This window comes from Bos javanicus, chromosome X, assembly GCF_032452875.1.
Source record: "Bos javanicus breed banteng chromosome X, ARS-OSU_banteng_1.0, whole genome shotgun sequence".
Classification (NCBI taxonomy): Eukaryota; Metazoa; Chordata; class Mammalia; order Artiodactyla; family Bovidae; genus Bos; species Bos javanicus.
In genome coordinates, this window is record NC_083897.1 from 82,899,635 (window position 1) to 82,971,475 (window position 71,841).

Below are 71,841 nucleotides of genomic sequence, written 5' to 3' on the forward strand. Positions count from 1 at the left end.
AGCGACTTCACTTTCACTTTTCACTTTCATCCATTGGAGAAGGAAATGGCAACCCACTCCAGTGTTCTTGCCTGGAGAATCCCAGGGACGGTGGAGCCTGGTGGGCTGCCGTCTATGGGATCACACAGAGTCGGACACGACTGAAGTGACTTAGGAGCAGCAGCAGCAGTAGCAGCAGTGAGTGTAAGAACAACGATCTCATAACAGGGTTTCTGATTCTGAGCTTGAGCGCTCTTTCAACCATAGCCCAGCTGCTTCCCTTTCAGCCGTGGAAACCCTAAAAGACCTTCTACTTGGGAGCATATAGATACAATCTCAACTGGAGACAAGAGGACAGGCAATATACCGCCCCTTGTCACTTCCTCTGAGGAAATGCTATGATGTTAGACTCACAGAGGAAGGAAGGAGATAGATTCTGTCGAGGTGTAAAGCATGGAAGAATTCAGATCATAATTCTGCATTCATTAACTCACATTCATTTATTCAGCAGACATTTACTTTGTGCCAGCCTCTGAAGATATGATGTGGGTTCTCTTACCTTCAGGAACTGGACAGCAATGGGAAGTTTTTGACACAGTGGGAAGTGCAAGGGGATGAGCCATTGGAGCACAACCTTGGTAGTGGTGGGGAGTGAGCATGTCCCACACCAAGGATAATGGCCAGAGGGCGGCTCTAGGATGTGTCCTGGCTCACTGCAGTATCATGACAACATGACATCATGAGATGATGGGCAGAAAGGGAGTCATGAGTGTAGAGCAAAACATTATCATTTTAGCCCCTCAATCCTTACTGTAACCACCTCTTAGAGCAACAATAAATCCTATATCCCTGGATACCTTGGATGCGGCCAAGTCAACCTTCCAAGATAGGTGGCAGTATCAACTTACCTGGGGAGATGTTATTGTATGGAATGGAGCCCTTTCACTCAGGGGCAAGTTGTCCAGGGTTCTTCTCAATCTGGGTTTCCTCCTATAAGCTTCTACCTCGTCACTGGTGACTCACTCAGGAGTCCTCCAAGGAGGATCTTTTGTGTAGAATTTTAGAACTTCTTGGACAGTATTTGAAAAACAATTTTATATACCACACAACTGCTGTCAACATCATTGGTGGTGAAGGGTTGGCCTCTCATACAGTTACTGGCCTGGGAGGAACAGGGCAAGCATATTGAGGCTGTAAAGCTTAGCAGGTGGAGGAATGTCTGTACCTTGACCCTCTGCTTTCTCCCCAGGGGTCTGAGCCGGACCCCTAGGCTGGTCTCCCCTGTGCCCCTCCCCTTGGCTCCCACCCTTTCTGGGCAGGGTTGTACCAGACCCAGAAGACACTGCCCCAGGGACTCATAACCTGAACGAGACAGTCCAATTATCTTCAATTTATAGAGCTCAATTGGAGTGAGTTCAGAAAAGCACAACCCAAACAATTAAGGGACCAGAGGGCTCAGCATCTGGGGCAAGATAAAAGGCAGGAGGTCTGAGGCAGCAGTAGTGGTTTCAGGGGAGTGGTGACTAAAGGGGAGGGTCCATAGGAACGTCTGCCAGCAAGTGAGCGTTGAAGGGGTCCAACGCCTGGGAGGAAGGGTGTGGAACGAGCAGGAACACGGCAAGGGCTGCAAGATTCAATGAAGAGTAGGCAAGAGGCTCAGCGCTCAGATCCAGCCTTTGGGAGTCAAGCTGTATTGAACAAGTAATAAACTTTGGCTTTCCTAGCCCAGGCTCGGGCTTGAAGGAACCTCAGGATGCCCCAGAAAACAGAGCAAGCAGGAGGGTGGTGCCTCTGATAGAAAGAAGCCTACAGCTGGGGCCTGTCGAATGCTCAGACTCCATAAGTAAGTCATATGATGGAGAAAATGGTTGAGCTCCCAAGTATCCTGGAGCCGTGATCTGTTCTAGCCATGCTAAGATCCCACAGGGAAGGATGCTCCTAACCCAACTCAACTCTTAAATTGGATTTTGTATTCCATACTTATAGTTGGCATCACCTAGTACTGGTTGCCAGGGGGCCCTGCTTCTGGACCAGGCTGTGTGACCTTAGGTAAGTCTTTTCCTTTCTTCTGGATCTATTTCCTTTTCTGTCAGACAAGAACCTTTTAAAGCAGCTGAACCTTCCCATTTTTCATGAACTCTTACACAGAACCCTACTATATAAAACAGATCAAAGCAGCACTTTGTGAATAAAAATGTGTTTAATGAGCCTCCTTGGTGGCTTAGTTAGCAAAGAATCTGCAATGCAGGAGACCTGAGTTTGATCCCTGGGTCGAGAAGATCCCCTGAAGAAGGGAATGGCTACCTACTCCCGTATTCTTGCCTGGAGAAGCCCATGGACAGAGGAGCCTGGAAGGCTACAGTCCACGGGATCACAAAGAGTCATTCGCAACTAAAGAATGAACACTTTCGCCACTTTCCCACTTTTTTATTGAGTTCAAGTTTATCTCACTTATTAGAATGTAAATCAATCTGAATTATGGGGGAATTTTGATTAAATTAGTGATTTGAAATAAAGGGTTCCTGTCTGATATCTACCAACACATCCAATATTTGCAGAACACCTAAAGCACATCTCTAAAGCCTGAGGCCTGCACAGAACTCTGAGGGAAAGCCATCATCGCTTCAGTTACCCCTCCAGAGTCCTTCCAACTCAGACTTTTTCAGAATCTATACTGTGAGTCTCTAGAAGGCAGGAGCTCTGTCTCCTTTACCTTGCTTCTCCAGTACCTCCGGACCTTTACACTGGCCCAGGGCTTCACGCAAACGTTTGAAAGAGAAAAAGGTAAAAGAAGGAAATCTGTTGGATCGAACTGGGGACCTTTGGTTGGGTGAAGGAGGGGTACCTTGGCTGGGAGGGTACTCAGATGCAGGTACTCTGCCCATTTTGGAGCTCTCCCTCCCCCAAATGACTGGGAGAAACGCTTTTGGAGAAGTATGGTTTTTAAGTCCTGGTCTTCTGGTCATTGCTCTTGCCAACCCGTTTTCACTTCAGCTGAAATGCTCAGAAGGCTTCATTTCTAGGTGCCAAGGAGGCAGCCCAAACCTGGACTCCATAGAGGTTGAGTAAAGCCAAGCCAACCAGAGTAGATGAGGTGGCCCAGGCAGGAAGGAGCAGAGTGAAACTAACTTAAATACACTTGGACGTGGAATAATGACTGTAGTAGTGACTTTGCCAAGTAGTTTACTAAGCAACGGTGCACTCCATCTGAAGAGGGCCAATTCTGTTCTGCCAGGCAATGGGGCCCCAGTACTATCAGAACTGCTGACATTTTAAGAAGAGAGAAATACGGATTTTATGTGAACACGCCTCAATTTATAGACAATAAAAATAGTAATAGTAACAGCAAACATGCATATAGCACTTGCTACGTATCAGGCACTGTTCTAGGTGCTTTAGATATCCTAACTCAAAAATTGCTGTAGATCTATGAGGTGGAGGGCTATGGTGTATCTCCATTTCACAGATGAGCAAAGTGGAGGCACAGAGACTTTTAAGTAACCTTCCCAGAGTAATACAGAACAAGGGGCAGAGTCAGGAGGCAAATCTGGGCCATGCTCTTAATGACTATATTCTCACTGAACTTTCATTTAACATTCCTATTAAACCTCTTATTGAGGGAACCAAAGTCACATTTAAGCACCGCACAGACCAACACTGCCAAACTGAACAAAATGTCTTTAGAAGCCTGATTGCAGACCTTGGCTTTAGAGGCTGTTTGGCAAGGCTGGTTCTTGCTATGTTGGTCCTGTAAACCTTATGTTCACTGAGCTCCCCTGTCATCATTCAGAGCCAGGGTGGGTGTCAGCACAGCCCAGGGTCCAGGTACAAGCCCCTTCCTCCACTTCATTCACACTGCCTGCATTTTCAACCACTCTTGAAAACAGAGTGATGGCCCAGGGCCTGGTCCAGCTGGCTTACCTTTGGGTCCTCAATAGGTCACCAAACTGTGGGTAAAAGGGTGTTGGCCAGTCTGGGAGATGGAATTCTTGGCTTCTTGTCCTGGCCTTTTGATCTGCATTTTATTTATGGTTTTCTTTCTTTGGGGGATGGTAGGTGTGAGGGTGGGGCTTGTAGCCTCTCTGAGCCTCAGTTTCTTCGTCTGTAAACTCAAAATGATAATCCCTACTGCACAAGGTCATTGTGAGGAGCACAAGACACTGTGTGTACATGTTCAGTGCAAATGGAAGAGGGTGTTCTTAGCAGTAGAGCTTGTTTGGGGAACAGAAAGCTGGCATTTCTTTGGGGAAGCTACCCTGAGATGCAGTCAGGGAAGATGAGCTGCCTCCTCTTATTCCACCCTTCTCAGGATTATGTTTTTGATCCCAAGCTCTTTCATCTATCAGGCCACTTTTAAGACCATGAATGAGCCATATCTAACTCTGGGCACAGATTTCAAGGGCACAGGGCAGCCTAGAATTAACCATCAGTGCTTGTTTGCCAATACATCTGCCTTTGCCAATTTTCCTGTTCACTTGTATGCTTTTCCTTGTTAATTCCCATGTTTCTGTGCCAGGTTCAACAAGGCTAAATTCAATATAGGCATCTCTAGCCTTTACTCACGAAGAGCTACCTATAGTCTTAGCATCTGTGAATATTAAGTTACTCAAGAAAAAACTGCTGGAAGTGAGACTGAACATCATGGGGAAACCTGGTCATGCATGTCATCAACCACTTTGTGAAAGGATGGTGTGCCCTTGTTGAGAAAAAGCCTCATGGACCAGCAGGAGGGGGCATAAAGGAGCGGGCAATGTGGTTGGGAAGGGGGACAGGGAGATGGCAGGAGAGTAGAACAGATCCATGGGACGAGGGAGACAAAGAGAGGGGGCAAAGGAATAAACCTGGGTATGTTCTTATGCTCTAGGGCAGTGGTTCCCACCCTCTAGTTTCTAATGCCTGATGATCTGAGGGGGAGCTGATGTAATAATAATGGAAATAAAGTGCACAATAAACATAATGCGCTTGAATCATCCCCAAACCATCCCTCTCCACCTCTGATCCATGGAAAAAATTATCTTCCACGAAATCAGTCCCTGGTGCCAAAAAGTTTGGGGACTGCTGCTCTAGGGGAGGCAGGTGCTCCGTTCTCTGCATCTCTCCAGCTGTGACAGTGTGATCATGAGTTAAAGCTGTGCAAACAGATGCCTATGGAGCCCTGTAGAGAGCCCCACAGAGCCTCCCACTGTGTTCACTCCCCCTTCTAGCTCCTCTTCTACTCAGGGCAGCATACCAGGGGTAGGGCTTTTACTCTAGATGTAAGTTGAGGAGAGGCCAAAATAGTGAGGTCAGTGGAGGGTCTTGAACGCCAGCTTTCCATTTTTCCAAGCAATGGGAGCCATTACATGGGCAGGATGCCAGACTGGTGCTCCAGGAGGCTCCTAGTCCCGTGCAAGAAGTCTGGGCTGCAGGGGCAGGAGGCTGGAGGCAGGGAGGCCTGTTGGGAGGTAATGAGGCACTGGGCAGACAAGGATGGCAGGATCAGTTTAGGATATATAATATACATAGAGTTATCAGATATCTGGGCCTATAGTAGGGAAGTAGAAGGGGCCAAAGGAGGAGTCCCGGATGAATGACTTCTAGTTTCAGGGGGCCGAGAGGTAAAGCAGGGCTGTTAAGACAAACGAGGAATTGGCCCTTTCATAGCTGGGGCCTCTCTTCAACAAAAGGCTATCCCTGCATCCTTGATATCACTTTAATTCGGGTCTGGCTGGACTGGGTGGCGGGGCAGCTCAGGGCGGTGGCTCTATCACGTCTCTAGGGTCCTGGGAGACTTGAAGACCGATTGGGCTGAAAAGGGAGGGCGTCGCCGGGACCCCACGAGTCCCTGCATTCCGCTCGGCCCCCAGCCTCTGGCCCGCCCGCCTCTGGCCCCACTTTGGCCTGGCGGGTCGGAAAGCCGAGGAGCGCCAGAGGCAGAGGGCCCCCGGGGCTGGGGTGGGGGTGGAATGGGGGTGAGGATAGGGGTTGGGGCGGGACGGGCCTGGACGTGGAGCAGCGCGGAGGAGGGAGAACTAGGCGGACTAGGAAGAGCCCGCTGGGCAGGCGCCGACGGACCCCCCGCGCCAAGGCCCGGTTCGGCGGTTGCGCCTCCGCCTCCCTGGCGCCTCCTGCCCGGGTAGGAGGAGCCACAGCGCCACCCAGCGGCCAGTGCCGGGGAACGGCAGTTAGGGCTCTTGAGTGGCCCCAGAAGAGTGGGGGGAGCCGAGTGGACCAGGCTCCCCATTCGCTTTGCTCAGCAATCCACCCGGCAGGTGGCACTAAATGAATCTTTCTTCAGGTCAACTGATAATACTCCTCTTAATCTCAACCATCTTCCATGGTCCCCGTGGGCCCCCGTATAAAGTTCAAATTTCTTACCGTGACCTTCAAGACCTTCCATATTTTGACCTCAGGCTGTGTTTCAGTCTTCATCTCTTGCCATCCACTCCACACATCCAAGCACCACTCACTCTTACCCAGATGAACCACTCACCTCCATCAACATCCATTCAGGCAGTGAAGCTTTTCTAAGGCACTGGGGAGGCAGGGAGCAGACAGAAAACTATTGTTTACTCAGAGCTTACATTCAAATGAAAGAGAGGCAATGAACAAGAAAAATGATGTATAAACAAGATCATTTCAAATAGTTACCAGCACTTGATCATGGAGAAACAAGTGGTATGATGCAGTGTCTGGGGGCAAGAAGGGCAGTACCATACCTAGAAGAGTCAGAAAAGGCCTTTCTGAGAAAGTGCCATGTGAGCTTAGATCTGATAACAAGAAAGAGTCAGTAATACAAAAATCTAAGGGAAGAACATTTCAGGCTGAGGAAGGACACATAGAAAGGTCTTGAGACAGAAACAGGCTTAGTGTATTAGAGGAAAGGAAATGAGGCACAGTGACTGAAGGATGCTAAAGGGAGTGTCCTGGGTGATTGGAGGTAGGCAAGTAATATTGTGTAGGGCTCTGTGGGCCATGGTAGGGGGTTTCCCATCGATTAAGGTGGGAAACTATTGGAATGTTTTAGCAGGGGAAAGACATGATTTGCATTTTTGGAAGATCACTATGGGTGGACTGTGTGTGTATGGGGGGTGGGGGTGGGATGCAAAGCTGGAAACAGGGAGACCTGTTAGGAAGTCATTGCAGTGGTCCAGAAGAGAGTTGATGGTGGCCTGGTCTAAGTGGTGACAATGGAGGTGGGAGAAATTGTCAGATTCTAGAGGTATTTTTTTGTGTCTTTTTTTGGTTTTGTTTTTTTCTAGAGGTATTTTTGAGTGATTTCTGTTCATGTTTTCTTCCTGACCAACCCAGAAGTTTCTTGAGGGCACTTTCCCTATCTGAGTGATCTTTGGACTCCCACTCTACACCCCTAAACAGTCTATTCAGTGCTCAGTGTTTAGTGACTAGATCTCTGTGACCTTCTGCAGAGAATGTGACAGGAGGGAATCATAGTAAGATAGAAGCTTTGGCCTAGGGCAGAAGTTCTGGGTCTGCTTTCTCGTTACTCTGATGCATATCTCCCTTTTTCCTTCTTTGTCCCTCGGTGTCTTCTAAAAGAATCTAAGAATGTTTTTAGAGGGAAGGAAAAGCAGGGATTATGAGTTCTTCCTGTGCACCAGACACTGTACTTAATGCTATCACATATACTACTTCATATGCTAATTTATTTTTAAAATTTATTTAGTTTTTATAAAAACATCTAACCCTATCCATTCATGTTAGAGATAAATAGATCAAAAGTCCAAAAAGGAAAAGTGACTTTATAAAGGTAAAGTCATTATTAGCACTAAATATTCACTAATTGAGTCTGACACATAAGTCCCTCTGTCCCCATTTCATAGCCTAATACTGTTTATCCAAACCCATTATGCTAAGGTCTTTTTCAGCCTCTTGTTAATTGCTAGTATTATGCAATGCTAATAAATTTCAGAGCGAAACTGCAGGTCTTGAAAAAGATTCAGGGTTTCATGAAAACAATGACAGTGACATAGAAGACAATCTCTAATGTCATGTAAAGTCCTTGAAAATGGGATTTGGCAGAGATAAACCAGTCACTACCACTGTCAGAAAAGAAAATCGACCTGGGTAATGACAGGATCAAGGCTTCAAAGAGAATGATTTAACACTTAAAGGATTACAAGAGGTCCTAGGGATAACTGAAGAAGCTCTCTAATTCTGGAAAAACAAAACAAACCTTTATGATTGTGTGGCAAAAGTCAATATTGTATTGTCATGCGCTTTGGTCAGGAAGACTGTCATCCCCCAATGATTGATTCATTCTTTGTTCGAAGAATTAGTGCATATTTGCAATTATTTACACTTTTTAAATTTAAATAAAAATGTTTCTCACCTTTTCATTTTATTTTCCAAGATAAAGTCACAGTCAAACCCTTTCCTCCTTTTCCCCCTCTCTGTTATGAAATATTGGTCCCCACTTCAAATGGACTCATTGTAAGAGGCCTTTTTCTAGCACCACTTATCTGAGAATAACAAGGACTTCATGTAGCCCCAATCATCTCTTCATCCTGTGATTGCATGCCTGGCTGCACATTAGAACCTCCTGTAGAGTTTGTTAAACAATACTGAAGCCAGGACCCCAACCTGGACTAATTCAATCCGAATCTCTGCTGGTGAGACCAGAGTGGAAACTCTGCAGGTGATTCTGTAGCATGGTCAGGGGTGTGACTGCTGCCACCGCTCCTGCACATGCTGAGACTGTAAGAGACTGAGGCTGCCTACAGTTGGACTGCTCTGAAGGGAGCACACCAGGGCCCAGGCCCAGGATGAAGGAGCAGCTGCAGGGCAAAATCCAGGAGTCAAAGGGCTGGTAGGGCTGGTAGGGCTGGTAGGGTCACTTCTTTGGCAAAGCTGTTGTGCCCTTTACTGTCTTGGCAATGTGGCTACATAGCCTCCCCCAGTCCCTTGCCTTACTTTCCTGTGCTTTGGTCAAGAGAGCCTGGCTCCCTCATGGACATGTGGTGAGACAAAAACTTGAATGTTATAGTAAGTATATTATGGTTGCTGAGCACATGACATCATGTTATCTTATGGACCAATAACATGTCTATGTCTTGTTACTGCTGTATTCCCAGCACACAGCATGGTACTTGACTTATAGTAATTCCTTGATAGGTATGTTTTGAATGAAAGAATGACTAAGTCGAATACAGGCAGGATGTGGTAAGTACCATGATTCAGGTACAAAGTGGTGTAGAAGTACAGAAGAGGAGAAGAGAGTGTTTAGCCTGGGAGAAGGGGAATAAGGAAATCTTTGTAGCAGAGGTGGCATTTGAGCTGGACTTTGAAAACTAGCTAAGGCAGTGATGGGTAGAGATGGAGCAAAGACATCCTGGTCAGAAGAAACCATGTGAGCCAAGGACAAGAGGTGAGAAGGTGCAGAGCTCATTCAGTGAAAGGTGTATGGGATGGGAGTGCTTGACAGTCTCAGACTGGTTGGATGGGAATTAGAATCCAAAGAGGCTTGAAAGTCTTGCTAGGAAGTTTAAGCTTGATTCTACAGGCAATGTGGAGCCATCTGATGTTTTTGATCATAGGTGTAATATGTTCTCTTTGGGAAGATTAGATGTGTACTTTACCACAGCAGTTCTTTCACAAAATATTTATAGTGTGCCTCCTAAATGCCAAAGCAGGTAGTGCTGGGGAAGATGGATCAGAATCGGAGTAATCGAACAAGACATTAGTTGGGAGGTATTGTAGTAGACCAGATGAAAGTTGCAGAGGGCCTGAAGTGGCTAACCGGGGAGGCAGGGGTGGGAAAGAGGGGAAGGATTTGGCACATTACACCGGAGGAGTTGACAGAACTTGGTGACTGTTTTAGGTGGAGGTCAAGGAAAGAGTTGAAAGACTAAGAGACTGATGACAATAATAATGACCCATAGTTCAGCAGCTCCTTCATGCCAGCTGCTGTGCAGAGCCCTTGATGTCTATCATCTAATTCTCACAATAACCCGGCTAGATAAGGACACGAAGGCTCAAGGAAGTCAAGGAATTCATGCCAAGTTGTGAACTCATACACTCGGAGTCCAGAGACTGCACCCTAAACTCCACGCTCTGCTGCTTTCTAGGGGAGTTGGGGCACTTGGGTTTTCTCAGTGAAGAAATTCAGCAGCTCAGTGAGGATGCCAAGATTCCCTCCTAGGTCACACTCTCCCCTGTCTCGGGTATGTGAGAATGTGGCTGTGATGGAGGGCTCTGTCTGCCGCCTCTCCTCTGCTACCTGAGCACTTTCCCACCTGGGATGGGAAGATGGGCCTGGTCAGGTGGTGTGGGAGAGATGAGGCTGGGAGACTAGGAACAAAGGCTGCCATGAAGGTGAACAACTGCTAATCCCTAGGCCATGTGGGGCCTGCATATTTAGCCCACAGAGAGGTATGTGGGTTTTTTTGTTTGTTTTAGACTTGAGCCAACATTTCAACATTCAAGGCTTCACATAAAAATCTCAAGCCTTGATATCTCTTGAAGAATGAGATGTCATCATTGGGCCCACATTCCCACAAGTCAGTCCTTGACTTGAGCTGTCCATGTAGATGCCTGCACCCTGAACTTGTCACCACTGCCAGCCCTGGTGTCTGTACTTCAGCCCAGCCTGGCCCACTTCCTTCACTCACACTTATCTGCCTGATCCCTGCTCCAGGTTGAATTTGGACTTCCTTCTCTAGAATGGCCTGCTACAGAGGTTACTCTTTTTTTTTCTGAGACTTGAGCCAACAAGCAGCGGGGCAGAGGGGTCAGCATCTCCTGGTCCCGCCTCCTCTCCAAGCCATAGACTTTTTCCTCCGGCAATTTTGATGCCATGGAACAAAACCATCAAGGGAGGGTTATCATCAACTCTTTACCATTTATTTCTTTATGGGGTTAAACAAGAGCAGAGAGGCCTCTGCCCCACAATGCAACAAAACAGAAAGCGGTACACATACAGACTCTCACCGAAACACAGAGGCAGGGGTAGGGCAACAAGTGAATCATAGCCAGGTGAGGGAGGAAGGGATGGGGACTACTAGGAATCCGACTTGGAGACTCAGTCATAGGAACTAGTGCAAGAAAGTCCTACTCATGAAGCACAGTGTAGAAAATGGCGTAAGAAAGCTGCCCAGCTCTGCTGCCTGTGACGAAGGGCAGAGGCAGCTGGAGGGGTGGTGGAAGATCTGGGCAGTGGGGTGGATGGGGACAGTCAAATGACTTCGAAGTGGAGTGAGGTGCCCCTTTCCCCTGCCACTGGGCAAGGCCCTGGGCTGGTCTGAGCCAGGGGTCTCCTGGGCACTTGGTGAGGGGGAAGAGGGGGTAGAAGTCTCCAAGGGTCCATTTCCTGGGGCCCTAAGGCCCTCCCTTTACTTCCCAGTCCCTTTTCCCCTCTTGAGGATGCAGGAATTAGAAGGCAGTACCTAGGGTCTCTCACGGCTACAGAAGCATCTCTGGAAAGGAGCCAGCACCTCTTACCCTCCCCAGCTGAAAAGAGCACTCTAGGGATGGGGTATGTGGCTAGGCCTGAAATGCTGAAGGCCGAACAGGGAGTGTGAGGGCAGGGCACAGGGCTGGGGGTGGGTGCAGGGACACGCTGTGAGAAATGGGAAACCTGGCATGGAAGGACTCTGCAGTCTCACAAAGCCTATTTGGGGACCCTGCTGAGGCCCCTGAATGATTTCCTCTCTACTACTGAGGTCTCTTATTTAGCCCTCAGCCAACCAATTCCAGCTGTCCCCCTCTTGGTTTTGCCAATGTAGCTCCAGGTCCACCATCACCCACCCCCCACCTAACTCACTGGCATCTCATCCCAGACACAGGCCCTTCCGGCACTGAAAGCCACCTGGCCTGTCCCAGAAACATAGTTGTGGCTCCCTTTCTTGTCTGTGCCTGTTGGTTTGTAGATGTCCCAGGCCTTTCACTCCCAGGAGATCAGCACCAGGCTGATGGCCCCCAAGGCTCTCTGCAGGCCTCTTCTCTCGGGCAGCACTGTGGCTTGACTAAATACTTCAAGTCTCTTGGCCAAGGGACCACAGCACATTGTCTTTATCCAGTGGGTCCTCTTGCCAGTTTCTGGACTTTCTCCAGCAAGGGGCAAGGGTGGTTGGATTAGGGGACCCCGCTATAGGGTGAGGAGCAGTCTGGTGGTTCCACAATTAGGGAAGTAACCCACGGGGTCAGGGATTGGAAGGGATAAATACTCTTTGGTAGGCTGGGAATGGGGACAGGCTGGGGATGGGGAGGCTCATCTCTGGAAAGCCCTGGGGCAACACCACCAGGGTTTCCTTCATGGAGGCCTGGGCTAGGATGAGTTGGGGGAGTTTGGGGACCCAGGCCAGGCCTGACCCTCTTGGGCTTAAGTCCCTCCTCCCCGTGGAGATCAGAAAGGGAAACATCTTTGGCCCCAAGGCCAAGATCTCCAGGGCAAGAGTGGCCCTTGGGAGTATGTGCACCTTCTGTAAGATATGGCCCTTCAGACAGTGGCAGTCTGACCATGTGCCCTCAGCCTTCTGTTTCAAGGCCCAAGACCCCAGTCCCTGTGCTCTTTCCCCAGAGGGCTCCTTTTGCAACTTTTTCTGATTTGGGGCGGTGTCCTTGAGCCTGCCTTACTACTGATCATCTGCTTCCCCAGGGCCAGGTGGCGACAGGCCATTCAGCCATCTTTCTAAGCCCTCTGTGTTCTTCTCTCCGCTCCACTCCCACCCTCCACTATTCCTATCACCTAGGGTGCTGGGGCACAGCTTAACTGGGGCCCCGACCTAGCCGCAACTGCATACACCTCATGTCCCAGCCTGGTCCTTCCCTGTGGCGGGCCCCCCACCGTGGGACAAGGGGCGCTGGAGCGTGAGGAAGGCCACTGCATCGTCTGCCATTGCCTGTAGGAGTATGGGCAGGAGGGAATTAAGGATCGTGGCAACAAAAGGAATGCAGAGGGGGAAAAGAGTTTCTCCCCTCTGTGCCCCCCAACATTCCCTGCAGGGCCAAGACCAGATAAGCAGCCTTCTTCCCTGGGGTCAGGGCTCTTAGTAGGGGTGGGCATTTCCAGCCCCGACCCCCTCCCCTTTTCTTTTGGCTAAGCTCCATATATGGAGCCTGGGGGGGCACCTGCTGCTCCTGCCTTTTTCTCCCGGATGAGTTTTGCAGTTTCCTGGGGCCCTTTGGCGGCTCTGTTGGAGCTGCTTTTGGGGTGGGGGTTGGTCGGGGGTGATGTGTGACCCCCATTTCCCCCGCCCCCCACCTGGTCCTACACCTCCCATGGGAGGGGCCCCCTCCCCCTCCCCCTGGGGGGGCTGGAGTTGATGTCAGTGCGTGGTGGAGGTCTGATCTCCCTCCCTGCGGTCACTCTTCCCGAGCCAGGCCCTCATCTAGGGCAGGCAGTGCCTCCAGGCCCGGTCCCCCACCACTCTGGCTGCTGGAGAAGGACACCATGGTATGCAGGAGCACGAGGACAAGGATGTAGAGCCGGATCCTGCTGGGGCTGAGGCGGGAGCCCCCAGAAACCGGCAGCAGGGAGGGCTTGTGGCCGAGACGGCCTGGGGGCTCGTGGCGGGGGTGGTAGTGGTGGTACTGTTGGTGGTAGTGGTGGAAATAAGAGTGGTGGAATTGCTGGTGGTGGGTTTTGGGGGCTTCAGACTCCTTGAACTTCTTCTCCGACTCACAGGAGATCCACTGCACGTCACAGCACTTGGTTTCTGGCCGCTTTGGTGAAGTATCCAGCAACCCTGCCAATGGATAAGGAAGGCAGGGTGGGGTGCTAAGGGGGCTGCTGGCTTTGCCTTTCCGAGAGAGGTGATTGTCAAAGCTGGGGCTGCTCTGGCAGTCCTGCCCAAGACTCTGCCCCCTGTCCCTTAGTACCATCCCTTTCTGAACACTATTTCCCAGGGACCCCAGATAGTTTCTCTGGGATAACTCCCTGGCCCTATTCTACTTCATCCCATCCCCACCTGGGGCCTCACTACCCACTCCGGCAGCCACTAACCTTCCCCTAACCCAACTTCCCTGTTGTCCTCCCCACCCACAGCCCTAACCTGGTGCCTGCCTTGGGCCCCCAGCCTCCCCCCTCTCCCAGGGCCCTGTCTTTACCTGTACAGATAAAGCCAGGGAGCCCTCCGTATACCATTTCCTCATTGTCAGGGAGGATAAAGGGGCATCGGGTCTGCACCTCCAGGCAGTATTGCTTGCAGGGCACCCAGCGCTGGCATTCCTGCTGGGTCACGCTGAAGTATTCTGAGCACAGCCAGGCCTTGTAGACAGCCTGTGGGGAGAGGAAAGAGCGTCAGCCCAGGCGCCAGCCCCTTCCGGCGTCAGAGGAAAGTGATGAGGAGGGGTGTACCTGTAGTCTGTTGGGGGAGGGTATTGTGTGCTTACTAAGCCGACCCTAAGATCCAGGGACTGGGGAAGAAGGGTTTGGGTCAAAACCACTACCTCCTACCCCAAAATCTCACGTTTCATAGCCAGAACTCAGAGTCCCCAGTCTGTAGTAATCGAAGACTTTTAATTTATTCACTGGTAAAATCACAAAATGACTCCTGTATCTGAGCTGGAAACGGTCTTACCAGTCATCCCAACCAACTGCACCATTTTATAGCTGGTCCCAAGAGATGTCCTGACTTCTCTGAGGTTACTTATATTGAGGTAAATTTCACTTGCTTTCGATTCAGCAAACATTTCTTTGGCTGATGGTGTTAAGTTTCTAAACTCAAGAAAAGAGATGGAGAGGATAATTTTTGCTCTGTCTCATTAAGGTGTTGTGTGGATCAAATAATATGATGTATGAAAACGTTTTGTAAATTCTATAGTGCAGTGCCAATGTGAGAGGTTATTTTTTAATAAAAACAGGAATCTGCCTTACTAAGCACCAGATGTGCCTTCAAGCTCTACTTAATCCATGCTCTGTCCTGTTGGCTTCGGCCTTGGAGTGGAGCAGACACCACGTTTCATTTGCTTCAAACTTTGCTTGGCCATTTCACTTCACGTGTCTACTTTCTGCCCCTCATCTAGCCCTCTCCTACCAGGCACTGGGTCCCAGCTAAGAAAGGTTTCCTGCACTGTGCTCTTTGGCTATCATCAAGACCAGAGTTCCTCAATGGTGACACTCCTGACATTTTGGACTGCAGGATTCTTTGTAGTGTGGGCTGTTCTGTGCACTGTAGAATATTGAGCAGCATTCCTTGCCTCTACCCAGTCACATCCTCCACCTCCCCATTGTCTCTGCCCATTGTGAAATATCCCCTGAGCAGGGTGGGGGGCAAGGGACACAAAACCATCTCCCACTGAGAACCACTGATCTAACTTCTTGCTCCTGAAAGTGTGAACCTGGACCAGCAGCATCACCATCACCGAGGAGCTTGTGAAAAGTGCAGATTCCCAGGCCCTGCCCCAGACCTGACAAGTCAGACCTGCATTTTAACAGGATGCCCAGAGCCATGCCCACATCCAGTCCTCATGTCTTCAGTTGCTTCTTGTAGCAATGGCTCTCTGACTTCAGTGTGCCTCAGAATCCCCTGGGATACTTGTTAAATAGGCAGATGGCCCCCTCCAATTCAGCTTCAAGAGGACAGAGGAGGGCTCAGGAATCTGCCTTTGGAACAAGGGTCCAGGTTATTTTGCTTCCAGAGGCCTTTCCACCACACTCTGAGCAACATGGTCAGAGCTTCTTACACACATTAAACATGTACACTCAAATGCAAATAACTCCACTGTGAACCTGGATTTTGGCAATGTAACCCCACACTGGCCTTTTCCAAAGTGGGGGCAGGGGTGTGGTGGTAGTGCGTTGTGGTGCAAATTATCCTCCTGAGGAACACGGCTTTGCTATCTCACTGGCCTCTCAAGTTTAACATGCTCTAAATCTTAAAATTTAGCTCCTATCCTCTTTTTTTTAACTCCAAATCTGCCCGCACCACTAAGTCTTGACCACTTCAGTTAAGTGTCACAACCATGCATCTGAATATTCAAGCCAGAAACTTAGGTGTCGGCCATCATGTCTCTTTTTTTTTTTTTATCATGTCTCTCTTAATAGGCATTCCCACACACAGTCTATCAGCAAGGCATGCCAAGTCTCCCTCTATGTCCATGACTCTGTGCAGGCCATTGTCATCTGTCACCTCTATGACAGTCTCCTATGTGGCCTCGCTGCCTCCACTTATGCTCTTTCGAATCGACTGTTTACACAAGAGTAAGAGGGATCTCAATATGACATTTGATCATGTTACTCCCTTGCTTCATATCCTTCAATGCATTTAGAATAAAATCCAAACTTTCAACCACAGACTTCAAATTCCTGCATAATGTGGCCTCTGCCTGTCTCTCCAACCTCATTTTCTACCTCTCCCTTCCAGCTCATCATGCTCCACACGCTGAGGATTTCTTTCTTTTCCTTGAACATGCCCTACTTCTTCCCACCTTGGGGCCTTGGCACACACTGTTCTCTTGGCCTGATATGCTCTTGATTACCCATTTCTGGTCTGCCTGGGTCCTTCTCAACTTTGAAGCCTCAGTTCAAATGTTATCTCCTCAGAGCGGGTCTTTCTGACCACTCTAGCTAGAGAATGACCCCTCATCATTCTTTTCTTTAACTGTTTCTTCGCCACAAGTATGAGTTTGTCGGCATCCTTGTTTCTTCTCTGTCAGCCTCACTACAATGTGAGTTGCATGAAAGCGGATGTAGGCGTGTCTTACTGACCATTGTGTACTCAGTGCAATATATGTAAAAAACACAAGTGCTAATGCAATGAACCAGACGAGTATATGAGGACATGTCCCTACTCTCAGAGAAACTCCGGTTTCATCTAACTTGAAACTATGGCACATTTTCTACAAGAGAAGTTAAATCACTGGCCAAGGGAGGGAAGTAAATAGGAAAGCTGAGAAAGATTTCAATAAGGGGATGAGAGTTGAGCAGGGATTCAAAGTAGGATTTTGGATGAGAAGGGCAGAGATGGGAGAGAGACAAAAGGGCATTTTGGACTGAGGCAACAGCTTAAGCAAAGGTACGGACGTGAGTGCAATGTACAATGTGTTGGAGGAATGGAGAATGGTTTTGTATGAATGAAGTGCAAAGGATACCAATTTCTTGTAAATGGACATTTATTTCCAGGTTTTTACTATCACAAACAATGCTTCAGTGAATAGGTCTATACACATCTCTCTTGAATACTTGTGTTAAATTTTATTTACATAAACTCTTAAGAGTGAAATTATTGGGATAAAAGGTCTGTGCAATGGAGTGAGAAGGGAGTGGAAGGAGGGTGGAAAGGGACAAGTAAAGGTAAGAGGCAGGGGAAGAGGGATCTGGAGTGGCAGGAGAGGGGCTCAGGGGTTGGAGAGAGTGGTAGTGGGGTCAGCAGTACAAGGGAGCAGGAGAGGAAGAAAGAGAGGGCAATAAAGAGTAGGGAGATGGAAGGGGAGAAATGGTGGTACTTGCAGGATAGGAAAAAAAGGGTTGAGGAGGAAGCAGGGGAATGAGAGATGGAGGGTATAAGGGAAGCAGACAGGTGTGGTGAGGGTAAGAGAAGATGAAGGGTAAGAAAGAGTAGGGGATAGCGGTGAGGTACAGGAGAGGTGGAAGAGGGGCTGTGAAGAGGAGAGGCAAGAAAGAAGGAGTAAGAAAGAGGGTTTAAGAGCCAGCATGGGAATATGGAAGGTGAATAAGATGGGAGCAGAGGAGAACCGAGATAAGAAAGAGGGATAAGAGAGCAGAAGGATACGGGGAAGAAAGAAAGAAAAGACAAAAAGAAACCTGTAATGCTAAGGGCCCCAGGACCTCAGAGACCCCCCTCCATCCTGTGGGCCCCAGAGTTCCAAGAGAAATCTCTCTGTCCACAGCCTCTTCCCCAATCTCTACGGACTGGACCCAGAGTCTACCTCCACCCTCACCCTGGACTGTGTGGAACAGCCCAGTCCTCCACCACTGGGGTTTAGAGGCCCCCTCGGGATTCTCCCTGCGCGATTCTGGTTCAATATTCCTGCTCCCAGGTGAGGAGGTTGCAGTGGAGGGTCAGCCCTCCTCCCAGGCAACTGCAATTAGCTTAACGGCAGGCACTGGTGGCTGGCACTCCCCGTCTCTGCCCTAAGAGAGAGGGAGGGAGTTGAGGGAGGTGAGGCAGGAAGAGGGGTGGCCTGATTGTGGGAGGGAGGCCTTTCTCCTTAGTTAGATGACCCTCCCTCAAGCCCCACCCCCCAGAGTCACCATGGCAACAAGTGGGTGAGCAGATTGCCTGAGGAAGACACCAGGCCTGTGGGTGGCAAGGCAGGAACCGGCAAGGAACTAGTGAGGGGAATGGAGGAAGAAGGGGCTGAGAGGCAATCCAGTTCCTTGGCTCAGCAGATGGCCAGCTGAGGTCACTGCACTGGTCCACATGCTTTAAGAGGGGCTGGGGTCCTTCTCAGATGAAAAGTCTGGCTTTCAGGACGACCACCTGGACAGCAAGCCTGCCTTAGTCTCTGCAGCCCTCTTCCTTAGACAGGCTTAAGTCACTTGCCTCATCTCATCAGTGTTAGGACTGAGCCAGAGGGGATTGTGTTACTTGGGCAGCTGCAGGGGTCCTGGGCATTCATCCACAAGGAAGGGGCAGAGCTCAGAGAGCCAGGTTCGAGACTTGTAGGGCTGGCTGGAGACGGGGCATGCAGGGCAAAGGAAGAAATGTCTCAGAACCAGACAGCAGTCAGTTGGGAGACCCTTGGAGATCTTTTGCTTGTTTCTCAATTCTGGCTGCATATTAGAATCACTCAGTCTTTTAAAAATGCTCCTGCTTGGCTTACATCGCACTCCAGACCAAGCAGTTAGAATCCTTGTGGGTGGAACCTACACATCTAGAGTTTTTCAAAACAGCTCAGGTAATTTTAATATGCAGAGATCTTAGCCTCACTTTATTTTATAACTGAGGGAACTGAGGCTCAGAAAAGGGGGGAAGGACTTGTCTACAGTCACACTAAATAGTGGCAGAGAGAGGAACTTGAAACCCAGTTTCTCGATTCCAACTCCAGGGTTCTTCCTACTGGACCATCCTATCAGTGACTGCATTCTAAACTCAGGACACAGGTGTGTGGGGAGGGGAGGACAGCTGAGGAGAACCAGGACTGCTCTGGGCTTTTCTTCAAACTCCAGCTCTGGCAGGAAAGGCTTCTTTATCACGCCCTGTGCACTGTGCTTAAGCATCCTGGACCTTTGAAGTAGCAGCAGACAATGGGTGGGGTGGAAGCTTTGACCTGGCAGTGCCCTCTTTTCCCTACAGAAGCCCCTTCCCCACGTCCAGCAGGCTGCTGCTGGGCTCACTCAAGTTCTGGCAGATACAGCCAAGTTGCTATGGGAACTGGGAGGGGAAGGAAGCAGGGAGTAACTAGAGGGAACACCAATTAACCCAAAAAGGAAGCTGAGAAGGCTATCCCACCCCTCCTCCCGGCTGGGCTGTTAAACCACTCTTGAAATGGGAGCGGGTAAGATGAGAGGGATCCCCACCCATCCTGGGCTCTGCAGCTGCTAGTTTAGGGGGGAGCAGGAGGACCTAAAGAGCCTTAACTTCCTGCTCCCTGGCGTGCAGCCCTGGCCCAGGCATTCTCATTCTTATGCTCTTCTGGGAAGAAGCAGGTGACTTGTCCAGGCCCCCACGGTGCTGCAGGAATGCACACGAGTGTGTGTATACATACACAGCCCACAGCCAAGACTTGGGGCCAGAAGGTTTAAGAAGAGGAGGCCACCCTGGACTCCTTGTTTTGGGGGCCAGAAAACCTCCAGAAAGGAGAGCTTCAGTTCCTGCCAACCAGAAAGTCGGCAGTTTCCTTCTTGGATTCCAACTTGCTTTCCTCCCTAGGGCCAGTTTTCCCATCCAAATACTCCCAATAGACCTTCTCTTCATCGTTGCTTGTTGTCCTAACGCACCCCTGGGACACTTGGCCAGGAGCTGCAGCTGCAGAGACTGTACAGGCAGAGTGGTAGTCTGGGCTGGGCTTGGGGATGAAACCCACTGTCCACAGCAAACAGTAAACACCCTGCCCCTAGATTTTACCTAAGGGGAAACTGAGGCCGAGAAAAGGGATTTGTTTCAGCCAACTCAGAAACATGCAAGAAATCAACTATTAATATAAAGCCAGGACTAGAAGGGAGTTACTCTGATGACTAACCCGATGTCTCTTCGCACTGAGTCCACACCTAGCATTGTGTGAAGGACCTCCGTGGGTAGGTCTGAAAAGAGCCACATGCCCCTATTCCTGATTCTGGGCTTTCAAAGAGTTGGATCAGAACAGGGTAAGGTTAAAGTCAATCTCTCCAACCCAGGGAGGGAGATAATGGACATAATTCTGGGAGTAGTTCTTTGGGACTGGCAAAGTCAGACTGAGATTAGAGGCATTACAGCGCAAATGCAGGTGGGTGACATGGCTTTACTTAAGTGGCTGTAAAAATAAGCAATAGCTTTCCTGCTGCTGAGAATGAGCAGTCATGAGTCAGAGTGGCCTGGCCTGGCCTGGAGGAAAGTCAGGGTAGATAGCTGGAGAGGTATATATGAACCCAGAGCCAGTGTAGTTCCAGAGGGCCAGTCGCCTCCAAGTCCCTTAGGCCACCTGCTCCAAGACCAGGGGCAGCCTGGTCGGTGCAGAAGTGGTGTCCCTGGTGCAAGAGCAGCTCTCCGAAGGAGCCTAGAGGACCCGTATCAATCAGGTGAGCAAGGAGGCAGGTTCATGACCATGCAGGAATGGAAAGGACTGTGACAACCATAACCCCACCTCCCTATCTGCTGTTGGAAGTTCCACCCCAACATCACTGCCACATCTTATCCAGCTACTGACTGTAAACCTCTTGTCATAGCACACATTCTCCTAGGGAAGCCCGTATCTTCAGACAACTCTCACAATTAAAGAATTCTTTCTCCTTTTGAGCTGACATAATGCCTCTCTGTGGCATTACTCATGGCTCCTACTAGCTCTTCTGGGGCCATAAACTTCCTGTCTCCATGCCAGCCCTGCAGGAGGTATTTGTAAACTTCCTTGAATCAGATCAGGTCTTCCAATTCATTTTTTTCCTGCAATGATCACGTTTGAACACGTTTGAGTGCCTGGCACTGTGCTGGAGAACTAAAGATGATAGAGATAGGGAAGACAAGATTGCTATCTTTAAGGAGCAGGAGAGATAACCCTGTGTATCAATCATTAGAAGTCACTGTAATAAGTAGTATGTACTTGGTACAAGTGATCCCATAAAGGGAGGAAGGATCAACTGTGTTTTGAGGGGTGAAGCATAGGAAAATATCTCCATATGGGAGAGGCTAGAGTTGGGGCTTAGAAAAAATGAGTTGAAGTTCACTGGATAGAATATGGCAGGAATAAGTGCACTTAAAGCAAAGGAATAAGCAGGTATAAAGGCCTGGGGGTTTGAAATACTGCCAGGTTCAGACACTGTTGGTAGTTCAGCATAGTTAGAGGATACGAAGGGGGCCATGATGGGAGATCAGGCTGCAGAGGAAGGCCATGGCCATAATATCATAATATATTATGATATGTTCTGGATGCCAGGCTTCATCCTATAGGCAACAGAGAACCTTTCGTGAGTTTTAAATAACTGCTTTTTAAAACTGCTTATCACTTCTATGACTAACTTTTTAGATTTATGTTCTGAAAATGTGGATGATGGATTATAGGCATCAAGACTGGAGGTAGAGAGATCAGCTAGGAGACTATTGCAACAATCTGAGTGAGAGACGATGGGGGCCTCAACTGAAGCAGTAGCAGCAGAGTTAAAAATGGAGAGAAGGGGATGCATATGAGAAGAGGTAAATTAGGGATATGGGGATTGAGGGTGAGGGAGGGGGTCAAGATGACTACCAGGTTTCTTGTTTGCGTGGCAGGATGAATAGTAGTTTCATTAAGGAAGGGAAAGCAGGAGGAGAAGTAGATTTGGGGGTCAAGAAGATGAATTCAGTTTTTGGTCATGCTGACTTTGAAGTACAGGTCAATATATACTAGGCAAGGTATAATGTCAAGGAGACAGTTGGACATAATGGTCTGCATTCTGAAGGAGGGTCTGGGCTAGAGATAAAGGTTTGGGAGTTACCAATGGTTAAGGAGTTAATCACTAGGAACATAGTAGGACTATACTTTCCCACACCTTTTGAAATCAGCTGTGGCCATAAGACTTTGGCCAATGAAATGTGAGTTGAAGTGACCTGGATCACTTCTGGGGAGAAGCTTTAAGAAGCTGGAATATGATTTGCCACATTCTCTTCCCTCTGCTGCTGACTGTGGAAGTGATGTTGAAATGGATCTTTTACTAGCCTAGGTCTCTTGGTGACTATCATGAACAGATGCTCCGTGATGACCTGTTTTGGACATGTATTATGAGCAAGAAATAACTGTTGTGATAAGCCTCTGATATTTGGGAATTCCCTGGTGGCTCAGACGGTAAAAGCATCTGCCTGCAATGCGGGAGACCTGGGTTCGATCCCTGGGTCAGGAAGATCCCCTGGAGAAGGAAATGGCAACCCACTCCAGTACTCTTGCCTGGAAAATTCCATGAATGGAGGAGCCTGGTGGGCTACAGTCCATGGGGTCACAGAGTCGGACACAGAGTCACAGAGTCGACTGAGCTACTTCACTTTCTTTCTTTCTTTCACAGCACAACCTAGCTCACTCTGACCTATAAAGCAATGGTGGAAGCCAAAGAAGTAGAGGATGTTGCCTAGGGAGAATGAACACATACAGAAAAGGACCAACAGCGCAGCCCTGGAAAACATTAACATTTGGGGGTAGGTAGGAGAAGGGAGTGTGATGAAGACGAGGGAGTGGTTAAAGAGCTTGGAGAAGAAACAGAAGAGCGGCATTCTGTAAATTAGGGAAGAAAGTTCCAAAGAGTAAGAGTGGTCAGCAGATGAGGACACGCTGGCAGTTTCATCATGGTGAGAACAGTTTCAGTGGAGCAGTGGGGACAGAAACCAATTTAAAAGGGAATGTGAGGGGAAAAAAATGGAGAGAGCTATGTGTACACTACTTTTCCAAGAAGCCAAACTAGTTTTTCAACTATTTTGGGGGATGTAGTTTCCATTTCTGTTTTATCCTGGTTGTTCCTATTCAGACAAATTCCTATTTTTTTCTTTTTTTTAAACAGATTAACTTTATTAAGTTACCACTTCAGTCCTTACATTGATTTGTTTACAAAAATATCAGTTTGAAATACATTATTGAAAGTGAATTCACACAATAAATAGAAAATAAGGATGCATAGTGCTGTAGACATATCAACCAACTTATCTTCATTTATTGTCCATTGCTATAGACAAAATTTGACACTGATTCAGCATTATTAAAATAGCAGTCAAAGGACTGGGGAGAGGGTTGCAAACAAAGACAAAAGTAGCTTAAAACTCTGGACCACTCAACAAAAAATTATTTATCTGGAAGCTAAGCTCAGTTTAACATTGAATTATCTACACTACCCATAGGAACAATTTAAAAATAAGAAAAGTGCCAGGGAACCTTCATTAACAATATTTTTAAGTCAAAGTTTTACTTTGTCTGATGACTACTCAATATCCTAAGCCATGAGGCAGGCCCTAAAACAGTAAGTTATAAATAGTCTGAATTTAATAATTTAAACATGATATGGTTAATATTATACACACTTCATGAGTATCTCAACCAGCCTCTTCAGGTGACATGATAATTAAAAGGTTTAAATTTACAGTTTTGATTTCTGTTCAGAAGAGTGATGTCAGTATTCTAGCAACAGTGATGACACCCCATTATTATAAATATGCTAATATACATATTAGTCTGAATTAAACTTGATTAAATTCTACATACACGTGGTTTCATATTTCAAGTGCAAATTTTCAAAGGTACAAGTTTATAATCAAAGCTGGGTTTGACAAATGCTTTCTGACTTCCCTGGTGGCTCAGACGTTAAAGTGTCTGCCTACAATGTGGGAGACCTGGGTTCGATCCCTGGGCTGGAAAGATCCCCTGGAGAAGGAAATGGCAACCCACTCCAGTACTCTTGTCTGGAAAAATCCCTTGGACAGAGGAGCCTGGTGGGCTAGAGTCCATGGGGTTGCAAAGAGTCGGACACAACTGAGCGACTTCACTTTCTTTCACTTTTTCTGACTTCTAAAAGCAAATGATGAAAGCACTTTCTAAAAGTAAATAAACTAGTTGCAAGTAGGTGACCACTTTGTTTTCCTCTTTATGTGCGATGAACTTCATGAAGCATTAATTCCTGAAGTATATTTGTTTCTGGACCATACACTTACACGCTCTTCTTTCAAAGGCAGACACCATCTGCTTTACAACTTCATTGAAAAACCATGTGGCAAGCTGTGGTAGAAGTTTGCAAAATTCAAGAGAAATTGAAAAAATCCAAAGTAGAAGTTCTTGGGTAGCCAGGAAGACCTGGGCTAAAATGCCAAACAGTCTCCAAACGATTGAAGAGCTTCCCATCAGCACAGTATGCCTTTACCAAATGTGGTTACACTAAGGTTACTACTGATATATAGTGCTCCACTGCAGGTAGAAACCCAATTTCTAATCATGTTTTGCAGTATTCAGATCTCCTTGATATTACATCTGTTTTTTTGCACCAAGGAGCAAAATGCTTGTAATCCTCCATTCCTAATACTACATCATACATTTCCTGCATAGAACATCCTATAATTCTCCTCTCTGAATATTTTTTTCTTCTGTTTATTAATGGTGCAGTGATTCTGAAGAAAGTTCTTGCATATATCTCCTTAGGCAAAACTGAAGAGTGTAGTGGAAGAGTTCTGCTCATCAGTATACTGTGCTGGAGCCGGGGCTCTGGCTGCTACAGCCAACTTTGGACAACATCCCAAAACCACCGTTTTCAGGGCCCTCTGACTGGTCCAAGCTGCCATGCCATCATCATCTTCTGACAAGTTCCTATTTTTCCATGTCCCTTGCAACTGAATGCAATCCCTAGACAGAGTTTATCAACAGAGTCAAGTAGAAATATCAGCCTTCCAATCCTAGAAGCTCTGTTTCTGTTAATACAGTCTAAGAACACATTTTCTCTCTGGGAGACTATATTGTATTCTTCTGATAATTTAGTGGAGATGGAGGGAGGAAGTTCTGCCTAGAGTGTGGGATCAAAGACATAGCTTAGATCAAAGTCCCTGGAAGGCGCTCAAGCCTTCTGGTGAGATATCTGAATAAATTATTAACATTCTTGGGACTGTAGGCTCCCTGAGGACAGGGGTTGTATCTTACATATCTGTGTATTTCCCTCAGGACTTCACAAGGAACTAGGTGTACAGAAGAGATGCTTGCTAAGTGCTTGAAATCCAACCGCTTAAAAGCCAAGCCTCCAGCAACTAGTCCAGACTGGAGGAAGGTGGAGATCTCCAAGAAAAGGATGGAAGTAATGGTTATGTAATGTGTCACATGAATTTTACAGCTTTGATGGAGAAATTGGGAATGCATTAGCAAAAAAAAAAAAAAAAAGAAAGAAAACTAAGCAAATAGGGGGAAAAAAGAGGCAATTATTAACTCCAGGAAAACAAGTTGGCCAAGGAAGAAAATATAATCACAGTATTCTACATGACTCAGCTATGAACAATATTTATAATCCTAATAATATAAATATGGAATACTGTTAAAATCAGAAATTATGATATGACAATATTGGATATATGAGAGGAGTGTGCATATGGTGCTGCTGGTAGTAAGACAACTAAATACCCCTCTATAAAGTGAAAGTGAAGTCACTCAGTCATGTCCAACTCTTTGCGACCCCATGGACTGTAGCCTATCAGGCTCCTTAAAGTCAGTACATATTTAAATCAGAAAAAAATCAAGAAATAATAGCATACTATTTAGAGATGTGGAGGTACATATCACAAGAAACAGCTAAGAAGTTTAGAAATATTTGACTCTGAAGAATGAGGCTTAGGGTTGGAACAGAGGGCTTCTGCTTTAATTATAAGCATTGAGATTGCTATTTATTATTTAAAAGATATTATATTATATATAATTTAAAAGACAGATAGATGCTACAAGGATATATATGTATATATGTGATAGATATACATATGTATATATGTATATGTGTGTATCTTCACGTGCACAAAGATATTTCAAACAGAAAAGTCAAAAAATAGCAGCAGTATTGGCACATCATAAAAAATGTGACAATAAATATCAAAAGAAAAAGCTAAGGTCTATACTGAAGATTCAGTATATATGTGTAGCTAATATGTCTTTTAAAATTATGAATATATATTACTTTGATAAAATGAAAATAAAATAAGAATATAAACTAATGCAGCCATGAACTTCAAAAACAACAAAACAAAGTCCCCAACACTTGACCTGATCAACCTTACCAGACTCAGCCCCCAAACCCCAGGTCCTAGTGTCTAGTCATGGATCATCTATTCCATCACCACTGTCTGGGCCATGGGCTTGGGCCAGGTTAACAGGCCAATGAAATTAATGAGTGGTCCCATAGCCAAAGAGAAGAACTAGTGTGAGAGGAGGGGAACTTTGGTGGCCTCTGTACCCAAGCAGTGCAGGCTACCCACCCACAGAAATGGTGCCACTGTGACACTGACAACCATAGCTTCATTTGAGCTGCACACAAATGTGCTGGGCATGAAATCCCATTGCCCACTCACAGGCATGCCTGTCTGCCACACGTTGCTAATCCTGGGCTCAGGCTCAGGCAGGTATCTTCAGTTTCCTGCAGGGATCATTCTGAAACCAGCTCCTTGCCGTTACCTTACTTCCATCCTCAAACACAGAACCTTGCTAAACAGACGACAGGCTGGGGAGAACAGAGACCCAATGAAAGGACCTGTCAGTTGTGCTTGGTCTCTGAGGGTGAGGTAAATAAAGGCTTTGGAGTCTTTCCACCTCTGGCTCTTCCCTCTCCTACCTGAGCATGTCTCTGTGTTCTCACTCACTAGAATCTCTCCAGTTGCCTTCTGGCTCCTAACTTTCCACCTCCACACTGAACACGTCACCTCCTGCTCCCAAATTACCTTTTCCTCCTCCTAAGGGAAAGTGTTGTTGATCTCAATTGAGTATTAAGCAGTCATTTAGATTAAATACATCCAATTAAAGTGAGAATAATAATAGCTACCATTTATTAAGTGCTTCAGAGAAGGCAATGGCACCCCACTCCAGTACTCTTGCCTAGAAAATCCCATGGATGGAGGAGCCTGGTAGGCTGCAGTCCATGGGGTCGCTAAGAGTCAGACACGACTGAGAAACTTCACTTTCACTTTTCACTTTCATGCATTGGAGAAGGAAATGGCAACCCACTCCAGTGTTCTTGCCTGGAGAATCCCAAGGATGCGGGAGCCTGGTGGGCTGCCGTCTATGGGGTCGCACAGAGTCGGACACGACTGAAGTGACTTAGCAGCAGCAGCAGCAGCATTAAGTGCTTACTATATGCCAGGCTCTGTTCTAAGCAACTGACATTTATTAACTCATTGAATCCTCACAACCACCTCCTGAGATGGAGACATATTTACAGGTGAGAACAGGAAGGACCAGAATTTAAACAGCTCATCCAAGGCCACACAGGCAATAACAATAATGGTGGCTACCATTTCTTGAGCACCTTCCATTTCATAGGCACTGTGTTCTTGAGAGATTAGCATGTTATATGTTATTGAAACCTCACAATGACCCTATTTCTTAGTTTTGAATTCAAAGAAAGTGAGGTTCCAAGAGAGATGAAAGGTCTCAACAACTGTTTTATGTAGTAGACAGATTTTGAGCCAGAATTTGAAGTCAGGTTTACCTGGACTTCAGTGCCCAAGCTCTTATATATAATATTGTCTCTTGGATGGTCCCTCCATTTCACTATGACCATTGAAGTAATTAGCTTGTTACTCAAATCTTTTTGATGGAATTTCAGGTCAAGTTGGGCAGAGATTTCTAGGACTGGATGGGAGAGTGATTTTCTAAAATCTGTGTATTCAGCTCATTCCTGATATAAGTTTTCTTTGTAAGGAGGTGTGGGGTGAAGAACATTCAAGTATGAGGGGCTACAAAAGACCATTTCCATTCCTCCATCAAAGCACTCCCTTTCCTCTTTTCTCTAAATGTATGCATGTGTGCAAGCACAGACACACACACACACCTTGGGAGTGTTGAAAAGAGGCAACTGTTCCTGCTTTAGCAACTGGTGATGGGAAGGCAGCTGTCTCCTTGTAGAAAGGTCTTCTTGTCTTTGGACATGAGGTTTCCTGTCCTAGGTCTTACCATGTAGGGGCTCCTGGAACTGCCTTGCTCTAGAAGGCTCCAAAACCAGAGTTAATTCCTTTAGAAAGGTTTCAGGGCAGCCACACACTCTACCTAATTGTTCTTTCTTCCCAGTTTGCTCTGTAAATATTCTTCATCGAAAAGCCTTTGCTCTGGTCAGGTAGTTAGCCAGAGCTGGGTTCTGCCACTAAGTGGCTGTATGAACTTAGACAAGTCATCTGTAAGGAGGGAGAGACTCAGTCACTAATTTGCTATGTGGCTATAAGCAAAGTACTCTCTCTCTCTCTGAGCCTCAATTTGTATCCAAGAAGATGGTCCCTAGGGAGGCAGCATGTATAGGGAGAAGACAGGGTCAAACATCTTTAACCTCAAACAGTCCTGTGGGCAAAGGTCAGGTCTGCTCTCACTAGTTATGAAACCTCACACAAGTTACTTAAATTCCCTGATCTATACTTTCCTCATCTACAAAATGGGAGATAGTAAGAGCATATATCCTCAACCTTTCTGCAAATGATGTCTGTAAATCAACTAGCACAAAGATTTACCTGTAGTAAAATCACACTAGTACAGATCGGGTAGTACCATTGCCTTCTGGTAACTAAATTCCTGGATTTGACCTGAATTCAAATTCCAGGTCCAACACTTACTAGCTGGATGACCTTGAGCTAGTTACCTAACTCCTCTGAGCCAGTCTTCTAAGTAAAACAGGGATAAATATATAGGCACAAGACAGATGTAAGAATTAAGTGAGATAAAGTATATAAAAGTGCCTGGGATAGTTCCTTTCCTTCCAATGCACCCCTTTCAGCTCCAAGAGTCAAATAATAAATGAAAAAATACTGCCATAAATGTAATCAGAAAAAACTCATTAATACACATAAAAGAGTACATACAAATCAATAATAAAAACATAAGACATAAATAGACAATTCACAATGCAAGCAATACAAATGGCCCATAAATAAGAAAAACAAATGTTTGACCTAAGGAATGCAAATTACAACCAATGATATACCATTTTTAGCTCCAAATTAATATAGTTTTTAAAAATATGATACTCAATACTGGACAAGAGTGGTAAATTAGTCTCACATTTGTGCCAAGGGTTTAAATTAGAATCACCCTTCTGGAAATAAATTTGGTAAGAAAGAAATTTGTATGCCACAAGCTTGAAAAAGGTCAATACTCTTTGATTCTGTAAGACTCATCCCGGAAGTTCATTCTGCAGAATTAATGTATATGCTTTCACGTGTATGCAAAACAAGGGAAAGAATCATTTTGTGTACAAATGCTAATGTAAGCTCAGAAAGAGGGATGGAAGGATACACACCAAATTGTTAACATCAGTGGCCTCAGGGCAGTAGGATTGGGAGAGGAGGGAACAGAAAGATTATTAAATATTTTTTTATAAACCTCTGTATTGTTAGATTTGGTACAATGAAGGTGCATTATTTTGTGATTTAAGAAACTTAGCAAAGTACAGAAATAAGAAAAAATGATTGAGGTAGAAAATTTATTAGAAAAAGAAAATTGTAGATGTGACAAAGACTTATGGACAAAGTTATCCATCACAGCATTATTTATAAAAGTTGAAGGTAAATACCTAATAATAGGGAACTAGGTAAATAAATTGCACTAAATTCATGTGATGGAATATTATATGCTCATCAAGAATGATGTTTGTGGGAATTCCCTGGTCGTCCAGTGGTTGGGACTCCGTGCTTTCACTGCCGAGGGCCCAGGTTCGATCCCTGATAGGGGAACTAATCCCAGAGGCCATGTGGTGCAACCAAAAAAAGAAAAGAATGTGGTTTGTGAATATTTAATTACATGGAAAGATACTCAGTATAACTTTAGCAATAAGTTAGAAAAAGTAGAGTAAAAAACCTAGATGATTTCAACTATGTAAAAAATGTATAGTCACATCAATTAGGATGGCTACTATCAAAATAAAAGAAAGGAAAAGAGTAAGTGTTGATGAGGATGTGGAGAAACTGGAACCCCGTGCATTGCTCATAAGAATGTCAAATGGTGCAGCACTGTAGAAAGCAAGATGGAGGCTCCTCAAAAAGTTAAATATAGAATTACCACGTAATGCAGCAAGTCTAGGTATACAACCAAGAGAACTGAAAGCATGGGTTCAAATAGATATTTGTATACCAATGTTCATAACAACATTACTCACAATAGCCAAAAGATGGAAGGAAATGAAAATATAGGTCCACACACTAACTTGTCCATGAACATTCATAGCAGTTTTATTCATAATTGTCCCAAAGTGGAAACAACCCAAATGTCCATAGAGATGAATGAATTTTTAAAATGTGGTATATCCAGACAGTGGAATATTATTCAACCATAAAAAGAATGAAGTACTGATACATGCCACCACGTGGATGAACCTTGAAAATGTTATGTTAAATGAAATACGCCAGACACAAAGGACAAAAAGTATATATGATTCCACTTAAATGAATTATCTAGAATAGTCAAATTTATAGAGATGGGAAGAAGAATAGAAGTTACCAGGGGCTGGGGGAGGAGGAATGGAGAGTTATTGTTTAATGGGTAAAGACTTTCTATTTAGGAGAATAAAGACATTTTAGAAATGTATAGTGGAGGTGGTTGTACAACATTGCAAGTATACTTTAATGCCACTGAACTGTACACCTAAACATGGTTAGAATGGTAAATTTGATGTTATGTATATTTTACTACAGTAAAAAACTATGCCAAAAAAAGACATATTGGGAGGAAATACACTAACATTAAGAACATCTCAAGGACCCTTTTCAAACTGTTATATTTCTATTTTCCAAAATATTTCAAAGATAATTTTTTTGGTAATTGAGAAAAAAAGTTTGTTTTTTTTTTTTCTGTTAAGATTCTGAGTCTATAATAGTTCTGAAGGATTAACCTGGTTGGAAGTTTTAGTTGAGTTCAACACTAAGCAGATATGCTCACCTTCCACAGATCAGCCAGGTAGACATGCTATCTGCTGGAAACCAAATACAGAGACAGGGAACAACAGTAACACCCACGACTGCCACATGTCCTTCTCCAGGCAGAGCTTGGTGAGTTTGCACTTCCTTCTACCTCTAAGAGAAGTTCAGCCATCCTAGGCCAGGGCTCACCAAAACCCTGGCATGGGAACTGTGTGTCCAAAGCCCAGAGGCTCTTGGGTAACAAGGTCTCATCATTTTCTCTCCCAGCAAAGGCTGGGCAGGGCTCAGGCCTGCTTAGGGGGATGTACTCCTCTCATGCTCTGGTTGATCCTTCTAGCAGATTTGGATTGAGAATATGGTAGATACCTCCCCTCCAGGCAAGAGGAATCCAGCTCCTCCCATCCCCTTGGAAGAGCCTTTAGAAATAGAAGGGAGCAAACACCTCCCTTTCTCATCCTCTGTCACAATCCCAAGAGGATACCAGTGATTATCACTGGGGCTCAAGGACGAGAGACTGGGGTACTGAACAAAGACGGTGCTGGTAGGTCCCCACTTTGGATCTGAGCCACTCCAGGGGCTCCCTACAAGTTGGCAGTAGGTGTTGCTGGATCCCCTTGCACTTGGTCAGCTTCTCACTCCAGTCTCTCAATAGTCAGCTGGGCATTGCCTCTGACAGCTGGAGGGAGTTTATTAAGCATTTCTTTGTACATGTGTGACTGGGGAAACAATGGACAGACCTGGGTTTGTGTGGCAGTCTTCCCACCTTTTAGCTATGTGACCTGGATGGGTCCCTTTCTGTCAATAAACCTCAGTTGTCACATTTGTAAAAAGGGGATTATAAGAGTACCTGCCTGCTAGGATGACTGTCAGAATTAACTGAGTTCATGGACACACATAAAGCCCCTGGCATCTCCCAGGCACTTGAAAGCTGGCAGTTTTCTTTTCCCCTTTCTCTTTCTTCTTTGGTGCCAGCCTGCCTTTGCCTTCTGGCCCAGAGACTTGTGGTTCAGGTTCCAGCTCCTTTTTCCAGAGTCCATTCAAACAGGAGCTTTGGCCCTGGCAGCACCTGTTACTCCATAGTAACTTTTTCCTTCCCCAGGGCCAGCTGCAATTCACCTGGTACCCTTGCTCTCCCCCTCAGCACCTGTCTGGCTCAAAAATTCAGGCTCTTCTGAACCCCCTTACACGCCCAGGAAGAAAAGTCTGGTCCAGCATCACTGCACACACCCTGGTTTGCACCCCTGTAACCACAGGAATAACACATCTGTCCCAAGAGGCCTCCTGGGTCAGCATCAGAGAATGGTGCTCCTGGAGGCCCACAATTGTCTACCCCAGCCTCAGAAGCTGCCTCTGGCTTTCCAACAAACACCTGCAGCTGGAATCCACATGTGGCTGAGATGTGAGCTGGGGGCAGGGAGGGGCAGGTCTGACTCCCAGGGCACAAGGGCGCACAACAGGTAAACAGCCTCACAGGGTGGGAACATAAAAGACTGCCCTGAGGGAGAAGTTTTTCTAGGGCAAACTCCCACCCTCGAGTCTAAGGTGTCCTACAGATGCACCCACACACTGAAGGGTGGATATGCCCTTTCCCTGAGACACTGATGCTGCAGGAGGAGACCAACACACACCACCTGGCTTAGAAGCACCCTCCTGTGCTTGTGATGTGTTTGGAGATCCTTAGCCCTCCTTTAGTCTAAGCCCCACCGGCACCCACTGTCTTCCCTTTCCTCACCCTTCCCTCCACTGTGTTCGGCAGACTCTTCCAGCCAGACCAAGAGATGGGTGGGAGGCTGCTGGGCTCCCTTCCTCCACCTAATTCCCCCCACCCCCACCTTCAGGAGATACCAGTGTATCCTTCCTGGAGGTTCCCGTTGCTATGGTGACTATAGTAGTCAGGCACCAGCCTGTGGGAAGGATGGGAAGTTGCCATGAAGAGGACTGTGTGTCTGTGTGTCTAAGCATGTGTGCACATGTCCACCCTGAGTGGGGAGGAGAGAAGGCAGGAAGGAGAAAAAGAGCAGCGAGGGAGAGAGAGGACAGGAGAAGAGGGGACCAGAAGATCAAAGGGGGCAGGAAGAGGGATGCGGATCAGAGAGGCAAACAGTGAGTGGGGTGTGAGGGATGCGAGGGGTGAGGGGGCATGGAGGTGACAAGGGCAAGAGGTATAGTGCTTAGGGGATGAGGCCAGAAGAGGATCACAGTGGGGCAGGGTAAAGGTTGGGGGAGTGTGAGAGACAAGGGGAATGGAGCAGGATGGGAGATGGGAGAGGGCTGGCTGTTAGAAGGGAGCAGTGAAGGGCGAGGGGGGAAAGGAAGGGGTGGGAGCAGGTGGGGGTAACTGTGGGGAGAAGTGGGGACTAGAGGAGTGTAGGTGTGGGGATAAGAAATAGAGAGTGAGGTGCACGTGTGGTTTGGGAAGGGTCTAGGGTGACCTTCTGCTTCTCCGGTGGCTCAGACGGTAAAGAATCTGCCTGCAATGTAGGAGACTGGGATTTGATCTCTGGGGTCAGAAACATCCCCTGGAGAAGGGAATGGCTACCCACTCCAGTATTCTTGCCTGGAGAATTCCATGGGCAGAGGAGCCTGGGGGATACAGTCCATGGGGTCACAAAGAGTTGGATACGACTGAGCGACTAACATAGGGTGACCTTCTAACAGAAGGTTGGGAAAATTGTGCAGTCCTTGGAGTATGGATAGGGGATGTTGGTGGTGGGTCAGAATTCGGGGGATTGTGTGGATTGGAGTGGGGGGGGGTCAGGATAGGGGTGAAGGGGTTCAGAGTGGTGTGGGTAGCATAAGGCCACTTTCCCATTCTCACATTTGCGCTCCTACATCCTGTCCGAGCTACAAACACTGCCTTTTCCCTATCGCTGGCCCTTCCCAGAAGCCCAGTGCTCATGTCTGTGGCCAATGAACTTCCACGGATGTGGATGCCCCTCCTCGAAGCTTTGCCATGGTTCCTAGGAGCCTGCTTCTTGACTGACCCCCCCTTTCTTCCTCCACCCTCCACATGTGAACAGGTTCTTTGCCTGTAAGAACCCTGGGTCAGGGAGGCTGACTGTGGGGCACTGTTCCCTGCCTGCAAGCTTGGGTGACAACAGGGACCACTTGCCAACTTGGGGCTCCTGCCCTTAGCCCAGTGCCCTGAGCTTCCTGCTCGCAGCACCAGCGTTAGCCTGGGAGTCCTGATTGGCAGGAAAGCTGTGGCAGGTGGGAGGAAAGAGGAAGGCAGTGAGGCAGAAACAGCTGCCAGCCGGAGTGGAGGAAGAACAGGGCCCCTAGAGTAAGGGCAGAAGGCAAGGTGCTGGCTCTGGCAGCCCCTACCCCTGCTTGTGGGTGTTAGGCCTCCTTCCTGGCCCTCTCTATTCAATCCTGCTGCTGAGGGAGCAGCCTCTGTTCACGAGCCTGAGCTCTGAGCTGACACAGACCTCAGAGGTGGCTGGTCCAACCTGCCCTATAATCTGGAGTCAGTCATCTCCACAGCATTTCCTCTAGGGGTCTGCCTGAATCAGCCTAGACCTTTCCCCTGGGAGAAGGAACTCACCTCCTCTCAAGGCACTCTGTTTCTTCTTCAGAAGGAAAAAACTGTTAACTGAACAACTCTGACGTGCCAGGTCTACGTACTGTGCAGATTTCTCGTTAATAATGAGCTCACAGGGCCATTCTGATGAATTAGCTCCATTTTACAGATGAGAAAAGTGAGGATGAGAGAGCTGAGTCCCTAGCTCAAGGTCACGTGGGTAATACATAAAAGAGCTGAGTTTGAGCCTAGGACTCTCTAACCATGAAGTCCCCTTGGGGTTAAGCAGGACATGCCTCTTCTTTGGCACCCCGACAACTCTTCGGAGGTCTGAAGTCAGAGACCACACCCTACTGAGTCTCCTCTTCTCCTGGTGAAACAGCTCCTTCAACTATATCCAGGAGAACTTGGGTTTTAGCCTCCTCCTACCTGCTCAGTGTGAGACCCAGAACCAAATATACAATCTGCCAGGTGGGTGCAGGTCAGTCTAGAGGAAAACAGAACTACTGCATCCTTCCCTGGCCCTATGGCTAGTGAGAGCTGAGCACTGGCCTTCTCTTGGGCTTCTATCTCCTCCTGGATCAGAGCTATGAGAGAAGAGGTCAGGGTTTTGTTCCCATCTTCACCACTGTCCCCATTAGACTATACTGAATTTAGACTAGGGAAGGGGCAGGGGTGAAGGAAGAGGCAATCAGAACCAGGCAGGGCCTGGCAGGGTTGGGAGATGGAGAGGGTTGCGGGAGTGAGGAGGTGGTCCAGTAACTGTAGGCAGGGCCAGGAGGGCCAAGCAGAGCGGGAGGCAAAGGCTGAGGGGGTACCTGCACAGGGAGTTAAGGGAGGGGTGGAGAGTGGCCCTGGGGGTTGGGAGAGGCCAGGGTGGGGATGGGCATCAACCTAAGTTATCATCGCCCTGCTGTGCGAGAGGAAGTCAGTCGCACATTAAGGAAATGTCGCAGCTGGTACTAAATTGGGAGGTGTCACAGGAAGCAGTGAGGACAGGTATGATGTGTGGGGCCCTGTGTGGCCCAAAACAGGGGCAGACACTGCAAAGGGAGAGAACAGGGTTTCTGGGGCTGCCCGGGAAAGATCTGAGATACTCGGGACAGGCCCCTGGGGACGGGGGGGGGGGGGGTGTCACCTGGCCCTGGAGCAAAATCTCCAGGTTTGGTTTCCAGCAGCAGAAGAGGCCTCCTCACCCTGGCCTGGGGCTGTGGGCTTTCCACCCTGGAGAAGCTTGGAGGACGGGGCATTGTCTCCAAGGGGTCCCATTTGGGGGAGGGGCTGGGCAGGACGGCTTGAAGCTGTAGGCCAGACTAGGGATCTGCAAAAAAGGTCTGGGATAGAGATGGGCACTGGGGTGAAGTGAGAGAGGCTGCAGGAAGGAGGGGAGCAGGGCTGTCTTTTCCCGTAGGGCCTGTAATACAGCTGGAATTGAGAGGCCTGTGGGTGTAGGCCTCAGCGGAGGGAGAGCACATCCTCGGAGAGGGTGGGAAAGACAGGAAGAAAGCCGTGGAGCTTGCACTGCCCTTCTCCCAGCACAGCAGGCAGCAAGAGAGCAGGCGGAGTTCACTTGAGAGGGGGAGAGAGAGAGAGAGTGAGAGAGCGAAAACGACAAGGAGACAAAGGAGAGCAGGGAGGACCCAGGCCACTGTGGACCAGATAAGACACCACGGCCAAAGCATGGGCTTAGCACCAACACCATGAGGGTTAGAGGCCTGGTACTCCTGCTCGTTAGCCAAGTGGCGTTGGGGTAAACTGCTTGAGCCTGCACCTCAGTTTCCCCATCTGTAAAATGGAGCTAATGATGCTGGTATTACCAGCCTCCCCAGGCAGTTGTGATCTCATAATATATGTGAGAGAGGATAAAAACCCTAAGCAGGACATCACCATTAGATGTTTTATTATTCTTACAAAATATTATCAGCTACCTCTTCCCACTTCAATTTCACAAAAGTCTCAGGATGTGGGCACAGCCAGGGTTATTATGCTTGTTTTATGAATGAGAAAACAAAAGCTTAGAGAAGTGAAGTGATGTGCCCAAGGTCACACTACGAACAAGTGGTAGAGATAATCAGGCCTCCTGAATCCAAGAGACCAGTTGCTTTTCTCCATCAAGCTGCCTGGTAAAAATAATCAATGGGAGGGGTTATTATTTAGTGCCTCATCAGACAGAGTTTGAAGCCAACTGTGACCTGGAGAAAAAGAAAATCCCGTGGGAAAGTTGTGGCATGGTCTCTCTTTTATCCTGCAGATTGTGGGAAAGAAAATGCCAGGGCCGTGGGGTCAGAGTGAAGACCACAAAAAGACAGACATCCTTTATTCCACTTGCTAGTGGGCTGCATCCTTCTGTTTGTGCTGAGTGTGTGTATCTGTGGCTGACATCAAGGGTGTACGTCTATCCCTATGTGACAAAATGTGTCCTTTTTTCATGTGACGGTACTTCTGCCTGTGTGTCTCTGAGATGCTGGGGAGATGTGCATGTGTATGACACCATGTCTGATTCAGTGGCACTGTTTGTGGGTGTGCCGACCTCTCTCCATCTCGGTGTGACTTTGCCTGGGGTGGCGGTGGTGCTGTTTGGCAGTGTGTGCATGTCTATCTGTCTGTACACCTTTAAGAAGTGGAATATCTCATTTGGTAGTGTGAGTGAGGCAGTGAGTCAGCTGAGGCTGAGGGAGGCGGGAGGGAGACTGCTAGGTTACGAGAACAGGAAAAAGGAGAACAAGAAAGTGAAGTCAGGAGCAAGGAGCTACCCCTTTCCTCCCCAACCCCCTGCTCAAATCCCTAAGGAGCCCACCATGAGCTTGGAACCCGGCAGAAGGCCACGCTGTCACGGTGGATGGAAAGGGGCACTTTCCGCCCCTCCCCAAAGCCTCAGAGGGAGACAAGCTAGGCTGGGAGGTAACCATCTTCCTCTCAGCCCCCAGTTCTAGGATGGGTGAGGCCAGCACCCCACCTGGCCTCCTCTTCACTTGACCCTTTGACCTTGCTGTTCCTTTTCCTTTCAAAGGCAGGCCACCTGGCAGGCTGCACGAACAAAGGAGTAGCACCACGTCCCAAACGTTTACAGCCCCCACACACTCACTGTCCAGAATGACCCTGCTCAGGGTCAAGAAGTTTCTCAACACTCAGCTCTGCCCCAGGCAGGTGCATTCTGCAGCAGCCTCGCCTCTCCTCTCTCTGGATGCCTGTCCCCAACAGCTTAGAAAGCCAGCTTTTCCTCCACTGCCACCCCAGCGTGCTGGGAAGGCACCTGAGACTTGTAATGCACCAGCCTCCAGTGACCCTCTCACAAGCTGCTGTGCCGGGCTCCCGGCTCCCAGCTCATTCTCTTGTCGGGGGAGAGGAGCTAGCAGCTTCCTTTCTTGGGAGAAAACAGGCACCCTGGGGCTCCACTTGCCTAGGCTCTGACCAGCCACCTCAGGTCATATAAGGTCAGCAGTGTGCTGTGTCCCACGACCAAACGCCCCTCCCCTCACCCACTGGCAGGGGCTGAAGAGTGAGGGTTAAATGGCAAATATTCTTCCCCCCACCTTTGGCCTTCCCCTTGTAGCAGCCAGTCCCAGGACTTTCCATTCCAGCCCAGGAAAGGAAAGGGGCATCGCTGGCTAAGGATGGGGGCTGGGGGAGCCAGAGCCCTCTTTCCACCCCTTTGCTGACTTGCCCCCCCGCCCCTCCCTCCGGAACCCTTCCCGCCTCATGCGGGGGACGGGATGCAAGAAAGCCCTTGTCCGATGGTGCCCAAACCCAGAATCAATAGAAGTTAGCCAGGTGGTTACCTGACCTAAATCCCTGAGACCCCTTCTCCGCGGAGGGTCCCACAGTAGCACTACCCGTGGCCCACTGATAACGGTGGGGGTGATGGGAGGCGGTCGGGTGGGTACAGGGGGAAACCTTTTTTCTCCCGGTTCCACCGCCACCGTTCCCGCCGCCAAAGCGGCAGCCTTTGTGGCCGCGGACGCCAGTCCCTACCTTACAGCCTTTCGTGCAGGACCGGATTGAGTACTCTTCTGCCTGTAAGTATTTATGCAGCACGAGGTCGAACTCGTCATATTTTTCCTGAGCATGTCGGTCGAGCCGCTGGTACGCCTCGATACAGTTGCTACACACCTCCCAGGCCCCGGAGCCCGGGCTAGCCACCACGGCCAGCAGGTCCCCCAGCAGGTTGTCCAGGCTGCAGTCCAGGCTGTCGGGGCGGTCCATGCCCAGCAGCAAGTCCCAGACCGTGTAGGTGTCGCAAAAGGAAAGAGTGAAGTTCCGAAAGTGGCCTTTGAGCAAGTTTTTTTTGGCGGTGGGGAACTCGGCCGGGGCACGGGAAGGGGAGTCGGGGGGCCGCAGAGGGGGCGCTGGGGTAGTCGGTTCGAAAAGTCTCTGCAAAGATTGCAGTTTGGTGCAAGCTGCGTCCAGCCCCGTGGGTTCTGGGACGCCGCCGCAGTCCGGCCCGGGACCGGCGGCGGCGGCGGCTTTGGTCAGGTTGCTGTATCGCGGGCCGCAGGTGCCCGGGGGCGCGCTGGGCTGGCCGGGAGGCGGCGGCGGCGGCAGGGGCAGCACCGCGCGAGGAGGCACCGGCTGCCGCTCCCGGCCGGCCCCCCAGGGCGGCCGCATGGTGCTGCTCAGCTCCCTGGCTCGGGGCCGGGCCCCCGCGCACAGCCACAGATGGTCAGCGAGCAGCACGGTGAAGAAGAGCAGGGACGCCAGGGACAGTCGCCATCGCTGCGCCCGCTCGGAGTCGGCGCAAGGTTTGTCGCTCGGCCTGGGAGCCCAGCAGCAGCAGCAGCAGCAGATAGTCAGCGCGGCGGCGTCTTTTCCGGGCCACATCCAAGCGCCCCTGAACATATTTCAGGGGGGTCCGGGCTGGAGGGAGCAGGCGGGCGCGAGGCCGGACGGCCGTCTCGGGCGGGCGGCTGCGCGCCGCTTCGCGCTCCTCGGCGCCGTCCAGGCTCTACCTCGGGGGCTGCATGGCGAGTCAGGCCGGCCGGCCCGGGGCCCCGCTCAGGCCGGAGTGGCGGGGCGCTCTCGCACCGTCCTCGCGCCCGTCCCGCGCTCCCTTGCTCGCCGCCCGGGCGCGGCCGCCCGGCCCGCTAGGCACTGCCCAGCGTCCCGGCGGGGGGCGGTGCGGGGCACTGGGGCGGTGGCGGCTGAGGCGGCAGCGCCGCGCTCCTCATAGTGTCGGGCCCCTCAGCTGCCCCGAGCCCAGCGCCACTCCACTCCGCGCCGGCGGCCGCCCGGCTAGCACTCCGCTCCGGCCGTCTCGGCTCGGCGCAGCTCTGCGCCCCTCAGCGCCGCCGTGCGGGCCCGGTCGCCGCGCTCCGTTCAGCTCGCTCGCCCCGCGCCGCTCCGCTCCCGCCCGCCAGTCCGCCCGCCCGCCCGCCGGCCGCCCGCTCCGCACCGCTCCCTGCCTCGCTTGCGCCCTCCTAGGCCCGCCGGCCGGCCCGCTGCCCAGCCCTTCGGGCTTCGCTCGCGCTCTGGCTGTTCGCCGGGGCCGGTCCGGGGCCAGCTCCGCTCCGGCTCAGCGCCCGTCGTTTCCGGAGTTCCGGCTCGGGCGGGCCACCTAGGTCTCCGCGGCGCCACAGGCGCCGGACGCCGACGCGGGGCTTTACTTAGTGAGCCTCTAGCTTCCGCCTCGCGTTCGGACCGCTGTGGCGGCAGCCGAGCGGCACGGCCCCGTGGCTCCCGCTGGCCATGCCCCCTCAGTCTGTCGCCATCTTCCGCTGTGCGGAGAACACCTTGAGAGCCCGTGTGCGAGTGTGTTTGGGGGGGAGTGGGGCGGAGAAAGAGCCACGAAGAGGAGGAGGGAGCGGGACTGGGGCCCCGACTGCGCCTGCGCCTCAGGACTTACGCCCCCCCCCCCGCCCCCCCGCCAGCCGGCTGCAGCCTGTGCTGTTTGGGGATGTTTCCAGTCCACCCCCAACTCCATTCACTTCAGCGCCTCCGTTCATACGCCCGCTCTCCGCGTGCACACGCCGCACGCTGAGTCCCAGGCCCCGGCGCTCCCCCTCCCTCGCAGACCCGGGCGCCCGCCTTCGTCCCCGTAGCGGCCGCTCACTCCCCACCCGAGGGCTAGGGGACTTTTGAGGGTGATTGTTAGAGGCAGAAAGCAGGAGGCACCTTCATAGCGTCTCTTTGCCACCCTGGGTCGCCGCCCCCGTTCCCGTGACTAGGCGACGCTGGAGCCGGCTGCGGATCGGACCAGTCCCTTGTCCCTAACTCCGCTGTCGCCCTCACTGTCCTGCCTGAGGCCAGGGCGGCCTCTGGTGCTGAAGGACAGCTCCCGGCTAAGCTACCTCAGAGGACAGAGCTTGGAGAGCGTCCTGGAGGGGCAAGACAGTGGGGAGTAGCGATGGGGTGTCGTTTCTGCCCTTAGTAAGATTTCCAGCAACCTCTCCCTGTCCTAGCTTCCTGGCTCCCCCTACAGACTGCTGAGAATAGCTGAGCGAGAGTTAGGGAAGCTACGCCGCCAGGATGGAACCATGTGCTTGGGGCCCTCACAGTCACATGGCACTAGGAACTCAGACGTACAAACGTCCTGCCGCGCCACTAACCTTGTTTGGATTCCACCAGATCTCAGACTGAGCTGGTTGTTTGCTTCCTTTTCTCATTGCCTCATACCCCAGTAACTCCCACCTCCAGTTTTTGATCAACCACTACCAGCAAGGATTTGTTAGTATTAAGAATACCAACAATAAAGAAAATAGCCTTTATTGAGTGTATACTAGGTGCTAGCACTTTATATTCATTATTTCATTTGATATTCACAACAGTCTAAGTACATAGGCATTGGTCTTATCTTCATTTATATACGAGGAACCTGAGATTTAGAGTGGTTAGGTTGTCTAAAGTCACACAGCTAGTAACCAATGAAGCCAAGAGAGAAACCTCTAGAGCCTTCAACACTCCAGTTAAGTCCTGGAAAGATAAATGGGTGGAAGATAGTCTTACATTCAAGGAAATTGTAGTCTTCATGAGGAAAATATAGATAAGACACATATTTTGGTTATTGGGAGGACTCGTGGACTGGAAACTTGGGTTCAGGTAATATTTCTACCACTGAACATGCTTTGTGCCCTTAAGAGAGTCCTCTTTCTCTCTCTGAGTTTTGGTTTTCACATGAGTAACATGAGGGGATGCCCAGGGCTGAATGAGATGGTTGGGCATCATTAGCATTACTCAGAGGTGGGCTTGGATGGATGCATGAAAGGTTTCTGGAGGAGGGAAAATTTGAGACAGTTCTTAAAGAAGTAGCAGAATTTGAGTGGATGGGAGGGAAAGGCATATAAAATAAGAGGATGCGGGTGAAAAGTCTCAGGGATGAGGAGGAGCTTTGTATGATTGTAAAGCCGCAAGTGTGACAATTTGGCTGTATTAGTGGTGAGAATTTGTGGGTAAGAGAGTAAAGGAATATGAGACAAGGGACAAAACTGTCAGGTGTTTGGGAGGCTTATTCATTATACTTCAAGCATTATGCTGCAGACTAGGTAGAAGCCTGAGGTGGATCAAACATGGCTCTGCCCTCGAGATGCTCACAGTTGAATTAGGGAGGCAGAATTTTACAGAAAGAATTGCAACCCAGTATAATAAGGATAATATACGAGAGAGAGAGAGGGCTCCTTCCTTAGAGGGAGGGACTGATCAACTCTGCCAGCATCCGTCAGAGATGATTTTCCACACAGCCAACTGAGTTGGGGAGCATTCATTCATTTATTGGGCTTCCCTAGTGGTTCATATGGTAAAGAATCCACCTGCAATGCAGGAAACCTGGGTTCGATCCCTAGGTTGGGAAGATCCCCTGGAGGAGGGCATGGCAACTCACTCCAGTATTCTTGCCTGGAGAATCCCCATGGACAGAGGAGCCTGGTGGGCTACAGTCCATGGGATCACTGAGTAAATGAATTTATTTACTCAGCAAACAACTACTGAGGATCTGTTATATTCCAGACACTGTACTAGGCATCAGAGACACAGACAGCAGTAAAATACGTGTCTTGGGCTGAGGGAGTTTCGTCCAAGTCTTAAGAAATGAGTAAGAGTTGGCTAGACATATAGGAGAGAAGGATATAAAGAATGTCCCAGGCAGAGGGAATGTCATGTGTAAAGGCCTAGGAGCAAAGCCAAGAATGGCGTGCTCAGAAACCTGCAAAGTAGTTCATTGTGACTAGGTGTGAAATGGGAGCAATGCCAAAAATGAGGCTGAAGATTTGGCAGGAGCCAAATCATGAAGGGCCCTGGGTGCCATGCTAAGTAGTTTGGACTTTATCCCAAGGGTACTAAGCTCCATGGGAGAGGTTGAAAGGTTTTCAGCAGGAGGTGACACAATCAGGTTTTCATTTTTAGAAGATTGATTTGGCTGTAGGATGGAGACTAGGTTGGGTGGGGCAGGGGGTGGGTCGGGAGGACTCAAGGCAAGGAAACCGATTATGAGACTGGTTAGTAGTCCAGGTAAGAGGTATTGAGGCTGAACAAGGCCAGCAGCAGCAGGAGTAGAGATAAGAAATGCACCGGGGAGGGAAACGACAGGCGTAGAATTGAATGAAGCTAGGACTGGCCTTGGAGAAGGCAATGGCACCCCATTCCAGTACTTTTGCCTGGAAAATCCCATGGACGGAGGAGCCTGGTGGGCTACAGTCCATGGGGTCGCTAAGAGTCGGACACGACTGAGCGACTTCACTTTCACTTTTTACTTTTCACTTTCATGCATTGGAGAAGGAAATGGCAACCCACTCCAGTGTTCTTGCCTGGAGAATCCCAGGGACGGGGAAGCCTGGTGGGCTGCCGTCTCTGGGGTCGCACAGAGTCGGACACGACTGAAGCGACTTAGCAGCAGCAGCAGCAGCAGCAGCAGGACTGGCCTGGATGTAAGGAATCAAGTAGAGACAGGGCTTGAAGAAGGAGGATGAAACCAAAGGGTCTGAATTAGTGACATGGGCACAATTGCCCCTGCCCACCTAGGAACTATCTTTCCAGAGCCATTCTTTGTTTAGTCCTTGGAGGGTTCAGTGTTCTGTTTAAAAAAGAAGGCTAATGGCTTACAGATACCCAGTTCACAGATGATTGGCAGGACCACAATGATTGACATTCTTGAGTGCCAATGAAACAGCAACTTGCCAGGCCTAGGCTATCAGCTCTGAGCACCTCTGGAGCTTTCTGTGAGAAGTCACTCAGGCAAGACTCCCTCCCTTCTGTCCAGCAGAGACAGGTTGAAAATTGTCTCACAAAGATCCATCTATCACAGGAACGCAATGTAGCAATAACTTATCTACACAGTACCCAGTGCACACAAAGGAGAAGTGGTAGCACATCAGTGGTCAGAGGGAGCTCTGCTCTAGATGACACAAGAAATTGGGATGGGGAAGGGAAGGCATTGGCCTCTAATCAGGCCCCTGGAACAGAACAGCCTTGTGGGTGGGGTGAGGGGCTGGGGGGTGGCTGCTGCTCCCCAGAGCTGGTGGGCCCTGGCCAGCCTTCTTCCCAGCCCCTTCTCTACACCTGCTCCCAGGTCAGCAGAGGCTTAAGCCGGAGGATAAAGGTGGATCACTTCTGAGGGGAGCCCAAGAAGAGTGATAGAGTGCCTTCAAACTGGGCAGAGGAGAAGACAAGTTGGAGTAGAAGGAGGAGGGAAAGGGTTTTTCCACAGTGAAATTCTGAAAATTAGGCAGAAATAGAAGCGGGATCCATTTAAAGAGACTAATGTGGTGACACAGGGAAATTTTTGTTAAGCTCAGATCTTAAAAGGGCACAGGCAAAAGATGAAAACCAGAGCCCATAATTAAGGGTGAATCGAAGAACGCATAGGAAGACTGCCAGGATGGCTAAAGCACAACTTGAGCTAAAGCTTGTCAGGTTTTGCCTGATCCCACTTTCTGTCCCCCTTCCTCCCTCCACAGTTGGACAAATTTCCCTCCCACCTGCAGGCTATACCTGTCCTAAGACAGGAAGAGTTGAAGTTACTCCACTCTGTGCACTGGAACTCAGGAACAAGTAGTCCCTTTGCCACAGGTCTGAGTCTGATCTCAAGTTTTCACTGAAGTTATTGTTCAGTTCTGATCCCTGGCCTTCTGTCTCATGTTCTATGTCTGAGTCCCCCAACCTGATCACCAGTCTCATGTTAAGGCCTAGGCCAGTCATGCTTTTAGTTCACCCTCTAGGGAGAGAGTCCTGACCCCAAGCCCTAACACAGTGGCTGATGTCTTACTGATGGATTCCTTTGATCCTGTTGCCCACTTGTATTTATAAATATCTAAATGCCTCTAGTCATGTTTACCTTCCATTTGGATCCCCAATTTTCCTATACTATAACCCTAAGTCAGTTAGGTGTGCTTTAGGCTAGAAATTGATAACTCTACAACAGTAGCTTAAATAGATAGGTTTCTTTGTCTTATGCAACAAAATTTCCCTGAGTACATGGCCCAGGGATGGAAGGGAAGTTCAGAAATGCCATCCAGACCCTGGCTTATTATCTCCACCATCCTTAGGGTCAGCTTTCATCTACTTGCTTTTTGTCTCATAGTGACAAGACAACTGCTGTCGCTCTGGACCTCCTGTTTATAGTATAGACAGAAAGAAGGGGCAAGATGGCTAAGGACAATCGAGCTTCTAGAGAGGTTTTACTTTTTTATTCAGAATGGAGCACTCTACCCAGTGATATCTACCTACATCTCTTTGACTAGAACTGTGTCACATGGACACTCCTAGCTACAGAGGAAGCTGGGAAATCCAATACTTTCAGCTGGGCACATTGCTGCTCCAAGCAAAGTCGGGATACTGTAAATGATCAAGAAAGAGAAATCCATACTGAGTAGGCAACTGGAAGCATCTGCCATGAACCCCAACTACCAACTGCTTGCCTGGACCACTTTTCCTTTTTTAGTAAATTCTGCAGATATTGGGCTTTGACTGTTGGACTTAAATTCCTCACAGCAACTACAGCTGGTTTGTTCTTCTAGCATAGGATAGAAGAGACCTGCCTGGTTTAACAACAGCACGTGTGAAAAAGACCTTGATTTGATTGTAAAGTCAGTGCGAGCCAACAGAGTGATGATGCTGCCAAAAGAGGTAATTAGATTTTAGGCTGCATTAATAGAAATATAGAACCAGAACAAGGGAAAAGATGGTTCTGCCCTTCTCTACACTTGTCACATCCCACCCAGAGCACTGTGCTCCATCCTGGACATCCCCTTTAAATAAGGATACATGACAAAGCACAGAGCGTCCAAAGGTGAGTCACTAGCCTGGTGCACCAACAGCCACATTATATGGGGAACATTTGAAGGACCTGGGGTTATTTGGTCTAGAGGTAAATAGACCCAGGGGGAAGGCTCAGAAGTAATTTTTAAAGTTAGGGTTCAGAGCCAGGGATGTTATAGCAAGCAGGGTAGTATCAAGAGATTAAGTGGGAGAGAGAATCAATAACAATAAAAACAAACATTTATATAGTACTTGTTTTATGTCCTAGGTACCAGTCTAAGCATTTACATATATTAAGCCACTTAATCCTCTATGACAACAATTCTGTGAGATAGGAACTCTTATTGTCTCCATTTTCCAGACAATGACAGACACCTTAAGTCATTTGCCTAAGATTACCCAGTTAGAAAGTGGCTGAGGTAGAATTTGAACATAAGAATTCATGCTCACCTTACCTCCTCTTTGAAAAGGGTTGGTAATTCTGGGTAATTTCTGAGATATGAATACCAGAGACCATTTGCAGCTTGCTTTATTGTTCAGCTGTGGTGAGTAAGTTGGCACAGATGGGGCAGAGAGATATAGGGTGCCATTTTAAGACCTCCATCTCAGGGGATTCCTCTGAGATACTTTGATAGCTTCTCAGTCCAAACCAAGAGAAGTAAATGTCCATATCTTAGCCCATCTTGGGCTTTCTCTCTTGCTTCCAATTTCTAGTGTGAGGAATCCAACCTCAACTCTAGGAAATTGACAGAGTGACCTCACCGTAGATTCTTCCACTGTAGCCCACAATGGTAGAGATGGTCAGCCACCTCTACCCTGGGGACTGCAGCTCCTGCAGCTGCCACCAACCCAGGCCAAGAGACCTGATTTTCTGGCCACCAGGCCCAGAGTCTGATAACTCCTCATAGACACTAGGAGTAAATCCACCCTGATCCACATTTCCTGATGTCATCACTTCACTCCCAAAGTGTAAACCTCACCTCTACCCTCCCATTGAATTTCACTTTACTATCAGAGTAGTGATAGTATTACTATCCAATCCATTCTTCCAGTTTTTCTTCACTTTCCTGAGTCTTCCACTAGAGCCTTCTTGACCAGCTGCTCTCTAATCAGCATTCTCAACCTCTTTTACCTAACAGAAACCTAGTTCTACCCAGAAGGCTCTGTTTCCCCTGCTGCTTTCTTATGTGAAGGCTGCTTGGTGTCTTGTCCAGTACCTTAGGGTCAGGAGGTGGGATAGATACCTTCCTTGTTCCCCACTACTACTTCCAGCCCATTAGCTTTCCTCCCTCTTGCAAAAACTATAGCTCTTTTGAGACTCACATCATGTTGATATTTCACTCACTCCTTTTCATTGGTGTCATGTACATATCCTCCATAGTGGGTTGAAGTCCTAATCCCCATTTACCTGTGAGGGTGATCTTATTTGGAAATAGAGCCTTTATAAATGTAATCAAGTTAAGAGAAAGTCATGCTGGGTTAGGGTGGGTCCCTGATTGGCGTCCTTGTTAGACAAGGGAAATTTGAACACAGTGACAGGCACAGAGGGAAGATGGGAATGTGATAACAGAGTCAGATATTGAAGTGATATCTACAGGTCAAGTCAAAGGATGCCAGGGATTGTTGACCATCACCAGAAACTAGGAGAAATGCATGGGGTAGATAATCCCTGAGGGGTGCTAGAAGGAATTGACCCTTCCAACACCTTGATTTAGGACTTCTGGCCTCCAGAACTGTGAGAGAATAAATTTCTGTTGTTTTAGGCAAACCATTTTGTGGTAATTTGTTGGAGTAGCCCTAGGAAATGAATATATCCTCTTTCTCAGTGAAGACTTTGGTTTTTGTCTCACTGGCTTTCTCTCCACTGCAAATCTTGCCATCATCCTAAGGAACTTCACTGTCCTTGTTGATGATTCAGCCATCACTTGGACCTCCTGCTTCCTAAACATCCTCATCTCTTCCACTCCCCCTGAGCCACCTACCTCTATTGTCACAAATTGGGTTTACTCTACTATAAATCAGCAATCTCAATCGAGCGATCAATACTATTTCATAATCTTACTAGGTACTCAGTTGTTTTAATACCTCTAACACTCCAGATGGAGAAGGCAATGGCACCCCACTCCAGTACTTTTGCCTAGAAAATCCCATGGACAGAGGAGCCTGGTAGGCTGCAGTCCATGGGGTCGCTAGAGTCAGACACGACTGAGCGACTCCACTTTCACTTTTCACTTTCATGCATTGGAGAAGGAAATGGCAACCCACTCCAGTGTTCTTGCCTGGAGAATCCCAGGGATGGGGGAGCCTGGTGGGCTGCCATCTATGGGGTCGCACAGAGTCGGACACGACTGAAGCAACTTAGCAACACTCCAGAATGACTATTTCAAATCTTCTCCACTCTTTTCTTAAACCTCCAATCCTTGTGTCTACTCTCTCTCTACCATAGCAGACTATGAGAGATAATATCATTTACTTTATCAAAAGATTGCTCACTAGGTAGAGCCTCCACTTCCCACATTACCCAATCAACATCTCTGTAGGACTTTTCCTCCTGTAACAGTGGAGGATATGTCTGTTCTTCTCAGAAGCCCATTCCTTCCACTGGTATTTGTAGCCTTTTCCTGCCTTCCTTTTCACACTATCAACAGTCTCTTTTCTCGTCTATTGTTTCAACCTCTTTCTCTCAGATGGACCTTTCTCAGTAGCAGGTAAATTTTTCCCATCTTAAAAATAATGTCCCCTCAACTCCACACTCTTCTGAAGTTATCAGTCATTATTTTCCCCTGACAAAATAAACCTAAAAGAGTTGTCTACATTAACTTTTGGCCTACTCCAAATATGCTTCCTCCCCATCACCTTGAAAGTGGTTTCATTCAGGTCACCAATGATCTTCATGCCATTAAATTCAAAGAGTTCTTTCAATTATTATCTTCCTTAACATCTCTGTGGCATTTGACATTACTGATTGCTTCCTCTTTGCTAAGGTACTTTCTCCCATTAGCCTCTTTTCGTTGTTTTTCTCCTACCTCTCTGAGAATGCCTCATTGGTTTCTTTTGGGAGCTCATTGTCCTCTAACTGGCTTTTAAATGTTGGAGTTCCTCAACTCTGCATTATCTTCTCCCCTTATACTCTTTCTCTAGGAAATCTCATCCATGATTATGGTATGTATCCCATTTTTATATCTCTACTGAGATGACTAAAATGCAACTCAAGTTCAACACATCCAAAACCAAACCTAGGATCTCTTCCTTGAGATCTTTCCTAGTCCATATTTGGGAAGACCAACATTATTTTACATTGAGGATTGCTTTAGGGGGTGGTTAGAAATCCTTTAACCTCCAGGGCTCTCTCAGTTATATCATTCACTGACAACCTTGCTTCCAATTTTCATCTTTCCTGCTTAAATTTAAAGCTATTTCCTCATGTTCCTCCTAGTAAGGTTAGTAGTACACTGCCCTAGCTATTTCCAAAGAGTTCTTAATAAAGGTTATTGTCGTGGGCTGGATATATGTCCCCACATTTCACAGTACAGAGAATTGAGGTGCCATCTGTTTTACTGTATGTAGGCTACTTTTGGTATTCGGATATTAAGGGTCTTGTAAGATTGAACTGTTGTAAAACCATGGGGGTCAAATCCATGCCTCTCAGTGTAGGGGACTGGTTCTCACCTGAACTGTGGACTAATAAATGGTATCTATCATAATCCTGAGGATCACCTGAGAAAGAAATGTATTTGTCAGAGAGGGAACCAGGACTGAGGGGGAGGCCTCTAGAAAGTCTGGGAATCAGGTTTCTGTGGTATTGGCTGGGAGGGAATTTAGCCCTCAAATGCTTCCTCACTGAAATTGGAGGTGAGTGGTCTACCCTGTGAACATGGGCCAGGGCAGAGAGGGAAGGAGCCTGGCCTCTGATCCTTTGGAGCTTGAATGTGGTACAGACAGTGTGAGTCCCAGAGAAGAGTTGGCCATGGTTAGCTCAGAGGTGTTGCTGTGGAAGCTGGGCTGTTTGGGTTTCTGTCATTGCCCTGCGCTTCCCCCTGAATACCTTAGGAAGCTCTTCATGAAAATGCTTCCCGTTGCCTCTGCTGTGCCCAGGAAAACACAAAGATTGGTTTTGTAGCCCTCTTAGGCCAGAGTGTTAAAAAGAGAGGGTCGTATACTTGAAGCTGGGTATATGGCAGCAGGTTCAATGAGAAAGAAGCAGAACCCTACCATGGGACCCACTGTGGAGGTCCTGGGAGTGAGAGCTTCCCTCCTGCTTACCCCCCTCCCCAAGGTCATCATTGCTCTAGTCTGAGAGACTCCATGTTCTGTTTTGCCAAAGGAGTGACAGTGGTAAGATCAGAGTGAGGCCTAGGGCCCTAAAGGTAAGGGAGATTTAATAGACCAGAGTTAGGAGGCAACCACAGCCTCTTTCCCATGCTCTTTTCAGTGCATAATGAGGGAACTGGTTTCTTTATTCACCGGGTACTTTCTCATGGGTTAACAAGGGACTTATCTATAGAGACAAGTAGATTTTCCAGTTGGCATTGGGCAGATGGGGCTCATTCAGCACTGCTCTTCAGATCTTCTCTGGAACCAGTCCCCTAGGCTGGGCAAGGCCTTGGTCAAAAGGCTCCCAGTCTGGGATCCAGTACTGATTGCCAGAAAGTCTCCTTCTGCAGTTTCTTGTGTTGTCAAGCCTAGTAAAGGTGGTGAAATGTAGGCCTCCATCCTCCACAATTCGATACCAAGTCACTGCCTGTTTCATCTTCTGACACCAGCAGAGATGAATACAGACGGGAACTGAGTGGAGATTGTAATGCAACAGAGCTGGGCGGAGCCCTAGAGTCCAAATTACCTTGAATGCTGCTCAATCTATGATCTGGGACCTTGAAGGAAGGAAGGCCTGGTTTCCTAGACTTGAGCTTTTCCCTCAGTCCCTCCCACAACCTGCTCCTGCTCTGATTCTGACTGGGGTCCACATCCTGGCATATGCTGTGCTTTGGCTCTGTAGCTGTCCTGTCCCCTGGAGGGTCTGTAATTCTCCTCCTTAGTTTTGGGGTATGGCATGGTAATTTAAGCCTTCCTGGGTGGCACTAGTGGTAAAGAACCCACCTGCAAATGCAGGAGACTTAAGCCACGTGGGTTCAATCCCTGGGTTGGGAAGATCCCCTGGAGGAAGGAATGGCAACCCACTCCAGTATCTTGCCTGGAGAATTCCATGGACAGAGGAGCCTGGTGGGCTACAGTCCATAGTGTCACAAAGGGCTGGACATGACTAAAGCGACTTAGCACTCATGCATGCACAGTGATTTAAAAGTTGCCTCTTTCAGCTGACCTTGTGAGCTCTAGTCTATGGCTCCCACCCTCTTTGGGAAGCAGCACATTGTAGTAAAACCAGTACAGACTTTGGAGTTAGGCAGGCTTGGCCTGGTTTTGCCTCCCAGCCCAGCACAAGCCATCAGAGCCTATCAGTTTCCTTATCAGCAAAATGGGGAAAAAATAGCTACTTCATAAGGCTTTTGTGCAGACAAAATGTCATGATGGCTCTGAAGAGTCTGCTATATGGCCCTCAGTATATATTAGTCCACCTTTAACTGTTCCTTGAAGCACAGGTGCATGCATGCTCAGTCATGTCCGACCTTTTGTGGCACCATGGACTGTAGCCCGCCAGGCTCCTCTGTCCATGGGATTTTCCAGTCAAGAATACTGGAGTGGGTTGCCATTCTCTTCCCCAGGGGCTGGTCCCGACCCAGGGATTGAACCCGTGTCTCCTGTGTCTCCTGCATTGGCAGGCGGATTCTTTACCACTGCGCCACCTGAGAAGCCCCTGTAGCACAAGGTAGGTATTTCCTTTTTGTCTCTCATGGCGTCTTTATTCTGTTGCGTGAAACACTAGCAGGTTATTAAGTCTGGTTCTTGGCTAAGAGAAAATGCTGTGTATATTAGAGGCTTGTGGGCTGGGTGCTTGTCTTCATGCCCCTCAGGATAAACATCCTCTGAGATCCAGAGAAAGGGAGCCTCCATGCCCTTGCTGCTCAGGTATGAGTGGGAGAAAGGTGTGTGAAGGGGTGTTGGGGGAAGTAATTCCCACTCTCAAGATAAATAATGCAGAGGGAGAAAGCCTCACAGACCTTCTAGTGGGCATCTCAGAAGGGAGTCAGGAGATAGAGCACAACCTCTTCAATCTCAATCCTCTCAATCCAGGAACTTTCGAAAATGGAAACTTCGCCAGTTCATATTCATTCCACTGTAATACTTCACCAAACCTAGTATGTTCAATGTGTTGCTTCTGCTCTGTATTGCTTTGGTGGTAAGACAGGAAAGGAGGGACTTTCCTGGTGGTCAGTGGTTGGGATTCCGACTTCCAATGGAGGGGATATGTGTTCGATCACTGTTCGGGGAACTAGGTTCCTGCATGCTGAGGAGCAATTAGGCCTGTGTGCCATAATGAGAGAAGCCCGTGTAACACAGCGAAGGATCCCGCATGCTGCAACAAAGATCCTGTGTGCTACAACTGAGACCTGACACAACCATATAAATTATAATATTTAAAAAAAAAAAGACAGAAAAGGAAAGGAGACTGAATCCCTAGGTCTTCAGGAAGGAAGCCAGTGGGTCTCTTGGAGTTGGTATGAAGTTCACACATAGTTTGGGAGCTTAGGAGGAAAAGCATGGGAGAGGCTTCCTTCTGCAAGGTATCCCTCAGAGAAGCTCAGCACCTTCATGGGTTGGTCTAAAATCTGAGCCTGTTTATTCTATCAGTTCCATGGTCTTTTGAACCCCTTTGGGGCTCTGATATGTCAGTTAGCAGTCTCTCTTTTCCTGTTCTGAACTCTGAGCTTGGTTTTGGAATCTTCCAATAAGGACCTATTTTTTAGGAGTGCTTCTGGCTTTCAGCTTATTTGCAGGATGTGGATGGCCAGTGTCTTCTGAGTTTAGTAATGAATTAAGCTAGAACTGGTTACCAGACTCACCTTCTTCCCCAAGAAATCACTGATGATTCACTCTTTTGGTGTACCTAAGGGGAAGGTGAAACTCTAGGAAGAGTCCCTGCATTGCCCTCTTATAATATCTGGGTACCTTAAATGTATGGACCTTAACAGTAAGAAGGTGGCTTTTCCAGGCCAGAGAAACCAGCATGGTTTCCCAGCAATGATATGGAATAAAAGTCATTGCTAGAATGATCTGGGAGAGATGTTGAAGCAGCTGATCAGAAGTTCTAGGCTCACACAGCTCAGCCTAGAATATCAAAAGTTGGAGAATGTTTCTATGTGAGAGTCAGTTAGGGAGGGAGAGATTTCTGTGCACAGATGTAGTAAGTTGCGTGTGTGCTCAGTTGTGTCTGACTCTTTGCGACCCCATGGATTATAGCCCACCAGGCTCTTCTGTCCATGGAATTCACCAGGCAAGAATACTGGAGTGGGTTGCCATTTCCTTCTCCAGGGGAGCTTCCCGACCCAGGGATCGAATCCACGTCTCTTGCACTTCTTGCATTGGCATGTGAATTCTTTACCTCTGTGCCACCCGGGAGGCCCACAGACATAGTAAGGACTGAACTGAATTATTTGCAAATAACTGCCCCCCTCCTTTACCATGCTTTGGACTTCTTTGTTGCGGTATTCTCAGTCCCTGAGGCTGCCCCACTGTCCTGGAACGTTTCGTCTTCTCTAACTTCTCTGGTTGCTCTTTGGGCTGACTCCATCCTCTACATTGGGTTCCATATGAACTGGGCTTCAGGGAGTGATGCTGCCCGGGCATGGCTCCATGCACAGGCACAGATTCTAACCCAGGAGTTCTGAGTCTAGGCTAAGGGCTCTGTAATTTGGCCTCTGCTGCCCCCCCATGGTAACTGAGGTTACTTTTCCTCACCTGAGGTGACTTGTGAAATAAGGCTGTCAGATCTCCAAATTGCTGGCTGCTTTCCCTAGTTCCTTATGGCTTTCTCAACCCTCTCTGCAGTGCTGCCAAGAACATGGCTCTCAGTTGGGGCAGGAGAAAGACACAACTTGGTCAAGTCCTGAGACTGGTAAGTCTCAGACCATCACTGAGAATGGCTGCTGCTCACTTTGGCCTGTATCCAGACTTCCTCCGTCAGAGTTCTTCTAGGGATATGGAAAGTGAATGGAGAAACAGGGTGTTCAAGACACTGGGAAGGTTATAATTCCTCTCAAAGCATGCTCAGTCTCAAAATTGTCAGCATGAAGCCCCTTAAGATCACCAAGCACCCATCTCAAAGTCTATCACAAGTAAGTATTCTCAAAGGCATCCTAAGTATGCCTTGAAGTTAACTTAGGAGTCATGACTTAGCTTCTATCATTCTTTGCCAGGTAGCTCTGATAGGTCAAACATGATCCAGAACCCAGCTGGCCCACCTCTCACTCTCTGGGCTCTGCACACCTTTGGACATTAGGGCATGGATGGAAGATGAAGCAGACTCTTTATCTGATGCAAAAGATGTAGGCTCCTCCATGGACCTCAGAGAAATGTCCCATTGCTCTCAGAGACAGTACAGCTCTACCCACTGAGCCAGAAAATGAGTTTAAAGCCAAGCCTGACCGCCCAGACAGAGATAAGAAGGTTTGGAGGGGTTTATGCCTCTCTGAATATGAGCTGGCAGAGTAAGGATACCACCAGCATCTCACCTCTCAGCTTAAGAATTAGGTGGGGGAAAAGGCTCCTGGAAACATCAATAGATGTAGCGACTTTCATCTTGGGCTCTAAGTCCATCCATCAGTAAGCTGGGAAACTGCTGCTCATTTTCACTTTTGGCTCCTTCCCTCAGGTATTCCTTATACAAATCCTTCCTGTGTCCAAGACCCTATCCCATCCCAGAGGAAGAACTTGACCTATTTAGGGGCAAAGTTAGAGATCTGGAGTCATAATAATAAATATCTCTAGGCACTTTATATGTATGATTTCATTAGTCCTCATAAAAACCTTGTGAAAGAGGGATCACAATTCTCTTTTACAGATGAATAAACCAAGGCTCCGGAGAAGGCAATGGCAAGCCACTCCAGTACTCTTGCCTAGAAAATCCCATGGATGGAGGAGTCTGGTGGGCTGCAGTCCATGGGGTCGCTATGAGTCGGACGCGACTGAGCGACTTCACTTTCACTTTTCACTTTCACACAATGGAGAAGGCAATGGCAACCCACTCCAGAGTTCTTGCCTGGAGAATCCCAGGGATGGGGGAGCCTGGTGGGCTGCCATCTATGGGGTCGCTATGAGTCGGACACAACTGAAGCGACTTAGCAGCAGCAGCAGCAGCAAACCAAGGCTCAGAGAAGTGAGATTGCCAGTCTCACAGACAGGTCTTGGAGGATTATCTGGTTTTTAAGCCAGGATTCTAATAGAATCTGCCACCTTTTGTTGTTTTAGATCCCTTCCTCTCCCTTACCCTTTGTATCCTGCTGAATGTCAAATTTATAGATTTTACTTTAAATAGCTTCTATGTCTGCTCCCTCTCCTCTCCCTTTCTCTCTTTCCTCTTGTCTCTTATATTCTGTCTCAATTGAGATAAAATTTACATACAGTGAAATGTACTTATCCCAAATATAATAACTCAATGCATTTTTATGAATGTGTACATTGTATTTTTACCACTCTAAATCAAAGTATAAAACATTTTTATCACACTTGAAAGTTCTCTCATTTCTACTTTCAGTTACCCCTTGGCCCCTGTAGGCACCATGCATATATTTTCTGTTATTGTTATAGAATTTCATATAATGGAATAACAGTATATACTTTTTAGGGTTCCACTTATTTTGGTCATATAATGTTTTTATATTCTACATGTTATTGTGTTTATCAGACACTTTATCCCCCTCTTTTTGGAAACAGCTTTATTGAGATATAATTCACATACCATACAATTTACCCATAGAAGTGTACAGTACACTGATTTTTAGTATCTTCACAGAACCATGCAACCATCACCACACCGATTTTAGAATATTTTCATTAACCCAAAAAGAAACCCTAAACCCCTCTGCCACCACTGTCCAGCTCTCGTCCCTACCCCCAGCCCTAAACAACCATTAATCTATTCTGTTTCTCTATAGATTTTCCTATTATGAACATTTCATACCAATGATATAATATGTTTTTATTGTGACTGACATCTTTCACTTGGGCTTCCCAGGTGGCACTAGTGGTAAACAAGCTGCCTGCCAATGCAGGAGACAAAGAGACACAGGTTCAATCCCTAGGTCGGGAAGATGCCGTGGAGGAGGATATGGCAACCCACTGCAGTATTCTTGCCTAGAGACTCTTATGGACAGAGGAGCCTGGCGGGCTACAGTCCACAGGGTCACAAAGACTGAAGCGACTTAGCACACACACATGCATCTTTCACTTACCATAATGTTTTCAAGGCTTATTCATGCTTAACATGTATCTATAAGTACTTCATTTCTTTTTATGGCTAAATAACATTTCATTGTATGGATATACATTTTGTTCATCCATTTGTCAGTCAATGCACATTGGGTCTGTTCCCACCCTTCAGCTGTTCTGAACAATGCTGCTATGAATATGCATGTAGAAGTCTTGGTGTAGACATGTTTTAATTTGTCTTGTCTCTTAAGGTAACTGTGTGTTTACATTTAAAGCAACTGCCAAGTTGGGAATGTCTTAATTTTTCCTTCATTTTTGAAAAACAGTCTTGTTGTATATGTTTCTTGGTTGATAATTTTGTTTTCTTTTAGCGCTTTGAACATGCCATCCCACTGCCTTACAGTCTTCGTTATTGATTAGAAGTTAGCTGCTAATTTTATTGGGGCATCTTGCATTTGACAATTTGTCAAGATTTTCTCCTTGTCTTTGTCATTCAACATTTTAACTATGATGTATCTGGATATGGATCTCTTTGTCTTTATTGTATTAATACTTGGAGTTTATCAAGCTTCTTTGATGTACAAGTTAATGTTTTTCATCAGATTTGGGAAGTTTGCAGTCATTATCTCATTGAGTATTTTTCTGCTCTTTTCTCTCTATTTTCTCCTTCTGGTACTCCCATTACATGTATGTTGCTGTATTTAATGGTGTCTCACACTTCACTGAGGCTCTGTTAATTTTTTCTTCTTTCTTTTTTCTCTCTGTTTTTCAGATTGTATAATCTCTAGTGATTTATCTTTGAGTTCACAGATTCTTTTTTCTACTAGCTCTAATTACTCTTGAACTTCTCTAGTGAATATAAAAATTCCAATTATTACATTTTTAGCTCCAGAGTTTCTATTTGGTTTTCATAAAAAATAACTCCTATCTCTTTATTAATATTTCCTATTTGATGAGACATTGCCAAAATAGCTCACTTTACATTTTAAATTATAGTTTACTTTAGTTCTTTGAACATATCTGTAGTAACTGTTCTGAAGTCTATCTGCTAAGTCTGACATCTGGGCTTCCTAACAAGCAGTTTGTATTGCCCCTACTTTATTTCCTGTTTATGGGTCACAGTTTCCTATTGTTTGCACATCTTATAATATTTTTTTTGAAAACAGAATGTTTTAGATAATATATTGTAGCAACCCTTGGAGAAGGCGATGGCACCCCACTCCAGTACCCTTGCCTGGAAAATCCCATGGATGGAGGAGCCTGGTAGGCTGCAGTCCATGGGGTCGCTAAGAATCGGACACGACTGAGCGACTTCCCTTTCACTTTTCACTTTCATGCATTGGAGAAGGAAATGGCAACCCACTCCAGTATTCTTGCCTGGAGAATCCCAGGGATGGGGGAGCCTAGTGGGCTGCTGTCTATGGGGTCCCATAGAGTCAGACACAACTGAAGCGACGTAGCAGCAGCAGCAGCAGCATCCACAACCCTGGATACTGATTCCCCTGTTCCCTGGGGTTTCTTTTTATTGTTGTTTGCTTGTTTTCTTGGCTATGGTTTAGTGACTTTTCTGGACTGTTTCAGTGATACCTGTTTCCCCCACAGTTTGCTGCCTCTTCTGTCCTCCTCAGAGGCACAGCCTTGGACAAGTGCACAGTCTCCTTGAGTACCTGGGATGGTCTTCCTCTACTGGAATCCCACCCAGTTGTTAGCCTCAATTAATTGCTAGCTGATTAGTCTGTTGATTGTGATGATGCCCTGGGGTGTGAATCACTCCATGGTCTGATCTGATTAAAGTAGATTCCCTTTGTAGAAGCAGAGTGTTACCAATGTTTGTGGCTGCTCAGATCCCGCATAAGCTCTGTGTCTTTCTCTTAAACTTCTAGATGGTATACTAGTTTACTTGTTGCTTTAAGTATTCTGGAGCTACTAACTTCCTTTTAATTGTTTACCATCAAGGTCTCCATTGTCTTGAACAAGACTTAGACATGAACTTCCCCACACTCTATTCCAAGTAATGTCAGTTCCTTTGAGGAGGGCTACAGAGCCTTTTGTTTAAAATGTTTTTCTTTCAGTTTTAGTGAGATCTAATTGACATACAGCATCATATAAGTTTAAGGTATACAACATAGTGATTTGACTTAAATACATCATAAAATTATTACCACAACAAATTTAGTGAATATTCATCACCTCATATAGATACAAAAATAATAAATAGAAAAAGAGGTTTTCCTTGTGATTAGAACTGTTAGGATTAAATCTCTTATCCACTTTCATCTATAACATACTGCAGTGTTAATTATATTTATCATGCTGTACATTACATCTCTGGGGTTGCAAGAGCTGGACATGACTTAGCGACTAAATCACCACCACTATACTACATCTCTAGTATGTATTTATCTTATAACTGAGAGTTTGTACCTTTTGACTGCCTTCATCCAATTTCCCATCTCCCCACTCCTGCCTCTAGTAACCACAAATCTGATCTCTTTTTTTCTATGAGTTTGTTTGTTTTTGAAGTCCTGTTACTCAACATAGTTATTTGATATTTCTATACATTTCAAAATGATCACCATGATAAATTTAGTTACCATATGTCATTATACAAAGATATTACATATTTAATGACTACATTCCGCACTATATTTCATACCTGTGACTCATTGATTTTGTAGTTGGAAGTTTGTACCTCTTAATCTCCCTCACCTATTACTCTCCTTCCCCTCTCCCCCCGCTAGCAACCATCTTTTTGTCCTCTGAATCTATGGCTCTGTTTCTATTTTGTTTGTTATGTTTGCTCATTTGTTTTGTTTTTTGGATTCTATATATTATATCCATGTTGTTGCAAATGCTGGATTTCCTTCTTTTTTATGACTTAGTAATATTTCATGTGTGTATATCTACCTATTTATCTATCTCACATCTTTATCCACTCATCTGTTGATGGACACTTAGGTTGCTTCCACATCTTGGCTATTGTAAATAATGCTGCAATGAACGTAGGAGTGCATATATCTTTTCTAATTAGTGTTTTCATTTTCTTCAGATAAATACCCAGGAATGGAATTGCTGGATTGTATGTTAGTTCCATTTTTAATTTTTTGAGAAATCTTCATACTATTTTCCATGGTGGCTGTACCAATTTACATTCCCATCAACAGTGTATGAAGGTTTCCTTTTCTCCACATTCTTGCCTACATTTGTTATTTATTGTCTTTTTGATGATAACCATTCTGACAGGTGTGACATGATAGCTCATTGTGTTTTTGATTTGCCATTCCCTGATGATTAGTGATGTTGAGCATCTTTTCCTGTGCCTATTGGCTATCTATCTGAATTCTTTGGGAACATACTTATTCAGATCTTTTGCCCATTTTAATTGGGTTTATTAATTTTTTTTGATGTTGACTTGTGTGAGTTCTTTGTATATTTTGGATATTAACCCCTTATCAGATATATAATTTGAAGCTATTTTCTCTCATTTGGACGTTCTCTCAAACGTCCTTCACTGTGCAGACGTTTTTTAGTCCAATCGAGTCCCATTTGTTTGTTTTTGATTTTGTTTCTTTTCCCTGAGGAGACATACCCCCAAATATTGCTAAGACCGATGTTAAAGAGCATACTGCCTATGTTTTCTTCTAGAAGTTTTATGGTTTCAGATCTTACATTTAAGTCCTTAATCCATTTTAAATTTATTTTTGTGCACAGTGTGAGAGAGTGGCACAGGCTGATTCCTTTGGGTATAGCTATCCAGTTTTGCCAACACCTTTTATTGAAGAGGCTATCTTTTCCCCATTGTATATTCTTTCCTCCTTTGTTGTAGATTAATTCCCCTTGTAAGTGTGAGTTCTCTGTTCGTATGGTCTGTCTCACTTTGGGTAGAAACTCTGCTCTTATGTAGGAGTTAAAGGTGGGGGCAGTGGCCTGATTCTTCTGCTTCTGTGACGGTACTGCTCTATGAGTAAGGCTCACAGCTGAGATAGTAGCCCCTTTTGAACTTGCCCCTTAACCCTGTGAATAAGCTGGAACAAGGCCATTTGGGACCCAACTTTCTCAACCTGTCATGCCTAGAGTCAAGTTTCTGTCTTACCAATGGAGATTGGGTTGGGGAAAGGAGACTGGTCCTCTTGGCAGTGTTTGCCCAAAGTAGAGCTTCTGAAATATGACTCTTGGAGAAATGAGACTTGCCCCTCCAAAGATGAAACCACAGTGCCAGACTGGGAGGTAGATGAAGAGAGAAGCTTGTCTCCTTGGCCGCACATGACTGGTATGAGAGCTGGGGTGTTGATAAGGGAGTGTGTCATGACTCAAAGACACAGACTCTCACTGTCACACCTTTTTTTGAATATATGTTTCTTTGTTTGGGGTACATGCTTAGAACAATTTCCAGAGACTTTAAATGGTTGTTTTAAAAATAATCTTCAGCAGTGAGATTGGTTTTTCTCTGGGAAGAGGACTTGCAGCATTCCTTACACTGCAATTCTGGAAGTCAATATCCTTTATTCCTTTTTATTGCTGAATAATACATCATAAGAATATACCACATTTATTATAATTCTTTTAAAATTAATCTTATTTTGAAATACTTGTAGATTCATATACAGTTGTAAGACATACAGAGAGAACTCATGTACCCTCTATCCAATTTGCCCCAAGGGTGAGAGCTTGCCTAACTATAGCACAACATAACCAAGATATTAGTATTGTTGTAATTCACCAATTTTATTCAGATTTCCTATGTTTTGCTTGTATTCATGTGTGTGTGTGTGTCTGTCTGTCTGTATGTGTATGTGTTTAATTCTATGCCATTTTATCACATGTGTTAGGTATCAACCTCCACAGGTAAAACATGGAACATTTCTATCACCCAAGGATCTCTTATTTTTTTTTTATTTTATTTTATTTTATTTTTTTTATTCTTCCAATTTTATTTTATTTTTAAACTTTACATAATTGTATTAGTTTTGCCAAATATCAAAATGACCAAGGATCTCTTATTTTTTTTTTTTATAAACATACCCACTACGCTCCTTCCTCCATGCCTCTCTCTAATTCCTGATGACCACTAATCTGTTTTTTAACTCAATAATTTCATCATTTCAAAAGTGCTATATAGATGGAATCCTACAGTATGTAACCTTGCAGGGTTAACTTTTTTTCACTTGACATAATTGCCTATAAATTTATCTAATTTGTTTTTTATTAATAGTTTGTTCCTTTTTATTTTCCACAATATGGATGTACCAGTCTGTTTACCCATTCACCGGATGAAGGATATCTGGATTGTTTCTAGTTTTTGACTTTTATATGATATTATGAACATTTGTGTTCAGGTTTTTGTGTAAATAGAAGTTTTCATTTCTCTTGGATTAATGCCCAAGAGTGCAATTGCTGGATCATGTGATCATTATTTTAAAAAAGAAACTACTAATCTACCTTCCAGGGTGATTTTACTACTTTACATTTCCATCAGCGATGTATGAGTGATCCAGTTTATCTGCATCCTTGCTGCTGCTGCTGCTAAGTCGCTTCACTCGTGTCCAACTCTGTGCGACCCCATAGACGGCAGCCCACCAGGCTCCCCCATCCCTGGGATTCTCAAGGACACTGGAGTGGGTTGCCATTTCCTTCTCCAGTGCGTGAAAGTGAGAGTGAAGTTGCTCAGTCGTGTCTGACTCTTAGCAACCCCATGGACTGCAGCCTACCAGGCTCCTCCATCCATGGGATTTTCCAGGCAAGAGTACTGGAGTGGGGCGCCATCGCCCTCTCCCTGCATCCTTGCTAGCATTTGGTATTGTCACTATTTTTTATTTTAGTCATTCTGATAGGTGTGTAATAATAATTCATTATGGTTTTTATTACCATTTCCCTAATGATGTGCTTATTTGCTCTTGTATACAGTCTTTAGTAAAATGTCTATTCATGTTTGTTGCACGTATTCTAATTGGATTATTTGCTTCTTTAATTATTGAGTTTTGAGAGTTCTTTATATATTCTAGGTATGAATCCTTTGTCAGATGTGTGCTTTGCAAATAATATTCCCAGTCTTCGTTTTTTCATTCTCTTAAAAGTCTTGTGCAGAGCAATAGATTTTAATTTTTTATGAAGTTCAATTTATCAGTTTTTCCTGTTACAGACTGGGCTTTTGATGTTTATTTGTGATGTGCCTTGGTTTGGATTTTGTTAGAGTTATCCTTTATGGTGTTCACTCACCTTCTTCCATGGGTAGGTTTATGTATTTCACTAATTTTAGGAAGCTTCAAAGATTACTTTTTCAACAATTCTTTCAGTTGCATTCTCTTCTCATTTGGGAACTCTGACGAAAAGAATGTTGGATTTTTGTTTTGTCCCTTAGGCATCTGAGATTCACTTTATTTTGTTCTCAATCCTTTTTGTTTCTGTTCATCAGATATGGTGAATTCTATTGACCAGTCCTCAAATTTCCTGATTTTATCCTCTGTCATCTCCACTCTACTATTGAGCCCATGTGGCAAGTTTTGTATTGTATTTTCCAGTTCCATAATTTCCATTTTTTGTAACTTCCATTTATTTTCTGAGATTTTCTGTTTTTCACTTTTTTTCAGTGAATGTGTAACTGCTTGCTGAAGCATTTTTGTGATGGCTGTTTTATGATCCTTGACAGATAGTTCTAACATCTGATTCATCTTGGTGTTGGTGTTATTTGATTGTTTTTTTTTTTTTCTTGTTCATGTTGTGATTTTTCTGGCTTTGATTCTTCTTATGAAGAGCCAGATGATTTTTATTGTATCTTGGACATTTTGGCCATTATGTTGAAACACTCTGGGTCTTATTTAAATCTCTTATTTTAGCAGGCAGTTCATCCTGTTTAGGTACAACACACTGGTCCTGACCTAGGTTCTGGTTCCAATGATAATTTAATTTTCATAGCCTTTGCTATTATCTGTTCATCTCCTTGGTTTATCTGGTGCTGCTTGGGTTCTCATTGGTCTCTGCAGAAGCACTTTTCTCAAGTCAGACTGCCTAGTGCATGTTTATGGGGAAAGGGATTCTCTACAGGGAAGAAGGATGCTTCCTGGTCCAAGCCACTTATGGTGGGATCTCCCTTACCACTGGCCCTGCCTCTCACTTATTTTGGAGGGACATCTCTGGCTCTGTGGGAGAAGGAGATTTCTTTCTGGCCAGGTGCTTCTTGTGGCAGTATTACCCTCCTGTCTGTGGGAGATTGAATGGCTTCAGGCCCAGATGACTTGTTGTAATGGGATTTTCCTTGTTGGTACCCATGAGCTGCCATATTCCATGTCCCTGGTTGGGGCAGAGGAGTCTCAAGCCCATGGGTACAAATAAATTTGCAGGCCTAGGTCATTTGTTATGGAGGGGTACCCTGTGGTGATACTGTCTGGCCACATATTGTCTCTCTGTGGTGGAGGAGATTCTTGGATCTGGTGTGAAAGGAGAAACTTGTTCGCTCACTTATTGTCAGAGGTGATCCCCATTAATCTCCCTTGCCAATGTTGCTAAGATCACTTGGGGTTGTTACTGGGGCTCTTGTTCCATCTGGGGAAGAAATGGACCTACCTGGTTTCCTTGTGTTACTAGATTGGGGGTCAGTTATGATAGGCCTGGGTCAACATCTGTCAGGTAGGAGATTCTTAGATGCTCTGCAGATGTCCCTTTCCTGAAGTCCATGACTCTCTAAACATTTCATTGTCATCTTTCCACCTTTCACAGTTCTCTTTCTATTTCCTCATGTGCTATTTCTAGTATTTCTAGTTGCAGCAAGGAGAGTAGGGATGAGTTAATCTATACCATCACATCTGGTGTCATGGAAGCCTAGGTCACTTTTAAAAAGAACTTGAATACATTTTTTTCAGAATGAAAAATGTAATTGTTAGTTTAATTTAAAATATTCAATTGACAGATTAAATAGCAAATTAGACAGAAATAGACTGTTAGTGATCAGAAAAATAGATCTGAAGAAATTGTTTAGAATGCAACAGAAAGAGAGAGAAAGTGATAGGAATTATAAATAAGAAATTAAAAGATATGGATGGTAGAATGAGGCAATATATTGTAAATCTAATTGCATTTCTAGATGGAGAGAATGAAGAAAATGAGAGAGAAACAAAATTCAAAGAAAAACTTCTGATAATTTTCCATTATTGATGAAAAACATGAATACTTAGATTTGGGAATTACAATAAATCTCAGGCAGAACAAAGACAAAGAAAGCTGTATGGTAAAAAGATAGAGATACATTTTAGTAAAAAGATAGAGAATGTTTGAAAAGGGGTCAAGCAGAAATAAGGAATTATTTCCAAAGCAATGACTATTAAACTGAGAACAGACTTCTCAAAAGCAAAAGAGTCAGAAGATAGAGGGATAATACTTTCAAAGTGCCAAGGGAAAATATCTGTCAACCTAGAATATTCATCCTTGAAAAGTTAATATTGATAAATAAAAGCCAAATACATTTATATATATATATATATATATATATATATATATATATATATATATATAAAATCAGATCCTCACTAAAGATCTTATCAAATTTCCAGAAAGAAGAATGAGATGAGAAAAAGAATAATGAGTAAAGAAACTTAGATAAATATAAACAACCATTTGCTATGTGAAACACTATAGTGACTGAGTTGGGAGTTTAAAAAAGGGTGCAATTAATTTATTGGACAAAAACAACAAGTAAGCTGAGGGGGTGATCAGCATTAAAGCATTAGAAGATCTTTGTATCATTTGAGAGAAAGGTGAAGTGAAGTTGCTCAGTTGTGTCAGACTGTTTACAATCCTATGGACTGTAGCCAACCAGGCTCCTCCATCCATGGAATTTTTCAGGCAAGAGTACTGGAGTGGGTTGCCATTTCCTTCTCCAGGGGATTTTTCCCGACCCAGGGATTGAACCCAGGTCTCCCACATTGCAGGCAGACACTTTAACTTCAGAGCCACAAGGGAAACCAGAAGGTAGAAATAGTAATTAAATTTAGACTTGGTTTATTTAAGTATGAATATTGAAATTTAATAGTAACTACTAAAAGAATAGAAAATGGAGAATACAACATACAAACTAGTAGAGGGAAAAATTGAACAAGGAAACCTCAATTACTTGTAAATAAGACAGAAAAGGAGAAAAAAGAAGCATAAAAAATCAGAGTAAATATAAAACATTAAATTAGATGGTATAATAAAAATGACAGTGATCAGAATAAAGGTAATTTGATGAAATCTACCAAAGTACTGAAATTTTAAATTGGTAATTGGGCCTTAGAAAGGATTATTATGAACCAAGCTAGTGAAAGTGATGGAATTCCAGCTGAGCTATTTCAAATTCTAAAAGATGATGCTGTTAAAGTGTTACATTCAATATGCCAGCAAATTTGGAAAACTCAGTAGTGGCCACAGGACTGGAATTCAGTTTTCATTCCAATCCCAAAGAAGGGCAATGCCAAAGAATGTTCGAACTACCATACAATTGCACTCATTTCACTTGCTAGCAAGGTAATGCTCGAAATCCTTCAAGCTAGGCTTCAACAGTACATGAACTGAGAACTACCAGATGTACAAGCAGGATATAGAATAGGCAGAGGAATGAGAGATCAAATTGCCAACATCCATTGGATCATAGAAAAAACAAGAGAATTCCAGAAAAAAACATCTACTTCTGCTTCATTGACTGTGCTAAAGCCTTTGACTGTGTGGATCACAACAAACTGTGGAAAATTCTTAAAGAGATAGGAATACCAGACTACCTTACCTGCCTCCTAAGAATCCTGTATGCAGGTCAAGAAGCAACAGTTAGAACTGGCCATGGAACAATGTACTGGTTTAAAATAGGGAAAGGAGTACAACAAGGTTGTATATTGTTACTCTGCTTATTTAACTACATGCAGAGTACATCATGTGAAATGACAGGCTGGATGAATCACAATTGGAATCAAGATCACAGGGGAAAACATAAAAAAACTCAGATATGCAGATAACACCACCCTTATAGCAGAAAGTGAAGAGGAACTAAAGAGCCCCTTAATGAAAGTGAAAGAGGAGAGTGAAAAAGCTGCCTTAAACCTCAACATTCAAAAAACTAAGATCATGGCATTTGGTCCTATCACTTTATGGCAAATAGATGGAGAAACAATGGAAATAGTGACAGACTATTTTCTTAGGCTCCAAAATCACTGTGGATGGTGACTGCAGCCATGAAATTAAAAGACGCTCGCTCCTTGGAAGAAAAACTATGACAAACAGTGTGTTAAAAAGCAGAGACATCACTGTGCTGACAAAGGTCCATATAATCACAGCTGTGTTTTTTCCAGTAGTCATATATGGATGTGAGAGTTGGACCATAAAGAAGGCTGAGCACCGAGGAATTGATGCTTTCAAATAGTTGTGCTGGAGAGGACTTTTGAGAGTGTCTTGGACAGCAAGGAGATCAAACCAGTCAATCCAAGGAAATCAACCCAGAATATTCATTGGATGGTCTGATGGTGAAGCTGAAGCTCCAATATTTTGGCCACCTAATGTGAAGAGCCAACTCATTGGAAAAGACCCTGATGCTAGGAAAGATTGAGGGCAAGAGAAGTGGGTGACAGAGGATGAGATGATTGGATGGACAAGAGTTTGAGCAAACTCTGGGAGACAGTGAAGAACAGGGAAGCCTGGCATGCTGCAGTCCATGCGATTGCAAAGAGTTGGACATGACTGAGAGACTGAAAAACACCAAATTAGTTTTTTTCAAAATCAAGTTATATATTGTTACAAAGGCATAGCTAAAACATAAAGACCATGTGTATACTCTAGTCACAGTTCAATTAAATTAGGAAAGAGACACATATACCCCAATGTTCACTGCAGTACTATTTACAATTGCTAGGACAAGAAAGCAGCCTAGATGTCCATTGAGAGATGAATTGATAAGGAAGTTGTGGTACATATACACAATAGAATATTACTCAGCTATAGAAAAGAACACATTTGAGTTAATTCTAATGAGGTGGATGAAACTGGAGCCTGTCATACAGAGTGAAGTAAATCAGAAAGATAAAGACAAATACTGTATATTAATGCATATATATGGAATTTAGAAAGACAGTAATGATGATCCTATATTAGTTCAGTCACTCAGTCGTGTCTGACTCTGCGACTCCATGAACCACAGCATGCCAGGCCTCCCTGTCCATCACCAACTCCCAGAGTTTACCCAAACCCATGTCCATTGAGTTGGTGATGCCATCCAACCATCTCATCCTCTGTCATCCCCTTCTCCTCCTGCCTTCAATCTTTCCCAGCATCAGGGTCTTTTCAAATGAGTCAGCTCTTCGCATGAGGTGGCAAAAGTATTGGAGTTTCAGCTTCAACATCAGTCCTTTCAATGAACACCCAGGACTGATCTCCTTTAGGATGGACTGGTTGGATCTCCTTGCAGTCCAAAGAACTCTCAAGAGTCTTCTCCAACACCACAGTTCAAAAACATCAATTCTTCAGTGCTCAGCTTTCTTTATGGTCCAACTCTCACATCCATACATGACCACTGGTAAAACCATAGCCTTGACTAGATGGACCTTTGTTGACAAAGTATGATCCTATATGCAGGGGAGCAAAAGAGACACAGATGTAAAGAACAGACTTTTGGACTCTGTGGGAGAAGGTGAGGGTGGGATGACTTGAGAGAATAGCATTGAAACATGTATATTACCATATATAAAATAGACGACCAGTCCAAGTTCGATGCATGAAGCAGGGCACCCAAAGCCAGTTCTCTGGGACAACCCAGAGGGATATGGTGGGGATGGAGGTGGGAGGGGTGTTAAGGATGGGAGGGACACATGCATACCTGTGGCTAATTCATGCTGATGTATGGCAAAAACCATCACAATATTGTAAGGTAATTATCCTCCAATGAATATAATTAGATAAATTAAAAAAGAAGTCAATAGTGAAAAAGTAACTTTAAAATATATATAGAAAATTTGACAATGATGTTTGATTAACTCATAGGTCAAAGAAGTAGTCATAATGTAAATTAGAAAATACTTATAACTGAATGTTAATAAAAATACCTCATGTCAAAATCTAGAATTTACCAAAGGAATAGTGTACTTAGAGAGATTTATAGCCTAAAGTACATTTATACAGAGACAAGAAAGAATGAGTATTTATATATTAAGTGCCCAAATTAGGTATTTAGAAAGGAAACAGTGAAATACAGGAAAAGAAAGTAGAAGGAATGAAATAAAAGATAAAGGTAGAAATTAATAAAATTTAAAATGAAACTATAATAGAGAGAATTTAACCACCAAATTGATAATTGAAAAGATGAGTTCTTTGAAAAAACTTTTGATAATGCTAATCAATTAGTAAAGAAATAAAGTGATAAATGAAAGGAAGTTTACAATTTGAAATACAGAAGATTTAAAAAATAATGTTATTATTATAGTTCAACCATTATAGAAATGTGCTTAGGGAAAAAGCAATAATTTTGGAGACTAACATGACAACAAATATCGCACATCCATAATAAAACACCTCCTGGGTCATCCAGTTGCTCAACTTCCAAAACATATTTAATTGCAACCAGTCCATTCTGAAGACCAGCCCTGGGATTTCTTTGGAAGGAATGATGCTAAAGCTGAAACTCCAGTACTTTGGCCACCTCATGTGAAGAGTTGACTCATTGGAAAAGACTCTGATGCTGGGAGGGATTGCGGGCAGGAGGAGAAGGGGATGATGGAGGATGAGATGGCTGGATGGCATCACTGACTCGATGGACGTGAGTCTCAGTGAACTCCGGGAGTTGGTGATGGACAGGGAGGCCTGGCGTGCTGTGATTCATGGGGTCGCAAAGAGTAGGACACGACTGAGCGACTGATCTGATCTGATCTGATTTCTATACTACTCAGAAAGATACTGTTATCTGTGGCATTAAGGAAGGTCAGCTGGTTGTTTTATTTTGAAGTGTTCAGGGTGAGATGCCAACTGGATATTTAGATGAAGGTGTCAAATAGAGATTCTGACTCATGTGCTTGTACTTCAGAAGAGAGCTTAGACCTGGAGATTGAGAGCTGGAATCTTTAAGGAATATATGCACCAAAGTCCTGGCACTAGATGAGGACACAGAGATGATGCACAGATACAGAAAAGGAAGATCAGGCACAAGCCCTGGAAACTTCTGACACTTAGAGCTGTGAAAAAATAGAAGAGCCACCAGAAGACGAAGAAAGGATGTCCAATGAAAGAAGAATAATCCAGACCTACGTGTCTTCTTAGAAGTTTAAGGAAAAAGGAATTTCAAGAAGGAGAATTAGACTTTGGATTGATTAGCCTCTGAGTGTTCAGATAACAGAAAGAAGTGACCCCTGGTTTTGGCAAGAGAGAGATCATTGTCTACCTTAAAAGACCAGATTCAGTGGATTACAGAGAATATAAATGTAACTAATTAGGGGGGCAGGAGCGGCGCACAGCAGAGGAGATACCCCACATCCAAGGTCAGGAGTGGTGGCCATGAGGACATACCCCACATCCAAGGTAAGGAGCAGTGGCTGCACTTTGCTGGAGCAGCCGTGAAGAGATACTCCACGTCCAAGGTAAGAGAAACCCAAGTAAGACGGTCGGTGCTGAGAGAGGGCATCAGAGGGCAGATGGGCTGAAACCACAATCACAGAAAACTATCCAATCTGATCACATGGACCACAGCTTTTCTAACTCAATGAAACTAGGCCATGCTGTGTGGGGCCACCCAAGATAGACGGGTCGTGGTGGAGAGGTCTGACAGAATGTGGACCACTGGAGAAGGGAATGGCAAACCACTTCAGTATTCTTGTCTTGAGAACCCCATGAATAGTATGTAAAGGCAAAAGGATAGGATACTGAAAGAGGAACTCCCCAGGTCACTAGGTGCCCAATATGCTACTGGAGATCAGTGGAGAAATAACTTCAGAAAGAATGAAGAGATGGAGCCAAAGCAAAAACCACACCCAGCTGTGGATGTGACTGGTGATAGAAGCAAGGTCCGATGCTATAAAGAGCAATATTGCTTAGGAACCTGGAATGTTAGGTCCATGAATCAAGGCAAACTGGAAGTGGTCAAACAGAAGATGGCAAGAGTGAATGTCGGCATTCTAGGAATCAGTAAACTAAAATGGACTGGAATGGGTGAATTTAAATCAGATGACCATTATATCTATTACTGTGGGCAGGAAACCCTTAGAAGAAATGGAGTAGCCATCATAGTCAACAAAAGAGTCTGAAACGCAGTACTTGGATACAATCTCAAAAACGACAGAATGATCTCTGTTCATTTCCAAGGCAAACCATTCAATATCACAGTAATCCAAGGCTATGCCCCGATGAGTAATGCTGAAGAAGCTGAAGGTGAACGGTTCTATGAAGACCTACAAGACCTTTTAGAACTAACACCCAAAAAAGATGTCCTTTTCATTATACGGGACTGGAATGCAAAAGTAGGAAGTCAAGAAACACCTGGAGTAACAGGCAAATTTGGCCTTGGAATACGGAATGAAGCAGAGCAAAGGCTAATAGAGTTTTGCCAAGAGAACATACTGGTCATAGCCAACACCCTCTTCCAAAAACACAAGAGAAGACTCTACACATGGACATCACCACATGGCCAACACTGAAATCAGACTTATTATATCCTTTGCAGCCAAAGATGGAGAAGCTCTATACAGTCAGCAAAAACAAGACCAGGAGCAGATTGTGGCTCAGATCATGAACTCCTTATTGCCAAATTCAGACTTAAATTGAAGAAAGTGGGGAAAACCACTAAACCATTCAGGTATGACCTAAATCAAATCCCTTATGATTATACAGTGGAAGTGAGAAATAGAGTTAAGGGACTAGATATGAGTGCCTGATGAACTATGGACAGAGGTTTGTGACATTGTACAGGAGACAGGGATCAAGACCATCCCCAAGAAAAAGAAATGCAAAAAAGCAAAATGGCTGTCTGGGGAGGCCTTACAAATAGCTGTGAAAAGAAGACAAGCAAAAAGCAAAGGAGAAAAGGAAAGATATACCCATTTGAATGCAGAGTTCCAAAGAACAGCAAGGAGAGATAAGAAAGCCTTCTTAAGTGATCAATGCAAAGAAATAGAGGGAAACAATAGAATGGGAAAGACTAGAGATCTCTTCAAGAAAATGAGAGATACCAAGGGAACATTTCATGCAAAGATGGGCTCAATAAAGGACAGAAATGGTATGGACCTAACAGAAGCAGAAGATATTAAGAAGAGGTGGCAAGAATACACAGAAGAACTGTACAAAAAAGATCTTCATGACCCAGATTATCATGATGGTGTGATCACTCACCTAGAGCCAGACATCCTGGAATGTGAAGTCAAGTGGGCCTTAGGAAGCATCACTCTAAACAAAGCTAGTGCAGGGGATGGAATTCCAGTAGAGCTATTTAATATCTTAAAATATGGCACTGTTAAAGTGCTGCACTCAATATGTCAGCAAATTTGGAAAACTCAGCAGTGGCCAAGGACTGGAAAAGTCAGTTTTCATTCCAATCCCAAAGAAGGCAATGCCAAAGAATGCTCAAACTACCGCACAATTGTACTCATCTCACATGCTAGTAAAGTAATGCTCAAAATTCTCCAAGCCAGGCTTCAACAATACATGAACGGTGAACTTCCAGATGTTCAAGCTGGTTTTTGAAAAGGCAGAGGAACCAGAGATCAAATTGCCAACATCCTCTGGATCATC

At 45.9% G+C, this 71,841-nt stretch overlaps 1 protein-coding gene and 1 pseudogene across 1 annotated transcript; both read right to left on the bottom strand.

The window, feature by feature from the left end:
- Positions 1–10,796: 10,796 nt before the first annotated feature.
- Positions 10,797–40,454, bottom strand: NALF2 (NALCN channel auxiliary factor 2). Its single transcript, XM_061409838.1, has 3 exons — positions 38,590–40,454; positions 14,023–14,194; positions 10,797–13,661 (listed from the first exon to the last, which is right to left on the bottom strand). The coding sequence occupies exons 1-3, from the start codon at positions 39,451–39,453 to the stop codon at positions 13,279–13,281; spliced, it is 1,419 nt and encodes a 472-aa protein (XP_061265822.1). The 5' UTR covers positions 39,454–40,454; the 3' UTR covers positions 10,797–13,278.
- Positions 14,210–38,582, bottom strand: LOC133243223 (coenzyme Q-binding protein COQ10 homolog B, mitochondrial-like; annotated as a pseudogene).
- Positions 40,455–71,841: the final 31,387 nt, after the last annotated feature.

Coding starts and splice junctions, on each gene's coding strand:
- NALF2 (XM_061409838.1), bottom strand. CDS start 39,453: ATGTTCAGGGGCGCTTGGATGTGGCCCGGAAAAGACGCCGCCGCGCTG. Junction 14,195..38,589: donor CCTGCACGAAAGGCTGTAAG/GTAGGGACTGGC, acceptor CTCTCCCCACAG/GCTGTCTACAAGGCCTGGCT. Junction 13,662..14,022: donor CCCTGGCTTTATCTGTACAG/GTAAAGACAGGG, acceptor ATCCATTGGCAG/GGTTGCTGGATACTTCACCA.